Below are 72,089 nucleotides of genomic sequence, written 5' to 3' on the forward strand. Positions count from 1 at the left end.
AGTATTTTCTTCAAGATCATATTCCAAGGAGCATCAAGATGTAATTCTAACAATGGATATGATCGCATCACTCTTCTGTTACATCATTAACTTACTTTGGCTTTAAAACATAAGTATGAAATAAAGGAACTCTTTCTTTACCTTCCCTTTGGTCCTTCCTCACCCAAAACTATCTATATTCTAACTTCATGGAGGTACTGATCAACCCTGAATGCAACACTAACAGAAGAACTAAAATTAATGTCTTTGGTATATATCTCATTTAATACATATAACTGACAGGGAGGTGGAGGTTCTAACACATTAAGTGGCTTACCCAAGGTTTTGTTACTGGACTTTGAATAGGCCTTGAATACCAGGTTCTTGAGTCTCAGTGTCATAAAAATGAGCACTGATTTCAATATAAGATCAAGCAGACAGAATTTGTTGAAAAGAGCTTGGGCACAAGGGAGTTGACCAGAAAAGGGAAGTCTAGCTCCCTGAGGGGTTCTTATGGATGGCTCACACAGATGTCTTAAGGTGGTTGTGGGGCTTGGGAATGAGGATGAAGTCAGTTGTCACATGATCATTATCTGGTGGCAGTTGAGCCTGCCATGATCACAAGTTGTTTCCCATTGGTCAGTGAGCCTGTAAAATAATGCTTGCATACATATCCTTGTTACCATTTAATTGCCAAAATGACTACTGTATTTTTCAGAACATGATATTAAGAAAGGTGTTATTGGTTTTTCAGGGTTCTTTGTGAGGGTACTTGATTTGAAGTTCCAACAAACCAGCAGCTGCAGTTGCTGCAATTCTGTCTTCAACCTCACAATGTTTCCATTGGCCAAAACATGCTAAGTTGCCTCCTAGTTCAAAGCATCCAGCAAATGATAGCAAGGCAAATTCACCTGATTTCCATGACAAATATGGTGATGCTGTATTAGCTAGTAGAGCCACTTTTTGTGTTGCTACAGGGACATACACAGCAATACAAATTGGAATAGAATGGAACCTGTCCCTTCTTGGCAGAGTCACCCTAAAGGAATAGAGAGATCAGTAGTCAACCCAGCTTATGTAATAATGAATTGTCTCAATACCAACTCATAATTGATGCCAAGTGAAAGCACTATGCACACATTAAAATGTCACATGATTAAAGAAACAAACTACATTTGAAACCTTAAAAAAAGATGTTATCATCATGCATTCTTTCCTTTCATTATGTGGTTAGGTTAGTTTCAACTACAGAATTTTACTGAAAGCAAGGAGTCACAGTCAGGCCTCTGAGATGGTGTTCTTTCAATCAAGGTGGAGTCCAGTGTTACCCTACACTGTTCCAGTTTGAGAGCTAATAAGTGGTGGAGAAATTTCTGGGGGGAGGGGGGCAGTGTTTCTGACATAGCATGACCACCAAGGTTCAGAGGTACCACTGGTGAAGCTCTTCTGCTCAAATGTTCTTTCCCATGTTCTCCACCTGGTAGAACCATTTACTTCTTTTGAGCCAAGTCTAGATGTTCATCTTCCCTGAGCTCTTCCATGGCTACAGTAAATAGGGTTGGTTCCTTCTCTCCCTCAGACCCTACAGTGTGTTGGCACCTTCCTATCACAGTTCTTATTGTATGACATCCCCGTTACCTGCATTTGTACGAGTCTATAATTTCTAATTGCAGGAGGTTTCTTGCACTGGCCTGGTAAGTATAAGATGCTCTATCAACTTTTGAGAATGTAAGAAAGGAATAGATATAACATATGCTTTGCCTTATAGAAAAGTTTATAACCATATACTATATAATCATGTCAAATAATGGGATGTGCCATATGTACATAATACTGGGAATAAAAGATTTATTAAAATGTCAGTGAAAAATAACATTTAATGAAAATAATATTAAAATAGTGCATTATGCACAAGTAATAGTGCACAAGTACATTATGCCATATGGTTCTGAGATATAAACTTATTTCCCAAAATTGATCCAGAATATAGAATTCCTGAATTAAGCTAAAAAAGCTTAGCAAAAAAGGTGGGTTATTTTCACAACAAAAAGATATAAAACAGAAAGAACAGCCTTGTGAAAACCAAAAAAAAAAAAAGAAAAGAAAGATGAACCATTTAGTCCTGGTTAAAGTTGCTCAGCTGGTTGGAGTGTCATTCTATAAACTGAAGGGTTGCGTATTTGATTCCTGATCAGGGTACATGCCTGGGTTGCTGGTTTAGTCCCCAGTTGGGGCTCGTGCAAGAGGCAGCCTATTGATGTTTCTCTCTCTTGTGTCAATATTTTTCTTCCTCTCCCTCTCCCTTTCTCCTTCCCTTCCTCTCTCTCTAAAATCAATAAACATGTCCACTGATGAGGATACAGAAAAGAAGATTAACCATTTAATATCGAAGGTGACTTCTCAAAGACTCAACTCAAAAAATAATTTTTAAAAGTGGACTATACTGGTTATATATTATTTTTATGGTAATTGAGATTAATAAGAATTAGTAGAAAGTAACAGGGTATAAAACTGTTATTTTCAGTGTTTAATCTAAAGTTTTTAAAACTGAATTAAAATATAGGATCCAGCAGAAGTAACATCTGCTTCAGTGTGCTTAATAGGGTAATAATATGGGGCAATAAATAATAATTTATAGTTTTAATTTGAACATTTCACCTGAAATGCCATATGGTGTGCTTGAGTGAGGTATTGTTATGTTATAGAATTTTATGATTTTGTCATAAAAAATTTTGTAATAAAAAAGAGACATATTTGTTCTGGACCCTGTATATTAAGAGCTGCATATTAGAGACTCAAAGTGTATAGTACTAGTAAAATTTCACTTGAGACATGAGGAATAAAATGCTCTCTTTTTGAGGTATAAAATAAAATTTATTCACCCCTCAACGCAATATGAGCCACAGTATAAATACAATTCTACGGTTTTCTCTGTGTACATTTGTAGATAAACTATAGCACTGAGAAGCTAATGTCAAATTGAAACACTAAAGTAGTAATTATTACAAAGATATACGATTCAAAATTCAATACTCTGTCTTTCCACTGGTTAATCATGAAATAAAAACCGACAATTCAAAAAAGCAGAATTGTCAATTTCAGAAGTTTATGAACAGTGGTCCAGCAGTTAGAAAACAGAAATGCTGTTGACTACAAAACAAGATCTGTTTATAAAAGAACTGAAGGTGATAATTTATAAATATTTCACTTAATGAAAGAGTAAGAGAATGAAGGAAGATTATTTTAATTTTGCATATATATAAATCAGTTAATTTCAAGAACCTTCTTAAAAGTAACCAAGTAGAAAACGGGTATATTTTTACTGAGAAACTAAGTCCCTGAGCTAATTACCATAAAGTGAATGTAAACTGAAGCTGGGGCTTCCTTAGCTCGCACCTTCACCCTCCCTTTGGTATCAAAAAGAAGACTTCAGGCCGACCTTCATTAGGTGAACTGAGCTAAATATAACTCTTTGAGACCTCTCAGTGGAGTTTATTTGGCTGGTGGGATTAAGTCCGCCTTGAAGGTACCTTGCTGGTTTTAGTCTAGCAGATTACTCATGTGCCACAATCCACCCCAATTTCAATAAGAAAAACACACCAAGCAGCAGTTGCCCTTGGGCTCCCCGCCCCAAAAATGCCAAATTACTTAAAAATGCCAAATCTCAGGAGGAAGAGTTCTGAAGGCTTCTACTCTCTGGTGTGCTGTGTCTGGAGCTGCTTTCCGCTGAAACTGACCTGACACTGGAGTGGAAGGTCCACTTGGTGGAAGCACACAAGTGTGCTTTGCATTGTTGCTATGACCGTCTTTTGGCTTTCACAAACCTGGAAGAAGATGTTATTTAGGAATCCAGCTTCATGAGCTACCCAGCCTATTTAAGCCTCCTTTCTTTGTTTCAAAAAAGGAAGATAATAAGAGCACCTGTTTAAAGGTTTGTTGTGAAGAGTAGATGAAACAAGTGATCTGTGGAAATATGGTGCTTTGTTAATAAAGTAATTAATGTTAGCTTTTGCTATCACCATCATCAAATGAGACAGGGAATGGGAAGAATTTGTAAAACAAAGAATGGCCCTCATGATCATCGTTATTGTTACCACTCTCCTCAGGCCCTCTGCTTCTTCATCCAAACCAGCTGACCTTGTGTTTTCTCTGGCACACCCATACTTTCTCCTATCTTCAGTATCTAGAGCATAATGTTGATAACTTTTGCTATGGAATTGTATAAAGATGAGACTGACTCTATCATTTACCAGCTAAGTAACTTTGAGAAACTGATTTCATCTTTCTGAGCCTGTTTACCCTCCTGAACAACGAGGATAGTAATAAGACTTTTCTCCATATGTTGTTTATGAGAGTGTGTGCAGAGTGAGAACTCACCAGATGTTAGTTCTTATAATATTAATATTGCTATTCGTATCTTCCCCACCTCAAATCTACTTTCTTTAAGGTTCAGTTTAAAAATCTTCATTCATCCACACACCCATTCTCTCATGTAAACACATTCTCATGTCTTCTTCCTGCTCTGGGAGATTAAGGAATGAACTGGACATAGCTCCTGGTATCAAGGAGCTCCTAGTATGGGAACAGAAACAGGGATAGTGCAATGTAGATTTATAAGTGGCCAAAGAAGCACTTATTTTAAAGATGGTGTTAATTTCACCTAGGAAAAATTTAGGAAAAGAGACAATGTGTGTACATCATGATTAGAAGCATGAACTTGCTTGCTGCAGAAATCTGGAGTTAAATCTCTAATTAGCTAAATATCTTTGGATAAATAATAATATTCGTTCTGAGCCTCAGTTTATTCATCTGTAAAATAGGGATAATTGTAGAACCTACATGATAAAAGGTGAAGCAAAGATTATATATGGAAATGCACTTAAAAGTGTCAGAAGTTTCAATAAATCTTAGCTATTAGTAGTAGTAATGCTATTAAAAATAGGTGATGTCATCATTAAGCCTGGTGATGGGGACACTGAATTATGAGAAGGACTTGTACACAGGCTGGAGAAGGAGAAGAGGCAAGGAGAAAAACTCAGAAGTGACAAAGAAGGGGATGTTTGCAGGAACCAGTGAGTGGCTCAGTTTGGCCTCTTTAAACACTATAGTGTGTAGTGAGAGTGAGAGCCTGACCTGGTTTGCCTGGAACTGAAGGTTCTCTTAGGAAGCAGTACTTTCAATGCTAAAACTGGCTAAGTTTTGGGGAAACCAGGGTGAGTTGACCTCCTACACTTAGAGGGCTGTGGCCCAGCAAATAAGGGTCTTGAAAGCCATGTCAAGAGGTTTAGGCTGTATTTGTAGGCAATAGGAAGTTCTGGACACTTCTTGAATAAGGGACTAAGAGTTAAGAAGGCAATACATCTACAAAATGAAAGTTTTATCTCTCATCCCAACCAAATCAGTCTCCTCATTTTTTCTCCCATAGTCCTTTATTTGTATTTGTACTTCGGCATTTATCACACAGTCTATCTTAAAGATTTGTGTGTTCCCATAATTTTACAATATAATGTCCTTGATATTAAGACTGGATCTTTGCTGTTTTACCTTAATGTTGTCTTGTATAAAATATTAGCTCAATATGTATTGAATTAAATTGATAAAACCTATAATTCTATAAAATACAATATTAATTGACATTCGTGATTTATCTCAATTCAAAATTTAACACAAGGTTTCTGTTTTCATAGTAATTATTCTTCTGGTGACACATAAAATCAATTATTAAAATATTGATTAGCAAACCTACACAAAAAAATAATCCTCTGTAAAATCTAAGGGGGTATTCTTCCCCTCTTGATAATTTTTAAATTAGAGAAATTATTTCAACTCATTCATTCATTCTACCAGCAAATGCAGCTTAGTAATACTAGGTGCTGGTTCCTGTCCTGGAGCTTGAGGTACAGATAAGGAATTGAGGTTCTGCACCTTAGAGGGTGGCCAGTCTAATCCCTGAAAGACAGATCAATGGGTGGAGTTTTCATGTAAAGTTCAAGTAAGCCTTATGTCATTTTCAAATGCTGAACTCCCCCCATGGAAATGTCTAAGTACTATCAAATCAAAGAATCAAGTAAAAAGCAGTTCTTTATTTTAATGCATATGGAACTATGAAGGAAACAAAGATATATCAGCCAGTGAGGATAATATATGATGGTATGGCTTTTTTTTAAAGATTTATTTATTGAGCTTTGGACAGGTAGTTCAGTTGATTAGAGAATTATCTTGATACACCAAAGTTATGGGTGTTATGGATTTGATCCCTAGTCAGGGCATATACAAGAAAAAAACCAATTGAATGCATGGATGGGTGGAACAACAAAATCAATGTTCCCTCTTTTCCTTTTTCTTTCTCTCTCAAATCAATAAATTAAAAAATATATTTAAGATTGATTTATTGATTTGAGAGAGAGAGAAGAAGGGAGGGATGGGGTGGGAAAGAAGGGGTGGAATTGATTTGTTTTTCCACCTACTTATGCCTTCATTGGTTGCTTCTTGTACATTCCCTGACCAGGATTGGACCCACAATCTTGGTATATCATCAAGACAACTCTCTAACCAACTAAGCTACCTGGCTGGGGGGACCTTGATGGTTTTAAAGTAGGGGTTCTAGGTTCAAAAATACATGGGTTCAAATTAGAGCTCTGCATCTCACTCACTTACTTTTGAGAAGATATTAATGATTCTGATCCTTAGTTTCTTTATGTTCAAAGTGGGAATAAAATAGTATCTCATAGGGCTGTTGTAAGAATAAAATGAGGTAATACATTTAAAGCATATAGCACTGTGGACATACTTTATGGAAGGAATATATTTCCAAAGCCCTCAGATAATGTAAGACAGAGCAGGCAAAGAGTGGTGTGTGTTTCTATTCACTGGCTAAAGTGTGCTTTTTAGTAGCCAGTTCATTCATTCATCCATTCACATCATTTATAATCAGTTGGCTGACCAAGATTTGAGACTGAGTGATTCTTGACAAATATTGGTTTCGTGGGTTGATTTGGGTTCCTAGAAGGTAGTTCCTGGGTGAAGATAAGAATGAGAAGAGGCTTAGGAACCTCCAGGACATCTTTAAACGATCCGGCATCTGAATATAGGGGTACCAGAATGAGAAGAGGAAGAGCAACAAGTCTAAAAGTTATTTGAATGAATAATGACGGAGAACTTCCCCATTCTGGCAAAGGAAATAGACTTCCAGGAAGTCCAAGAAGCTCAGAGAGTCCCAAAGAAGTTGGACCCAAGAAGAATCACACCAAGGCACATCATAATTACATTAGCCAAGGTAAAAATGAAGGAGAGAATCCTAGAAGCAACAACAGAAAAGGAGACAGTAACCTACAAAGGAGTTCCCATCAGACTGTCAGCTGATTTCTCCAAAGAGACCTTACAGGCACGAAGGGGATGGAAAGAAGTATTCCAGGTCATGAAAGGTAAGGACCTACATCCAAGATTGCTCTATCCAGCAAAGGTTTCATTTAGAATGGAAGGGCAGATAAAGTGCTTCCCAGGTAAGGTCAAGTTCAAAGAGTTCATCATCACCAAGCCCTTATTTTATGAAATGTTAAAGGGATTTATCTAAGAAAAAGAAGATAAAAAACATGTATAGTAAAATGACAGCAAACTCACAATTATTAAAAACCACACCTAAAACAGAAACAAAAACAAACTAAGCAAACAACTAGAACAGGAACAGAAGGACAGAAATGGATCACCTGGAGGGTTAGCAACAGGGGAGTGGGAGGAGGAGAGAGGGGGAAAAGGTACAGAGAATAAGTAGCATAAATGGTAGGTAGAAAATAAACAGGGTAAGGGCAAGAATAGTATTGGAAATGTAGAAGCTAAAGAAGTTATGACACATGGACATGAACTAAAGGGGGGGAATGTGGGTGGGAGAGGGTGTGCAGGGTGGACAGGAATGAAGGGCAGGTAATGGGACAACTGTAACAGCATAATCAATAAAATATATTAAAAAATTTTTTTAAATCTTAAAAAAAAGAGTATTAAGAAATGGCCCTGGCTGGTGTGGCTTGGTGAATGAGCTCTGGCCTATGAACAAAGGGTTGCTGGTGCGACTCCCAGTCAGGGCACATGCCTGTGTTGAAGGCCAGGTTCCCAGTAGGAGACATGTGAGAAGTAACCACACATTGATATTTCTCTCTCTCTCTTTCTTCTTCCCTCCCCCTTTCTCTAAAAATAAGTAAATAAAATCATTTTAAAAACTGTTTAAAAATGGATATTAAGAAATGGTGTCGAGATCAATACAGAAGGAAAAGAAGCAGCCATAACAAAGGATGCTCTGATGGCTCTTTTTAGGACATGCAATGTTAGGGTTTTCTTAGCCTGCTTTAACCAGTCCTGGGAGGGAAGTGGGTAGGATTAGGGTTAGGCAATCTCTGGAGGGACACTGACCTGAGGCCTGTCAGCCCGTTTCACTCCCAATCAAGTGGGTGAATGAGTCCTGCCAAGGGAATCGCAGCAGTGTTGCACTCCACCATTACAGGACTGTTGTCATGATTTCAGAGGTGGTACATAAAGGAAAGTTTGTATTTTTAAGTGACGTAATTTTAAATTTATGTACATTGTTACCTTACTGTATATGTTCCCTGTTACTACTATTATGCCTCCTTTGGCTAATTCTTAATTACTAACTATAATGTATATAAGCAATTATATAACATTGCTTATCTTATAGCACTTTGATGAAGATTAAAAATCATGTATGTGAGGTACTTTGCAATGATCTTGGCACACCAGCCATTGGAGAGAGAGAACTATGCGCAGCCCTGAGTGGGAGAACCATGCAGCTATGGAAGTGAAGAGAGGATCACAGCTATTGAAGAGGGAGAGAACCATGCAGCTTTAGCAGAGTGAAGACTCCCACGGCCCTGAGGGAGAGAACCACGTGGCTTTGCCAGAGTGGGGACCCCCGCAGCTTTAGAAGGGGGAACCACCACCTGGTTTTAGCAGGGATCCCCGCGATTCAGCTGAGGGTGCTGGGAACCCAAGGAGGTCTCCCAGTCAAGATGGAGTACTAACTGGGAATAACCAGAGGACTGCCTGAGCCATGGACTTCTATTTCCTTTCCTGAGATATGGTACTCTGGACTGGGCAAAGGGGGAAGGAAGGACTGTGTCTGTTTGTGGGTGTTTTAAGGGACTTTAGGATTTTTTGATAAAGACATTAGGTCACTACTTTAAGTTTGTATAGCATTAAATAAACATTTCCTTTCCTTGTCACGAATCTCTGGCATTGAGAGACATCTTTCCTCTGGCGGCGGACATGACGAACCTGGGGGCTTCTTTCAGTAATAGTATATCATCCCAGGCCCCCCTTGTTTGTTCTGTAACAGGAGCTGGGCCCACACCACACAGAATGGTCTCCTACAAATATCTATTTAGAGTTTTATACTTAAAAGAAACTAAATCATATACAATATTTTAAGTTTCTAGAAATTAAAACAAACTTTTTATGAATGTGATGTTATATTAAATTTATAGTCAAGTAATCACTTTTGTTGCTTCATTTTAGGCATTAATTCAGCCAACTCAAAAGTCTTCAGCAAGGAAAAATATCATTTTGTTGTAGCTGTAGCTTGGGAAAGATAAATAATAAGGATGTCACTTACTAAAAGTTAAGAGTCACAAATACTCTCTCTTTACTTCCATTTTATTTAGCTCTAGTCAATTTCACACTCTACACCAGTACTGAACAGGGTAATTGGAAAATGGCAAAATCAATTTGCAGAAGTGAAGTCTTATTTTCTTTTACAACTTCTTCATCCAAGTTGCTATCAGTCTTGTGTTGTGTGGTATTAATATCGACAGTAGCCTGGGCAAAGCTGATAATTGCTCAGTCATTTTCTTAAAGTGGAAATAGAAAAAATAACTCAATGAGATCACGGTGCAATTTTCTAATTTTCCAAAGTTGCTGTTTCATTATCCTTTATCTTTGCTAGAATTTAAATGTAAAGAGTTGTCTGCTCTTAAACAACCATGATTATAGTAATTTCTTTGCGTCTGGTTTATAGATAATAAATGTTAAAATAATAAAGCTCTAAATGTCTAATTTGAACTAAATATAATCCTTCGAATGTTTTGGTTTGCTGTTTCAGTTTTCATCCTTACTAAATTTTATTGTAAACTGAAAATGTATAAATAATTACTTCAGTATTTAATACCTTAAGAAGAAAACTGGTTTACTTTTGGGGCTGTCTTCCTTGATTGACAGTGGAATTTTATTAAATTTCAAATTAAATCTATTTGAAAACAAAGCTGTAGGCTTTGGTTATTTAGTATTAACCCTGAAACAAGCTGTCCTTTGCATTCTTAAAGATCATTGAGAATGAATAATATGGGACTATTGGCTCAATTTTTACACACTTCTACTTATTGTTTTTTAAACTCATTTTTAATAATGAAGAAGTCTTTAGTATATAATGCAATCTGAGCATTAGAATGAAGTCATTTGCAGGTCCTAAAAATGGAAACCTTGTAATTACAAATCTTCACTTTTTTCCTATTTATATTTAGATTGTTCTTTGTCCTTTGTACTCTGTCTATCCCCAACTCCACAAATTTGTATGAGTCAAAGAACCAGAAAACTTTATTTTAGTTAATTAAACAGTATTGCCAAGTCTCTTTACTAATGAGGGGAGAGTTAAATGAAAAAATTGGCAAGTTTCTTAGGCTGAGATAGGTGGCTACAACAAAAACACAATACAAATAAGAAAATTTCTATTTTAATGGGTTTGAACGGTTGCCAGATGAAATACAGAACACTCAATTAAATTTGAATTTCAGACAATTAATAGTTTAAGTGTATCCCAAATATTGCATGTTTTGTATTTTTATTTGCTAAATCTGGCAATCCTAAGGATCGATGCCATTTTTTTCTTAATACCATCAACATTGTTAGTGAAATCCCACTATTCCCCTAAATTCAAAAGTAACTCATAAAAAAAGGAATTTAAATTTATGAGTAACAAAAGTTAAATCAGATTATCAATTTCATCCATGCAGAATTGCACAGACAGGGTATTGATTAAGAGGAGTTATAAGTGCTTATCAACATCCATACATCTCAGTCCCAGGAAACATCAATTCTTGTTAACTCACGTGGAATTATAGTACTTTGAGCTGTAAAATTTTCAGCAGATCTGAAGGGACAGAATTAGATTGTTTTTCATCATTTTCTCTCTTTCTTTACGACAACTTAAATTCCAAGATCCTTTATCAAGAAGTTCAACTGTTTAATCTTTTCTGTGTTACAAAAAAATGCAAGCATGGGCTAACTTTATCTCTACTAGAAATTTCTTCCCAGTTCACTGATAATACTCCCTTACATTTCAAAGGTTTAGAAACAGCATTTCCAATGTTAGCTCATCTGTGCCTGACATTTATTTTTAAAATATTAAGTATCTATAATGTAACAGGCACCCTGTTAGATAATAGAAACACAAAGCAATGCAATAAAATATTTCAACAGTAAAATTTCTACTTTCTTTCAAAAGGCTTGCAGCCTACAGGGCAGAAAGAACAGAAATTATTCGTATGTTACAAGTGAAGAAATCAAGTACTCAAGAATTAAAGGGTCCTATCTAAGGCCCCATCTTCAGTAATCATCTCTGGCTCAGTCTCAAGGCAGTCTCCAATATTTCTTCACAGGAAATCGCAGACTATTTGGTATCTCAGCTCCTTCATAGCTAAGGGAGGGAACTCTTTGACGTCCACGTGTCTTAGAATGGAACAGGCATTTTGAAGTGTGTAAGGAAAGCAAGGCGTGAGTGGGAATTAGGATCCCAAGCTGCCATTGTAACCAGACCAAGTTAATGGGAGGAAATTCAGTACTCTGCCAAGGCGATGCTGATTCAATTGGGTGTCACAGGTGACTCATCAGAGATGGGTTTCTCCTAGACCTCCTGATATTTTTCTTCAGGGTGGGGTGTCAGATTTCCGTCGCATTTTTGGACAACAGCCTTCTTGTCCATTTCCAAATTTCTCTGGTTTCATATCAGAAGCTAGTCATTGGCAGAAAGTTTAAGGACTGAAGAACAAGATTTTATTTTTTAAATTATTTTATTGTTGTCCGAGTACAGTTGTCTGCATTTACACTCCACCACTCGCCTCCACGCCAGCCATCCCCGCCTCCCTCCCCCGCTGAAGAACAAGATTTAAAAAAAAAAAAAAAAAAAAAAAAAAAGAATGAGCCGGGGCCTGAGAAAGGTCTACCATGGGATAATTTTCCCTTCGAGAGCTTCCCCAACCCCAGGCCCTTTGCATGACAGCTCTCTTCAGCTACAAGGCTACCACCCTGGGCAGGTACCGAGTACCCCACTGACATATGCAGGCGATCACCCCGCTCTCTTCGCTAGAACCAGCCAATAGGAATCCCCGGCTTTGGCCTCCACCCGACGCAGACCACGCGGGAGCGGGGACAATAAAACTACATTTCCCGATGTGCCTTGCATACACTCTGACCAAGCAACGCTCGGAATTCGGAGGATGGAGGTGGAGCCACACTCATAGGCCATCCCATTGGCTAGGAGAAGCTTAGAAGAGCCGGAACCTGTGATAGAGGGAAGCGAAATGACATTTCCTCCTTAAATAGCTGGAGCCCGGCCCTTGGAGAAATGGCCGCGTCGGCAGGTGGGTTGTATCGTAGCTAGGGAGGTTCGTTGCGGGGGAGGTGGGCCGGGGGCCAGGCTCTTTCTGCGAGCCGTGGTGGTGACGATGAGGAGCCGGAGAGAAAGATGGAGAGGTGAAGAGGGATGAGGGGAGGGAGGATGAACGGCGTGGAGGGCGGTGGGCGGTCCGGCTGGACCAGAATTAGAATAAGGGAAGCCGGGTGCCCGCCGCCTTTCCGACCTTTCGGGAGGCGGTTGAATGAGTACCAGCGGCCGTCATCCCACGCGCGTTCCTTGTGAGGCTCCCGCTCTCGGCTCTCCGTTGGGACGTTCAGGCTGTCGGTGGAGTCCCCACAGACACTTCACCTTGTCTGTCCACACGGACCCTGGGCGAGCACGGGCTTCGGGCTCGCCGGGCTCCGGAGGAGTAGGCTGGTATTTGAACTTGCATTGCAGCTCGCGCTTTCCCACATCCTCCCTTGCGGTGTCATTTGGTGGTGTATATATGAGTATTTTTGTAGTGGGAAAAAAACAAGCCAAGCAAACAAAAACAAAACAAAAAACCCGCAACGCCGAAACTGGCTCCGAACTTCTTGTAGTTGTACAATTTTTCTCCTCCTAGATTTAAATAAGTCTTCCCCAACTCCGAATGGGATTCCATCTTCAGACACAACCAGCGATGCCATGGACCCCTTCCATGCTTGCAGTATTCTTAAGCAACTCAAAACAATGTACGATGAAGGACAGTTGACAGACATTGTAGTGGAAGTGGATCACGGGAAAACATTTTCCTGTCATAGAAACGTTCTTGCTGCAATCAGCCCTTACTTCAGGTATGATGATGGTAGAGACTTCTGTCGATACCCGCACCGAGTTCCCTTTCCCCCCTCACCATCGGCCATTTGATTACAATACTGACGTGCTACAATGAAATAAAACCAATGAGTTTGTTTTGTGAAAATAGGTAACAGGTGGTACATTTTTTTCTTGTTTTGACTTGTCGGATTCTCCTAGAATTCAGGTGGTTGTTTTTTTTAAGTTAGTAAATATGTTTCTGTTTGTTTGTTTCAGATAAATGCCCAGAAAATCTAGAATTTTGCTGCCCAATATGGCAGCCACTGGCCATGTGTGGCATTGAAACTTTATTTAAAATTAAACAAAATTCAAAATTCAGTTTTTTAGACACAATAACCACATTTAAAGTGCTCAGTAGCCACCTGTAGGTAGCAGCTGCCACGTTGCACAGCCCAGATACAGAACATTTCCATCACTGAAAATTTTATTGGACGGTGCTGGTCTAGAATTTGTCCCAGAAATTTATCCATGATGCATATTTTTTTAATGCATGTAGCTCTTTTGCAGGTTAAAACAAAACAAATAACTGCTAATAGATTGTTTTAATGCCATGGAGATAAAAGCAGTGAAATAAAAACAAATGAAATATAGTTTTCTATGTATTTTATGCCCCAGACTGGTGATTTTTTTCCAAGATTTCCCAAAGCATTTTTAAGCTAAGTTTTCATTTCATTTATATTCATCTTTTATTCTCACAAAACTTTGAAAAGTGAAATTTTAAAACTTGAGTCTAAAATATAAGTTCACACTCTTAAGAAAAGATCAGTGATAAAGGCAGCTTCCTGCTTGAGTTTAAGTTCTCATTTTTTTCAAGTGCTAATTGTTTTTAGCCTTTCAATGCCTACTAATGGTGCGTGAAAGACTGGAAATAATTTTCTCAGCCATACTCTTAAGTGCTTTTTTCCTTTTGAAGGTGCTTACCTTTATAGGACATATAGTAGTGTAGTGTTCCAGACAGTAGTTTCTGGTTCCTATTTCTCAGAACACTGAGTTAAATATAGTCGCTTCAGTCTGATGCTTGTGATGTAACTAAATATGAGGGTAGGTCATTGGACTATTAAGTAGTAACCATTATGAAGCAGTGAACTGGAAAGGAAAAAGAAGAAACTCATATAGTACAGAAAAGATACGCAGTTTGGCCTAGTAATAGAAACTGCTCATGAGATTCACTTATCCAGACTGTCCATTAGATATGGTTAGGTCATTTATGTGCTTAAATGCATGTCATAATTAACCGCTTATCAAGTTCTGGGGTAACTTTACTTTGCGTATATTGCTTTATGTACTCTTTACAATTCTATCTCTGCACAGTTGTTATTTCCATTCTACATGTGAAAAAAAACTGAGACTTGGGGAAATTAAAGTGGTCTGTGTAAATCTTCTAACTAGTGAGTGGTTGAAGTTGGATTTGATTCCAGAGCCAGGCTTCTTAGTCACTTTTTGACTTTTAAGGAACAGGAGTGTGGGTCCTCTTCAAAACTGCGTTTTAGAAGTTTTTATTATATGAAGTTTGAATTGTTAAAAAAAAACATTGAAACTTCAAAGTGAAAATGTATCTTCTTATTGAAATGTTACCATTAAATGTCATAATTAAAGTTAGTTTTGAAGACCTAATCAAATCATTTTAAAAGAAGTATAATAGATTTTCTTAATTTCTAAGAAATTAAATATGTGAATTTAGATGAAGATATTTGGCTAGAAAACTTAATGATTGTTTTTATCTCTTGCTTGTGGTTTTCATACAGAAGCTTCTTGGCACAGTACTTCTCTTTATGTGAGATCTAGAAAGTTGTACTTAATATTTTCTAAGTCTTGTATTACTGGTGGAAGAATCTGATAGCGTGGAATCTGGCATAGCAGTTTCATGACCCCAGTGACTTGTCAGAATTAAATTCTGTATTGTTATGTTACAAACGTTTTGCTGATCAGAGTTTTGTGTGAGGACATTATCCCACTTTATATAGAATTTACATAAAGAACCTATTAGAACAGAGAAGAACTCATCAGATGTCATATTGCTCTTGTGTGTGGGACCAACCTATTCAGGTCACTAGTAGTTCCCTTGATAAAGGGATATGTAGCAATATTCTCCTTTGGGAGTTAATCTATGCCTAATGAAGGGCTTTATTTTTCTTTTTAATTGGTAACTGTTTCATTGAGTTTTTCAGCACCTGAATTGAAAACCAGCTCATACATTGGAACATCTAGTTTTTAGTCATCAAAAAAAAGCCCTGTGTGATATTAAATTTAAAATTTGCATTGTGGAAGTAAAAATAGGACTCAAAGATGGTTAACCTAGGCAGTCAGCTGGGTCCTTGTGATACCTTGTGTATCTCCAGTATTTCTCAGAATTTTAAAATAATTTAATGGAGATTTAAAAAGTAACTGGAAATCTTCCTATTTAAGGATATTTTTCATAGCATAACACTTAAAATAGGAGGGGTCTGGATAGTTAACTTTATTACCAGTGTTAGGCCAATTTCTTCAATAGACATCTAGTAAGCATTCTAGGGCACACAGCCCCTTTCTGGCAAGGCTTTTAAAAGACATTTTGATTTGGTTTTTATGTTTTAATTTTGAAAATGCAAATAATGTTTGTAAATAACAAATACTTAAATAAAGAGCCAGGCTTCTGGCTACTTAATGTTTTGGCCAAGAAAGGCCCATAAATGGACGGATATTTTAATTTTTTTAAAAAAGCTTGATCTTAAAGGAAATAGTTTGGGATTTAAAACCATTATCTTCGAATAATCAGTTAATTCATAAATTATATTTAGAAATAAGCATTATAATCAGCCATCCATAATCTTTATTCATATACAGATATAATAGGTAAAATATGATAGCCTGGAGAATATTCAGCATATTTCTTTAAACAAAGATTTTCAAAATGTCCAAGGATAAGTAAAGTGATGTTCTTTATAATCCTTATAATGAATAAGGGATTATTCATAAGATGGTTTTAAATATGAGTAGTTAGAGAATAAGAATTTGCGAAGAACATTTTGTTTTTCTAAGGTGAAAAATTTAAAGATATATTTTGGGCAGGAGTTGCTTTGTGTATTTCCATTGGGACATGAAAAGTTTTATTAGTCTCTATATGCTAATGTATCACATTAGCACTCTATAGGTATTCTAAACTTTTTGACTGGCTTGGTGATTTAAGGCAACTTAAATCACCAGAAGCCTGGATAGGGTCTCCAAGGAAGATAAGGTGTTCTGGAATATTCCATGCCACCTTTTGGTATTCTTTAATTAGGTATTCTTCCCTTTCTTCAGAGTTGGCACAAAGTAGATGGTCCTGATAATGAGGTTTTTGAAATTAGATTAAATCCTTCTGCTAGATGAGCAACTTTTGTCCCCATTCAGAATATTGGGAGACACATTAGGAAATATTTTTCAGTTTCAAACATTATTTTTGTGGTAAATATTTTATAGTTTTTAAATTTGCCACCATAATTTTTATTTATAGGATGCATAATATTAAGTACTCTTTCCTTTGTAGATCCATGTTCACTAGTGGCCTTACAGAAAGTTCTCAAAAAGAAGTTCGAATAGTTGGTGTTGAAGCTGAATCAATGGATTTAGTGTTGAAGTATGCCTACACCTCCAGAGTTGTTCTGACAGAGGCCAATGTTCAAGCCTTGTTTACTGCAGCTAGCATCTTCCAGATTCCTTCCATCCAAGACCAATGTGCTAAGTATATGATCAGTCATTTGGACCCACAAAATTCTATTGGGGTCTTCATCTTTGCTGATCATTATGGTCATCAGGAACTCCGAGATCGATCAAAAGAATACATTCGTAAAAAGTTTCTGTGTGTCACCAAAGAACAAGAGTTTCTCCAGTTGACAAAAGACCAGCTGATAAGCATACTAGACAGTGATGATTTAAATGTAGACCGAGAAGAGCATGTTTATGAAAGCATTGTAAGGTGGTTTGAACATGAACAGAATGAAAGAGAAGTGCACCTTCCGGAAATTTTTGCCAAATGCATACGTTTTCCTCTGATGGAAGATACCTTTATAGAGAAAATTCCACCTCAGTTTGCACAGGCTATAGCAGAAAGCTGTGTAGAGAAGGGACCATCTAATACTAATGGCTGTACACAGAGACTTGGAATGACTGCATCCGAAATGATCATATGTTTTGATGCTGCCCACAAACACTCAGGAAAGAAGCAAACAGTGCCTTGTCTAGATATAGTTACAGGAAGAGTATTTAAATTATGCAAACCGCCAAATGATCTAAGAGAAGTTGGGATTCTTATATCACCAGATAATGACATTTACATTGCAGGAGGATACAGGCCAAGCAGCAGTGAGGTTTCCATCGACCATAAGGCAGAAAATGATTTCTGGATGTATGACCATTCCACCAATAGGTGGCTATCCAAACCATCCTTGCTTCGTGCCAGAATAGGCTGCAAACTGGTGTATTGCTGTGGTAAGATGTATGCAATTGGAGGGCGCGTTTATGAAGGTGATGGGAGAAACTCACTGAAATCTGTGGAGTGCTATGATAGCAGAGAAAATTGTTGGACTACTGTTTGTGCAATGCCTGTTGCAATGGAGTTTCATAATGCTGTGGAGTACAAAGAGAAGATCTATGTTTTACAGGGTAGGTGCCTGAGTGATTCAGTTTGTCCTGAAATACTAAGAGGTCAAATTGTGTTTCAGTTATACTAAAACAGGTGTATGTTCCTATTAATTGAGGAATACCTAGGGCTTTCTTATCATAAACTTTAGTGGAATAGTCTGTTCTTTAAAGGACCTATAAAGAAAATAAACTTTTAAATCTAAAAAGGCAGCCCTGACAGGTGTGGTTCAGTTGGTTGGGCATTCTCCCAAAAGCAAAAGGTTGCCAGTTTGATTCCTGGTCAGGGATGCTCCCCAGCCCCCAGTTAGGCATGTGCAGAGCAACTGATTGATGTTTCTCTCTCATTCTCCCTGCCTTCCGCTCTCTAAAAATAAATAAATACAAAATTTAAAAGAATTTTAAAAGGCAGATATTTTTAAGTTATTAAAATAATCCTGTAAGTTTTTATGTTCTTTCTGCTTTGAAATGTGGAATAAGTATTTCTGAAAGCATTTTTTAATAAGTAATAGTTTAGTATTTTTGGAGTATTTTAGAGTTGTTTTTAAGACTTTAAACAAGAAAGCAAGTTGATGCATGACTTTTCTTTTATTCTTCAATAACATAATCAAGAGATGTTATAGCAAGTCCTTCTTTTAGAGATTAGTTTAAGAGAAAAAAGAAGGCATTAACTAAACTCATACTAATCAATTACTCAGGAATTTTGTATAAGCTTTATGGTTGCAAACATTACAAAACTTAATTATGGAGAATTTGAAGTGACAGCCTTCTGATTTTAATTTCACTGCAGCCTTCTGTAATGCATTGTTTTCAATTTTTTTTTACTGGAAAATTTTTGAGATGTCACTTTTTTTCATACTTTTACCAGTATACATAAGAAATATTTAACATACTTAGCTTTTTAAAAGAGTTAAAATGATGCAGAAGTAGAAAAAGTGACTGTATGAAAATAAGACATTTGTTCCAAGGTTCAGATTTGAGATAACTAATGTCTTCCTTGTGTTTAGTTTTTACACATTTTAGTTGTTTAAATGTTGAATGTAATGTTGATAATACCAACATCCTTATTTCTCTTTTGTTTATTAATTGCTTATGTATAAATATTATCCTCAGCTATTATTATTGGGTTGGCCAAAAATCCATTATGTTTTTTCCCAACAATGGCTCTGGTAGTACTTAGTTGTCTTTAACTTCATTAGAAATAATTTTGTTAGATTGTATTGTGACAGCTGTTATATCAGTGTGCATTTAAAAAAAAACATAAAAATTAGTAAATTTTTTTGCATCCATTTTAATATTGAAGATGGAAGAAATGATACAACATTTTAGCATACTTTTAGCACACTTTTTTATTTAAAGAAAGGTAAAAATGCAACTGAAATACAATAAAAGATTTGTGCAGTGTATGGAGAAGGTGCTGTGACTGAATCAATGTGTCAAAAGTGGTTTCTGAAGTTTCTCGCTACCAATGACACTTTGGCCAAAAAATTCTTTGCTTGGGGCAGTCTTATGCATTGGAAGATGTTGAGCAGCATGGCTGGCCTCTACCCACTAGCGATCAATAGCGAGAGATAGCCAACATACTCAAAATACCCAAATCAATAAAGTTATTGCTGAAAATGAAAAAAGTGTCTTATTTTATGGAAAAAAAAACATTATGACTTTTTGGTCAACCCAGTATAATAAAGCAAGAGAAAAGGGGCAACTTCTGTGTTGAGATACATATAAAGGTTTAGTTCTTATTGTTTCCTTTAAATTAGGTTCTTTGCTCTAATTATTTGACTTAAAATTTCATAGAAAAGCCTGAGCCCATATGTTTAAAGTTCAGTAAAAGTTAATTTTCCAGGAGTAGTACTCTCTAGTGCCTTGTTTGAGTTGAATAGAAAAATAGGCATGATTTAGTTTTGTTGATCTTGCAGAAAAATGTTATGTAAGAATGGATGTAAAATCTATTGAGTGTGGTTAGATAAGTTAAATCATCCAATATGATTTACTGGTCTTACTGACTGACCAGTTGGTTGATTGGCATAGAATATATTGTAAGACACTCATTTGGAAGGTAAAGGTTGTATATTAATGTAAATTCAAAAACAAAGTAGCATTGAATTAATAGAATTTCAAGGCTGGAATGAACCAAATGAACCTTGTTTAATCCAAGGTTGTATTTTATATAAGAGAAATTTGACGCTCTGAAGGTTTTCTTAATTACCTATCGTTGCTTGTAGTTTTATTTTTAAATTTTATTTTATTTTATTGATTTTTAGAAAGAAGGGGGAAGGGGGAGAGACAGAGAAAAATAACGATTTTTATTGCATTCATTGGCTAATTCTTGTATGTGTTCTAACATCTATTGAATCTGCAGCCTTACCAACTGATCTACATCCAGCCAGGGCTGACCATCATGGCTTTTAATTTATTAAAGTTATTTTAGATATTTAAAATCAACTTTTTAAATGTATCATCTTTCTTTACATAATAAATTTATAGAGAGGTAGGTAGTACATGTTAGAAAATTTTAATTCCTATCTTCTTCACTAGGAATCCTGTTACAAGTTCATCATTTAAGAGCAGGTGATGTGCAAGCACAAGCTGGGAGTTTAACAAGCTATTTTAAGAAAATTTGAAATTACAGCATCACTATTGAGCTGGCAGTTAAATTTGTAGATAAGAGTAAACCTAGTTCAAAACCGTTTTCAAGGAGAAGCTCATACCTACATAGGTATTGCTAAACTAAACACAGCCTCTTTATGTAAATAAACTTGACATGAATAATCAGAAGCTTACATTGTACTATCTGGCTATTATCATATCATTTAATCTGTTCATAAAGGGTTTAGGTTTTTATATCAAGGATTTTGTAGAAATGTTATAATCAGCCAAACCCTTGTAAACCTTCACTAATTTAATTCTCTTCAACATTTTTATATTGGCAGTCTGACTCAGAACACCCTTTTATTGTTCAAATAGAATTGAAACTGACTCAAAGTCAACTCCATAAACTATGTGTGTGTCTTCTATCATATTTAAGCCATATTTTCCCTCTTGAATATTTATCTTTGCATTATGGAAACACTAAAACACATAAGTGGCACATAGATACAAATCTGAACGATTCTATATACTATCTTCTAATAAGATAATTAGCACATAAATTGATAGTGGCTTATTCATGATGAAGCTATATATGTATTTTGATCTCACTGGCTAACCTTTAGTAATAATGCTTTTTTTAATGGTGGCTTAAAATAAATTTTCTGAAATACATAGTTGGATAGAAGAAATGGAACCAAGTTCTTAACTACTATTCTGCCATCAGGCCAAAGTAACTCCTCACCTCTCCCAATTATGAACACCCCCAATTCAGGGTAACTATAATCTATAATATTATGTTGTGCCATGGAACAAAGAAATTTTAAGCTCTTTTATAATTAATGTATCTCTGCAGATTATAAAATCAGTATTTTAGGAAGTGAAATATTTGGAAGATTATGTTCTTTAGTCTTCAACATAACCAAAAAGACATATAAATGTACCTATTCTTGTTTTTTTTTCCTCTTTCTTCTTTTATTTTAGGAGAATTTTTCCTCTTCTATGAGCCTCAAAAAGACTATTGGGGTTTTTTAACCCCTATGACTGTGCCTAGAATCCAGGGTTTAGCAGCTGTATACAAAGACTCTATCTACTACATAGCTGGAACCTGTGGAAATCATCAGCGCATGTTTACTGTAGAAGCCTATGACATTGAGCTAAATAAATGGACTCGTAAGAAGGACTTTCCATGTGATGAATCTATAAATCCGTACCTTAAACTGGTACTTTTCCAGAATAAACTTCATTTATTTGTTCGAGCCACTCAAGTGACTGTTGAAGAACATGTCTTCAGAACCAGCAGAAAAAATTCCCTTTACCAATATGATGACATCACTGACCAATGGATGAAAGTGTATGAGACCCCAGATCGGCTGTGGGACCTTGGCCGGCATTTTGAATGTGCTGTTGCTAAACTCTACCCTCAGTGTCTTCAGAAAGTACTTTGAGTAACAGGTCTAGTGAACTTACTGACATCTAGTACTTGAGGAAACTTGCAGTGACACAAGAAATGCTGTCAGTATTGAAGAAAGCTGAGAGTTTGTATGTGAAAGTGGGTATTCTTAAAGATTACAATATAGGGAAGGATGTCTTCATCCTTGTGATATTTTCATTTCAGTAAGCAAAAGGTAACAAAGTGCAATTATCAGCATTTTTTCTAGTATAAAAACATCATTTTCATTCTAGAATTTTGTGATAAATAGTCTGAGTTACCAGATGAATTAATAACTATGCAGTCTTATAAGAGCAATTAGGTTATTGGTTAGAAACATCCAAACTAGTTTGATGTGATTTTTTATTTTAAATACGGGTAAAAATCTGAGGCAATATCACTAGGACTTTCTCTGTGACCTCTCCAACACAGAGAAGCACTAACCTAGATTCTTGTTGTACACACACACACACACACACACACACACTATATATATATATATATATATATATATTTATGTACTGTTTTCAAGTGTACTGAGATTTAAATGTGTTTTGTTAGAGTAGATTGAAGGAAAAACAAATCATCTCAGAACTTTCAGTTTGATGGTTTCATCTTTCCTGTATAACTTTAAATTAAGCTAAAGTTTTAAAATAGCTATTTTCTGTTGATAACTTTTTCAAGTGCTAACACTGTTTCATTAAAAAATCCCGACAAGGGCTCAGAATCACAGGTGGCTGGTGCTAGTATAAGTTATAGGTAGGTATAGCTAGGTAGATTTAAATTGTCTGAGCGTTTGCCCACCTTTCGAGTTGGTATATTAATTTTGTGGCCATTGTACTTCACCTGTTGAACTGTTGTGATTGCATAAGATTCTCTATTTACCTGATAGCAAGATATGGCCAGTTATTGGTGTAACTGGACTCAGTCTTAGAATAGTGAGAACATTAAACATAGTTTGCACTAACATGGGCCATTTTGTTGCCTGACTTCCTTTTCCATTCTCTACTTATCTAGTTTGTATTGGTACAGTGAAAGGTAACATATTTCTGTTCTGCACAGAGCATAATGTGAAGTTTTATACCTGCTTTTAAAATTCTGTTTTACAGAAACAAAACTCCTGCAGTGGTTGAATTTCATGGCTTTTAAGTTACATGTGACAATTAAAACCTCATTGTTAAAAATTTTTGCACTTAGTAGTGATAAATATTTTCATGTTGGAAACCTTGTTCTAGCTGAAGATGATCGAGAAGGAAAAGAATGAGTAAATAGAACTCGAGAATTATAGGTACTTAATCATGTTTAATATTAACTGATGAATTTCTAACAATCAATTAGGAATACTCAAAAAATACAAAGCAACTCATTTGTCATATTATTTGTAGATATTTGGATCAGTAACTTAATTTGTATTATGCCTAGAGTAATCAATAAAGGATATAACTATAGGCCAGAGTCTGTCCTTATGTGGAACATTTTGATTTTCTTAAAGAAAATAAATAGGCATATTTTTAATTAGAAACCTGTACAAATTGTGATGTGACACTGTGAAACAATTTTAAAACATTGCCTCTTTGCATCACATACCTCATTTTTCAGAAACTTTCCAAACTGCTTGTCTGAGACCTCTACAGTAGGAAATGTTTTCTGAAGAAGAATCAAAGTAGACAGGACTTACAGAATTAACATTTTAAAATCTAGTCTTCTGAAGCTAGATAATGTGTTTTTTTTTTTCTTCCTGGGTTTTATAGTGTAGCTATAATCTCTTTGTACTTTGTCAACCAATGAACTTTTTTTTCTCCCCAGTTTTTCCTTCTCTTCATCTTCATGCTGTTTGGGGGCTATTTCTGTGAGTTTTTTAAAGCATCTTTACAGTGTTGCATTGCAGAGGGAAGGAAAGCAAGAATAACTAACTTTTGCAAGAGATGTTGATGTAATTTATTTTTGAAAGCTTTGTTGAATATTTTATGATTCCCTGATGCTTTTTGACAATCTTCTGTATTTATTAAAGAATAATGTGTTACTTGAAAGCATAATATAAAATGTTGAGTTAGTAATTTACATGTGCTGTATGACATATAGGAGTACAACAAACATGCTATGGTTAATTCCACAGTAGATTTTTTTCTGTTGATCTGCACAACAGTTGATCCTTTTGCTGTAACAATTTATATTAATGGTGTGATCAAAGTATAGTGTGTTAAAGCCAAGGTTTAGAATTTGCTATGGGTGTAGAATATATATTGAATTTTGTATTAAGAACTATTTGTTTAAATTATATAGCTAGGATACTTTGCCACTTTTAAAATGATTTGTGAAGCCGTAGAAAACTAAGATGAGTAATATGTGTTGATATATATAGATAGATAGATAGTTAAGATACCTTTGCATAGTATGTTGAGAATATAAGTAAAATATATTAAGGGGACCACAGAATTAAAATAAAGGTCGAAAATATGTTGGTCCCTGTTTAAACTTGTTTTTGCTTTTGAAGAATGTATGTAGCACTTTCCTATATATTTTTTAAACATTGAAAACTGGACTTGATATAACTATATTATAGGAAAGTTTTAATTTCATTCTTTAGTTTCCATCTTTGTATTCTGTTATCCTACAAAATTGATGCCTAAGCATCAAGTTCATCTCATTGGTGCATGAGAAAAAGTTGAAGTAATTCACAAGGAATCAGATTCCCTGTGTGAAGCAGTTTAAAATGTCATTCATTGTTCAGTGCTCAGGTATGTAGTAAGTACTGTAGTCCTTTCAGGGCAAATGTGTAGATGTTTTTAAACATTTTGCCATAATTGCACAGTTTTTTTGCTTTTTTACCTGATGGCATTGTTTCTTAATAATAAAACTTTTTCTGATTAAAAATTTCCATTATTGTAAACTGACCTCTGACTAGTGAATTTCCAGATTGAATATTTGGTGAAAATCATGAAATATGTTATGGTAGACTAGAATGAAATTTTAATCTATCAAATATTTGGCTTCTGGTACAAAATGAACTATTTAATACCCCCTCATATAATGGTCTTTAAATTCTAAAGCAAATTCACCTATATCGCTAACTCCTTTGTTCCATTTGTTCTGGCCTAAATTCTTATTATTCTATTCCTCTCTTTCGCACATCCTATCCAAATCCATGAGAAAACCCTATTGCCTCTTCCTTCAAAATATATCCAGATTCTAACCAGTTACCATGTGCACCATTATCACCATAGTCGAAAGTAGCTCACCTAGTCTGCCTGAATACATTGCCTGGCCTTCCTTTTATCACCTTTGACTCCTAGTAATTTGTTCTATTCTCCACACAGTAGGCAGAATGATCCTGTTGAAACAGGAGTCAAATTATGGCCCTCTTCTGCTCAGACCCCTCCAGTGTCTTCCTATTTACCTTTGTATGAGAGCCAGACTCTTTACACGATCTTCATCTCCAACCTTATCTGTTAGACCTCATTACCATTCCACCAGCTCACTGTCATCCAGCCACACTGCTTGTTCCTTGAACCTGCCAAGCCTTTCTAACATCAGGGCCTTGCCCTTGTGTGTTTTGCCAAGAAAGACCTGACAACTCACTTTATTCAAGTCTCTATTGAAATTCCAGAGAGGCTTTCCTGATCACCTTATATAAAATAGAACACGTTTCTGCAGATTCAGCCTCCACCCATACCACCTGTTTCTTCTTGCTTTATTCATATATCTTCCTCCATTGAGATGTAAGTTCTGTGAAAGCAAATAATTTGTTTTATCACTATGTACCGCAGTTCAATGTCTAGGACATACTAGGAACTGAATAAGTGTTTATAAAAAATGAATTTAAAGTCAAGTCTTAAAGCAACCTGAAAAGTGGTAGGATCAGTGTTATCAACTCTATTTTATCAGTTAGGAAACACAAAGATCAAGTGAATTGCCAAACGGGGCTCACCTGGCATTAGAACCAAGATTCCAACTTTAACCTTAACCTAGTTCCTATATGCTACATTAGTTCCAAACAACACTGATAGAAAAGATAGATGCTCTGTTTTTTGTGTTTAATAATTGCCTTTTTTGAGTCTTGCCTTTTCCCCTACACTATTATTTAAAATGTCGACTGTAGTTTATAACATTAATTCTCAATGAGGGAATAGATGAAGTGGGAAAATTCTGTTTGGCAACCCATGTGCACCCCACCATCATTATGATACTATACCGTTGTATGAGCTCTGTCTCTCAAATAGGTTGAAGAAAAACAAACCTTAAAGGCTTAAGAAATTATGATTTAGACTGCAGGCATGCACCACATAATGATGTTTCGGTCAGTAATGGACTGCTTATACAATGGTAGTCACATGAGTTTATAATGGAGCTGAAAAATTCCTATTGCCTAATGACAGTTGTTTTAATATCGAAGCACAACACATTACTCACATGTTTGTGGTGATACTGGTATAAACCTACTGTGATGCTGCTGTGGAAAATCCACCCACACTTGGGAAGATAACAAAGCACAAACTTTATTACGCGCACGGGACTCAAGGGGGGGTTAATTCCCAAATCTTGAGCTGAAAAGGCTGGGTTAGGGGTCCTTTTTATATACCAGTTACACAGGCAGAAAGGGAGGGGGAACCAGCTGCTGAAAGCAAGCATTCAGAAGCAGGAGCAAGGTTAGTGACCTTCAGATAACGTTACTTAGCAACGTCTGCTAGCCGGCTCCTTACCTAAAAATAACTTTTACTCAGCTTTTGTCCCTACAAAACTTGCAAGTGTTACAGAGAGCAGTTTCTTTTCCTGCCACAATGCCAAGCATATAAAAGTATAGCATATACAATTACATATAGTAAGTACACAGTACTTGATAAATGGTTATATTACTGGTATTTGCTATACTATACTCTTATTGTAGAGTATACTGTTTCTATTTATAAAAAAAAAAGTTTATTGTAAAATAGTATACCATTACACTGACAGCAGCTTCATTCATCTCATGTTTACTTGTCTCTGGATTGCATCATTTTCTCTTGTGTTTGGTTTAACTTAGTATTGGTTTATACAGTTATATATTGTACAGGTACAGGTTTGTAGCCTAGCAGCAACAGACTATACCATATATCCCAGATGTGTAGCAGGCTGTACCAGCTAGGTTTGTGTAAGTGCATTCTGATATTCCCACAACAATGCATTTCTCAGAACATGTTCCTGTTATTAAGTGGCTCATGACTTCACTGTTATTTTGATTCTTGAGTGAACTTAAAATAACTTGGCATTTTAAAATCATAGTCATATATTTTGCGTTTTTTATTTTTTAAACTGATGTGCAAATACAAAAATTAAGTGATCTAGAATCTCTAACTCTGCAGAAGTATGCTGTAAATATCAATACCTGCTAGTTTTTTGAAGCAAAATTTGGAATTTTATTGAATGGATTTGAGTGGGGGAAAACATATTTTCCCTTCATTCATGCTTCCTGGATGCACTAAAGTTTCCTGACTTGGAAGTTCAGTTGGCAGAACTTAAATGATTTTCAGTAGCAAACATGAAGAGGCAGCATTAATTACAATCAGCTCTAGTAAGTATCAAGTTGATGTATCTTTCATTCTCATTCTCTATACTTCATTTGACTACAGTATCTTTCTAGGAGAAGATCCCAGAACCTAGAAAGTTGGGCTTTCTGGCTCATGGGTCTGCTGATTTACCGCCCTCTTTTGGTAACCTGCGTTAGCCCAATTTCTTCACATTCATACATAAGGAAGCTACCTGGGTAGGTTAACTATATATGGCTGCCATCCCAGAGACAGGGAAAAATACAGACTTGCAAGTTACAAAGTAAACATTGTTTACAGCCAAGGGAAAACAGTTTAGTATGATTTAGGTAACCATATACTCAATATTTACTTACGTTTTTCAATAATTATTTTAAAACATTAAACTGATATAAAATATGCAATAAACCTCCAGCTAGTCATCATACAGTAATATAAACTCACTTGCTCAAGAACATTGCTATTATGTTTTTTGGATCTCAGTGAGATACCCATCCACTGACCCCACTATCTTCCTTACGATTAATCAGTTCCTACTGGTGACCTTTTGTGAACTCAACCTAAATTCTATGATTCATTCAAAATGATGTAATTTTACATTTCCTCCATCCTCTTTTCCTCCTAACTATTGCCATACTTTCCAGGAAAATTCACAACCCTGAATGAGACCATCTCTGAGCCTTCTCTGAGCCTGGCCCTGAGGGGTAGAGTATTGCTGGAGAAATGCCATAGTCAAACTGACTCCTTTTGAAGTAATATACCTTCCATGGGTTCTCAATATGGTGTAGTAATTTTTATCTTTTCTCAAACTGCCGTATCTTTTATTCCTCTTGGTTTTTAGCTTTCTGCCTTTCTTTATGATTTATTGAGAAGATAGAGACCATTATAAAGGCTTTCCTCACCTCCACACTATCTACCCAAATCTCTGCTCTTCTTTTGCAATGGAGGAAGTGTGCTTTTTCTACCCAAGTTCTCTTTGTGTGCTTGTTTCTTTATCATTCTCTCTGTTGAATCTTCCAACAGTCCTTGCTCAGGTTATTCTGTCAGTACAAAAAATGCACTTTTCTCCCACTTAGCAAAACAACAACAACAAAAGTCCTTGGGTCCAACACCTCCCTCTAGTTAGTGCCCCTTTTCTTGGCTTCCAGGAAAACCAAACTTTTCTAATAGGTTTATACAAGCTGATTTTATTTCCTTACTTTCATTCACTCAACAATCCACTCTAGTTCATATATTCTCATTAGCAAAACTGCTTTTAGCAAAGTCTCCAACAATGTTTATGTTATAAAGTCACTCATCATTTTTCTGTCCTTCACAGAAGCATTTGGCACAGTTGACCACTGTCTCCTTTCTGAAGCTTTTTACTTACTGGGTTTCCGGAACCCCATGTTCTAAAAATGCCATTTTTACTGTCCTCTCTTTACCTTTATTTAATGTCTCCTTCTCTCCCTAGGTCTCCTCTCTCCTCTCTTCATCTGTATCTTCTATTCTGACCTCATCTATTCCTGTGGCTTGTCATTCACATACTCAGGACTTCCAAATTTGTATTTTCAAACCATACCTCTGTTATTGACTCCAGACTCATATCTAACTTTGGTTGGTAGAGATATCTCAAACTTAACATCCTTGAACTCTCCTTTTTCATAATCCCCAGAAAGCTGTATCTGCAAAACACAACCTGTATGTGTTTACTCCTCTCCATGTCTACTTCCATCCACAGTAGTTCCCCCTTACTTACAATTTTGCTTTTTGCAGTTTCAGTTACCCACACTCAACTGTAGTCTGAAATACTAAATGGAAAATTCTGGAAATAAACAGTTCACAAGATTTAAATTGCATGCTATTCTGAGTAACATATGAATTCTCTTGTCATCCTGCTTCATCCCACCTGGGACAAGAATCATCCCTTTGTCCAGTGAATCCATCTTGTATATACTTAACCCACTGTCAAAGTTCTTATATTATGAGCTTTACTCATGCTGTTTCCTGTACCTGCTCTGCTCTTTGTGTGACCAGTGGATTTTCATCTGTCAGGTCTCAGATGTTCTCTGAGAATCCTAGCTGAAGTAAGTGCCGCTGTCATGCTGGATCTCACCATCAAAAGTTGTTTACCTGCACCATTTTTTGCTGTTTCCCCACTAAACAGTAAGTCCCATGAGGGCAGGGGCCAGGACTATTTGCTATCCAATGTGTCCCCAGGACCTGGAGAAGTGCCTAGCACAAAATTATGTTTTTAATTACTTTTTATTTCAAAATTTTAACTTACAGAAGAGTTATAAAGGTAGTACAGAGAGTTTCCATACATACCCACACTGTGTTCCTATTATTAACATATTAATGAGTCAACATTGATTTTTTATTATCAACTAAATTCTATACTAAAAAAAAGTCTTTTGGGATTTGACTGCAAAGATTTATCTTCTCCTTCACAACCCAGGGTTCCAGTGTGGGGAAATAAAGCCTCAAATCTCTGACTGAAAACATCTGTGGGGGTTGAGGTGGCAGCAGGAGAAACTCCCAGCCTCACAGGAGAGTTCATTGGAGAGGCCCACAGGGTCCTAGAATATACACAAACCCACTCACCTGGGAACCAGCACCAGAAAGGCCCAATTTGATTGTGGGCAGCAGAGGAAGTAGCTAAAAACTGGCAGAGAGTGGAGCAAGTGGCACTCTTCCCTTTCAGACCTCTCCCCCACATACAGCATCACAATGCAGCTATGTGGGTTTCCCTGCCTGGTGAACACCTAAGGCTCAGCCCCTTACTATGTAACTGGGACACCAAGACAAAAAAAAGAAATGGCCCAAATAAAAGAACAGAAGAAGCTCCAGAAAAAATACAACTAAGCAATGAAGAGATAAACAACCTATCTGATGCACAGTTCAAAACACTGGTTATCAGGTTGCTCCAGGAACTCACTGGGTACTTCAAAAGCATAAAAAAGACCCAGGCAGCAATGAAGGTCTCATTGTGTGAAATAAAAATCTACAGGGAACCAACAGTGATGGGAAGGAAATCAGGACTCAAGTCAACAGTTTGGAGGAGAAGGAGAAATAAATATTCAACCAGAACAGAATGAAGAAATAAGAATTTAAAAAAAATGAGGAGAGGCTTAGGAACCACCAGAACATCTTTAAACATTCCAATATCCGAATCATAGGGGTACCAGAAGGAGAAGAGGAAGAGCAAGAAAGTGAAAACTTATTTGAAAAAATAATGAAGGAGAAGTTTCCCAATCTGGCAAAAAAATGGAATTTCAGGAAGTCCAGGAAGCTCAGAGAGTACCAAAGAATTTGGACACAAGGAGGAATACACCAAGGCACATCATTATTACATTACCCAAGATTAAATGGAAGGAGAGAATCTTTTTTTTAATTTTAATTTTAACTTTTTTAATATATTTTATTGATTATGCTATTACAGTTTTTCCATTTCCCCCCTTCTCTCCCCCCCACCCTGTACCCCCTCTCCCACCCACGTTCCCCCCCTTTAGTTCATGTCCATGTGTCATACTTGTGAGTTCTTTAGCTTCTACATTTCCCGTACTATTCTTGCCCTCCCCCTATCTATTTTCAACCTACATTCTATGCTACTTATTCTCTATACCTTTTCCCCCTCTGTCCTCCTCCCACCCCTCTGCTGCTAGCCCTCCATGTGCCCTCCTTTTCTGTGGTTCTGTTCCTATTCTAGTTGTTTACTTAGTTTCTTTTGGTTTTGCTTTAGGTGTGGTTGTTCATAATTGTGAGTTTGCTGTCCTTTTACTATACATGTCTTTTCTTTATCTTCTTTTCTTAGATAAGTCCCTTTAGCCTTTCATAAAATAAGGGCTTGGTGATGATGACCTCCTTTAACTTGACCTTATCTGAAGAGCACTTTATCTGCCCTTCCATTGTAAATGAGAGCTTTGCTGGATAGAGCAATCTGGGATGTAGGTCCTTGTCTTTCATGACTTGGAATATTTCTTTCCAGCCCCTTCTTGCCTGTAAGGTCTCTTTGGAGAAATCAGCTGACAGTCTGATGGGAACTCCTTTGTAGGTGACTGTCCCCTTATCTCTTGCTGCTTCTAGGATTCTCTCCTTTGTTTTTACCTGGCTAATGTAATTATGATATGCCTTGGTGTGTTTCTTCTTGGGTCCAACTTCTTTGGGGCTCTCTGAGCTTCTTGGATTTCTTGGAAGACTGTTCCCTTTGCCAGATTGGGGAAGTTCTCCTTTATTATTTGTTCAAATAACTTTTCCACTTGTTGCTCCTCCCCTTCTGGTACCCCTATAATTTGGATGTTGGAACATTTAAAGGTGTCCTGGATGCTCTTAATCTTTTCCTCAATTTTTTGAATTCTTATTTCATCATGCTTTCCTCCTTGGTTGATTCTATCTTCCTTCTGGTCCACTGTATTGTTTTGAGACTCATATTCCTTCCTTTCACTATTGGCTCTCCTCCGCGTGTCTTCCTGCATCTCTTTTATGGTAACCTGCATCCTTTCATCTAAATTGTGCCCAAAGTCAACCAATTCCGTGAGCTTTCTGATCACCAGTGTTTTGAACTGTGCATCTGATAGATTGGCTATTTCTTGGTCACTCAAAAGGGTGAGTCCTGGGGGACTGATCTGTTCTGTTGGAAACATATCTTATGTCTTTCCCTGTCTCTCCTTTTTTTTTTTTTTTTTTTTTCTGGTCTGGTTGCTCTTGTTACAGTGGGGGGTGGAGCCTTAGGTGTTCACCAGGGCTGGGCACCCCAGTTGCTAGATTGTGATGTTATATGTGGGTGCGGGGGTGGGGGGGGAGCGGGGATGGGAGGGAACAATGGCGGTAGTTCTGTTCTCCTGGGCTCAGACACTTCTTTGGGATCCTGAGCTGCGAGCTCTGCCCTGGTCCACAATTGCTGCCTTACTGGGTCCCCCAGCTGCAGCTTGCGTACTCAGGGATCACCGCTGCGTTCTTGTGCCCCAGATGGCTGTCATGCTGATTTTGCACCAAATTTTCCATGACCTCCGCGCGCCGCCAACCTGCACCAGCCCCGCGCCCCCCCCGGCTCGTCGTCCCCTACCAGTCTGGATGTACGGGTCTTCTTCAACTTCTTGGCTGTCCAACTTCCATTCAGATAAATCCTCTGACAGTTCTGAGTGGTATTATGTCTGTAAATTATTGTTGTTCTATTCTTGGTTGTGCGAGGAGGTACGGTGTGTCCACCTATTCCTCCATCTTGTCGGAAGTCCTTAATTTTTATTTTTAATTTTTATTATTTTAATTGTTGTTCAAGTACAATTTTCTGTCTTTTACTCCCAGTCCAGCCCACCCCCACAGTCCTCCTCACCTGCTTCCCATTTCTACCCACCCTAGTTTTGTCCATGTGTCCTTTATACTTGTTTCTGTAAACCCTCCCCTTTTCCCCTGAAATTCCCTCCCCTCTCTACTCTTGTCACTGTCAACCTGTTCTCTATTTCAGTGTCTTTGGTTATATTTTGCTTGTTTGTTTGTTTTGTTGTTTAGGATTCTGTTAAAGGTGAAATCTTATGGTATTTGCCTTTCACTGCCTGGCTTATTTCACTCAGGATAATGCTCTCCAGTTCCATCCATGCTATCACAAAGGGTAGGAGTTCAAGAAGGGGAGAATCTTAAAAGCAGCAAGAAACAAGGAGAGAGTTACTTACAAAGGAGTGCCCATTAAACTATCAGCTGATTTTTCAAAAGAGACTTTGCAGGAAAGAAGGGGCTGGAAACAAGTATTTGAAGTCATGAAAGGCAAGGACCTACAGCCAAGATTACTCTATTCAGCAAAGTTAACATTTAGAATGGAAGGGCAGATAAACTGCTTCCCAGATAAGGTCAAGTTAAAGGAATTCATCATCACCTAGCCCTTATAATATGAAATGTTAAAGGGACTTAACTAAGAAAAAGAAGATAAAAATAAGAACATTAAAATGACAACAAACTCACAGCTATTAATAACTGAACCTAAAAACAGCAACAAACTAAGCAAACAACTAGAATAAGAACAGAATCACAGAAATGAAGATCACATGGAGGGTTATCAGAGGGATAGTGGGAGAGGGAGAGAGGGGGAAAAGGTACAGAGAATAAGTAGCATAAATGGTAGGTAGAAAATAGGGGGAGGTTAAGAATAGTATAGGAAATGTGGAAGCTAAAGAACCCATATGTACGACCCATGGACATGAACTAAAGAGGGGGAATGCAGGTGGGAGGGGGTGTGCAGGGTGGAGGGGAATAAAGAGGGGGAAATAGGACAATTGTAATAGCATAATCAATAAAATATATTTTATGCAATTAAAATTATCTTCTTTTATTTCATTTTTTCAAATCATGTATTTGTATCAGTGTGGTCTCATTTTTTACTTTGAGTTATTTATACATACATACATATACACATGTAAAATACATATTTTTATATACGTACATAGGATTTATGTAGCCCACTTCCATGACTGTTTTATTCTGTAGCTCAAAGTGTAGCTCAAAGCATTGCCCATTGGAAGCTGTTTCAGTTGGTTCCTGTGCCCCTTTCACATATCCCCACCCATGTCAGTGTTTTTACTTTTTTTTTTCTATAGGCGTTCCTATTTTCTGGTCCTACAAGATGCTGCAGGATCAACTTGTATAGGGTGGGGCATAAGTAGGCTTACAGTTGTGAGATGGCAAAACAGTTTATTCTTGTATTATTATTTATCGATTATTGTATTATTTCCCAGTCGTACAATCAGCCATTTCTTTAAGGATCTCTAGTCTTATCATTGGAAAGCTCATTGCTCCTGGTGGTCATTGTTTCTAAACCTGCTTAGCTTACTGAATAATAAAGTTCATCTGTGTGCCCTAGTTTCATTATATACAGACATATATGTAACCACCAATACGTGCATTTTAGTTGATATTGATTTTTCCCACTTTAATCCTTGCTACATGCAATATTCTAGCCTCCATTCCTTGCTCATTCATAACCTCCCACTCCAACAGTGAGAAACCCAATTGACATCATCCACAATTCATTACTTGTTCAATTCTAGTATACACATATAGTGGTGCCAGAATTGTTAACCATATTCCCAGGAAAACAACTTTATCAATGAGAGTACACTACCAGGTAGAGTCAATTGCTGTTACTTTTACACAGGCTCCACTCCAAAGTTATCTAGGTGGCTACCTCCCTCCTCAAGTTCAGTGAGGTTTTTTCATACATTTTAAATAATTTATATAATGATACATTTTCTTTAGCTTGTGATATGCTGGATTACATTGACTGATTTTCAAATGTTGAACAAGCCTTACATAGCTAGAATAGAACACACTTGGATATACAATTCTTTTATCTATTGTTGGACTTGATTTGATATTATTTTGTTTAGGATCTTTATATCTATGTTTGTGGCAGGAAAAGAAAACCCCATGAAAAAGTTTCTATGCTCTGTAGCTTCTTTGATAAGCAGTGCTCTCTGTAACACTTACAAAATGTCACAGCGCCTTTGTTTTTATATGACTGGGAGCTGACTAGCAGCCGTCACCAAGGTAAGAGTTATCTCAAAGCCAAAACACTGACCTTCGCTTTGCTTCTGCTTCTGTATGCTTGCTTTAGCAGATGACTCACTCCCCCGCCCTTTCTGCCTGTATAACTAATATATAAAGAAAGCTCCAGTCCAGCCCTTTTGGGCTCAGAATTTGGGATTCCTTTTTGAGCCCCTCGGTAATAAAGTTTGTGCTTCATCATCTCTCTGCAAGTGAGTGATTTTCTGCAACATGCTAATGAGAAATATTGGTCATTAGTTTTCTTGTGATATATTTAGCTGGGGTTAGTACTAGGGTAATGCTGGTCTCACTAAAAACAGTTAGAGAATTTCCCTCTGACTATATTTCCTGGAAGGGATAGTGGAAAATTGGCAGAATTTCTACCTTAAATGTAGAGTACTTATAGGTAAAACCATCTGAACCTGATGCTTTATTTTGGAAGATAAGTCATTATTAATTCAATTTCTTTAATAGATGTTGGGTTAGTCAGGTTATATGTTTCTCCATGAATAAATTTTGTTTATGTCTTTCAAGACATTGGTCTATTTCATCTACATTATCAAATTTGTGGGCATGGAGTTGTTCATAGTATTTTTTAAAATATATTTTATTGATTATGCTATTACAGTTGTCCCATTTCCCCCCTTCTCTCCCCTCCACCCTGTACCCCCCTCCCACCCACATTTCCCCCTTTAGTTCATGTCCATGTGTCATACTTATGAGTTCTTTAGTTTCTACATTTCCAGTACTATTCTTGCCCTCCCCCTATCTATTTTCAACCTACATTCTATGCTACTTATTCTCTATACCTTTTCCCCCCTCTCCTCCTCCCACCCCCCTGCTGCTAACCCTCCATGTGCCCTCCATTTCTGTGGTTCTGTTCCTGTTCTAATTGTTTACTTAGTTTCTTTTGGTTTTGCTTTAGGTGTGGTTGTTCATAATTGTGAGTTTGCTGTCCTTTTACTATACATGTCTTTTCTTTATCTTCTTTTCTTAGATAAGTCCCTTTAGCCTTTCATAAAATAAGGGCTTGGTGATGATGACCTCCTTTAACTTGACCTTATCTGAAGAGCACTTTATCTGCCCTTCCATTGTAAATGAGAGCTTTGCTGGATAGAGCAATCTGGGATGTAGGTCCTTGTCTTTCATGACTTGGAATATTTCTTTCCAGCCCCTTCTTGCCTGTAAGGTCTCTTTGGAGAAATCAGCTGACAGTCTGATGGGAACTCCTTTGTAGGTGACTGTCCCCTTACCTCTTGCTGCTTCTAGGATTCTCTCCTTTGTTTTACCTGGCTAATGTAATTATGATATGCCTTGGTGTGTTTCTTCTTGGGTCCAACTTCTTTGGGGCTCTCTGAGCTTCTTGGATTTCTTGGAAGGCTGTTCCCTTTGCCAGATTGGGGAAGTTCTCCTTTATAATTTGTTCAAATACGTGCTCAATCTGTTGCTTTTCCCCTTCCGATTCTGGTACCCCTATAATTCGGATATTGGAACGTTTAAAGGTGTCTTGGATGCTCTTAATCTTTTCCTCAATTTTTTGAATTCTTATTTCATCATGCTTTCCTCCTTGGTTGATTCTATCTTCCTTCTGGTCCACTGTATTGTTTTGAGACTCATATTCCTTCCTTTCACTATTGGCTCTCCTCCGCGTGTCTTCCTGCATCTGTTTTATGGTAATCTGCATTCTTTCATCTAAATTTCGTCCAGAATCAACCAGTTCCTTGAGCTTTCTGATCACCAGTGTTTTGAACTGGGCATCTGATAGACTGGCTAATTCTTGGTCGCTCAAAAGGATGAGTCCTGGGGGACTGATCTTCTCTGTTGAAAACATATTTTTTTTTTCCCCTGTCTCTCCTTTTTTTTTTTCCGGTCTGGTTGCTCTTGTTACGGTGGGGGGCAGAGCCTTAGGTGCTCACCGGGGCTGGGCACCCCAGTTGCTAGATTGTGATGTTATATGTGGGGGCGGGGCAGGAGCGGGAGCGGGACGGGAGAAAACAAGGGCAATAGCTCCGTTCCCCTGGACTCAGACCCTTGTCTGGGCTTCTGGGCCGCGAGTTCTGCCCTGGTCCACAATCGCTACCCCTCTGGGTCTGCCACCCGCAGCTTGCGTACTCAGGGATCACCGCTGCCTTCTTGCGCCCCCGATGACTTTTGCGCTGATTTCGCGCCAAACCTTCCCCCGACCTCCGCGCGCCTCCGACCCGAGCCAGCCCCGTGCCCGCCCGGCTCGTCTTCTCCTACCAGTCCGGATGAACGCGTCTACTTCCACTTCTTGGCTGTCCGACTTCCATTCAGATAAATCCTCTGCCGGATCTGGGTGTTATTCTGATAGTAAATTATTGTTGTAAATTATTGGTTTTCTAATCTTGGTTGTGCAAGGAGGTACAGTGCGTCCACCTATTCCTCCATCTTGCCGGAAGTCCAGATTTTATTTATAGTATTTCTTTATAATTCTTCTAACATCCATTGAATCAGTAGTTGTTATTTCTCTTTCATTTCAAATGTCGGTAATTTGTGTCTTCTCCCTTGTTTTCTTGGTAACTCAGCTAGAAGCTTATCAATCTTATTGGTCTTTTCAAAGAACCAGAATTTGGTTTTTAATGAGTTTTCTCTATTGTTTTGTGTTTTCAATTTTATTGATTTCTGCTCTAATTTTTATTATTATTGTTTTTTCTGTTTGCTTTAAATGCTCTTCTTTTTTTAAATTACTTAAGGTAGAAGTTTAGGCTACTGATTTTAGATTTTTCTTCTTTTTCTAACATGCATTTAGTACTAAAAATTTTCCTGTAAGCACTGCTTTTATAGCATCCCACAAATTTGTGTATGTTGTACTTTCACTTTTTTAAATACAAAATATTTTGATCATGTTTTCATGGAAAAATTGACCCTCTCATAATTATGTAATACCCTTCTTTATCCCTGCTAATCTTCCTTATTCTGAAGGCTTCATGTCTGAAATTAATATAGCTACTCCAGTTTTATTTTCATTAGTGCTAACTTCATATAGTTTTTCCTGCCTGAAAGTCTTTATTTCTCCTTCATTTTTAAGGATAACTGTAATGAATCTGGAATTCTAGTTTGGTGGGGGGTTTGTTTCAACATTTTTAACATTTTTATATATTAATTTTTTAATGTACTGATTTTAGAGAGAGGAGGGGGGGGGGAGAGAGAGAGAGAGAGAGAGAGAGAGAGAGAGAGAGAGAGAGATTGCTTTGTTGTTCCATTTATTTATACAGCCATTGGTCGCTTCTTATATGTGCCCTGGCCAGGTTCAAACTCTCTACCTTGGTGTATCTGGATGATACTCTAATCAACTGAACCACCCAGGCAGGGCTCAATGTTTTACTTAGTTTTTGTTTTCATTGTTTTTCTTTCTTTTATTTTTTTGGGTTCATTTGTTGATAGTTGTGACTTTGTCGTCATTTCAGATAATAATGGCTTGGTGATGAACTCCTTTAACTTGACCTTATCTGGGAAGCACTTTATCTTCCCTTCCATTCTAAATGATAGCTTTGCTGGATAGAATATTCTTGGATGTAGGTCCTTGTCCTTCATGATTTTGAACACTTATTTCCAGCCCCCTCTTGTCTGTAAGGTTTCTTTTGAGAAACCAGCTGATAGCCTTATGGGCACCCCTTTGTAGGTGACTCTTTCCTTTCCTCTTGCTGCTTTTAAGGTTGTCTGTTTGTCTTTAATCTTGGGTAACTTGATGATGGTGTGCCTTGGTGTGTTTCTCTTTGGGTACAAATTCTTTGGGACCAGTTTCTTTGGGACTCTCTGGGTTCCTGGACTTCCTGAGAGTCTATTTCCTTTGCCAGATTGGGGAAGTTCTCCTTCATTATTTGTTCAAACAAGTTCTCAATTTCTTGCTGTTGTCCTTCTCCTCCTGGCACGCCTATAATTCAGATATTGGAACATTTCAGGTTGTCCCAGGGATTCCACAGCCCCTCTTAATTTTTTTGGATTCTTGTTTCTTCATTCTGTTCCAGTTGGATGATTATTTCTTCCTTTTGTTCCAAATCATTGCTTTGAGTCCTGGTTTCCTTCCCTTCACTGTTGGTTCCCTGAATATTTTGCTTTATTTCATTTTGGGTATGTTTCATTTGTTCTTTCATTTTTTCAACCAAGATCAATCAGTTCTGTGGGCGTTTTGATTACCAGGGCTTTAAATTCTCCATCAGATAGGTTGGCTATATCCTCCTCGCTTAACTCTCTTTCTGAGGTTTTGCTTTGTTCTTTCATTTTGGCCCTATATTTTTGCGTGGGGCCCCTGATAAGTTGCAAGGGGGCATTGCCCTAGTATTCACGGGGCAGAGCAAACCTCCTTGCTGCACTATGGCACTGCCTATGAGGGAGAGACCAGAGAGGGAACAATGCAGCTTGCCTGATCATCTCTAGCGCACTTTTCAACAAACTCTCTCCTCTGAGACTGAAAGTTCCTCCCACTGTGGCAAGTGCTGTAGTCCACAGCCACCCCTGAGTCTCAGTTTCCCCTTAAGTCAGCCCCTCTCACACAGCCTGCCACCTTGCCACAGCCAGCCCCACTTGCCTGGTCTGCCACCTCGCCACAATTTTTCTGAGTTGGCCTTCCTGGTCCATGACCTTACTGTTCTGGTTGTTCTGTTCGACTCTTTCTTTAATTCCGTGGTTGTCAAAATTCCATGCAGTTTGATTTTCTGTCACTTTCGGTTGTTTATTTATTGTAGATTGGTTGTTTTTCTCCTCTTGTTTGTGCAAGGAAGCAAAGGATTTCTACCTACACCTCCAACTTGACTGGAACTCCTCAATATTTTAAATATTTTAATCCATTCTCGTGTTGTTTGCCTAGCTCCCAAAGAGAAATATTATGTCATTCTTGTCTTGCTTGTCTGTAGGTAAGGTATATTTTTCATCTGGCATCTTTCAAGGTTTTCTCTTTCTCTTTGGTTTCTTCAGTTTGAATATGAATGTTATGCCTATTAAAGTGATGCAGATACCGGCCTGCAATATCTGTGGCGCTGTGGATGGTTGAGATTCCAGAGAAATGCACATGGACTACTGAGTCCTGTGGAGGAATGGGAATGGCACAGCCACTCTCTCTAAAGGAGAGAGAATGCCCCACGCCACTGCCTGAGCAGGCTTTTATTAGGTAGTTTTGGGTAGGAATACAGATACAGCTTATTAACCATTGTCTGGCAGTGAGGATCAAACAAACAGACATTCAAAGAGCTAAAAAGAACTCACATTGAGTCAGGGTCTATCACCTAAAAAACTACAGAACTTAAGGGGCTAAATTCATTTCCTGCCCAAGCCTTTATAATCTAATTAAGAGCATCTGCAGCAAAGCAGGTTTCACAGGATTTTATATATCCTATCTCAGGCCTAATTATCCCAGGAAGTCTGCCATTCCCAGTGTAGGGTTGTACCACTTCTTTTCATTGTTATAGACTTGAGCCGGGCAGAGGAGACAAAGGTAGCCAGGAGATTTGGATTTCTCACAGGCAGAATGAGGACTCAGGCTTTGTCAAAGCCGAGGGGTGGGGGTTGATAACCACCATTTTCCACAGCCCCCAAATCCTTCTCTGAGGGCCTTCCCATGTGATCGTGCCTGCCTTAGTTCCATCCTCCTCTGAGGAATTTTACCTATTATCGGCTAACCGACCAAGCAATGGGGGCCAGACGAGGAGCAGAAACAGCACTCCTGCCAGGGTGATAAGCTTGTCCCCTAGTGTCTCCTGGTCCAGAGGTCTCTCACTCAGCCTTAGCCGTGGTGGGTTACTGCTTCCTGAAACCAGGCAGGACAGTTCCCAACAGTAAAGTGTTTATTATTTATACTGCTTAGTCTTCTCTGAGCTTCCTAGGTCTGTAGCTTGGTATCTGTCATTAATTTTGAAAAATTCTCAGTCATTATTACTTCAGATATTTTTTCTTCTTCTTTCTCTTACTCCTCACTCATTTGGCATATGTTAAACCTTTTGTTATTTTCCACAGTTCTTGGTTATTTTGTTGCATTGTTTTCACTCTTTTTTCTCTTTTCATGTGAGTTTGCAAAGTTTCTACTGACATATATTCAAATTCACAGATTCTTTCCTCAGGCATGTCCAGTCTACTGATGTGTCTATCAAAGACATTTCAACATTTTACTTTTTTTTACGGTGTTTTTGACTTCTATTTCCTTTTGATTCTTTTTAAAGACTTTATATTCTGCTTAATTACCCATGTCTTGTATTTGTCTTCCCTTTCCATTAGATCCCTTACATGCTAATCAGATTATTTTAAATTCCCACTAAGACAATTCCAAGACCTCTGACATATCTGAGTCTTATTCTGATGCTTGATTTTTCTATTCAGACTGTGTTTTACTTGTCTTTTAGAATGTCATATTTTTTTTTGGAAATCCCACATGAGGCACCTAAGAATTGAGGTTAGCAGACCTTTAGTATGAAAATTTATATCAATATGGCTAGGAGTTCGTCTCCCCTCTTTCCTCTGGGCTTCTTTAAGTACTTCTCAGAGAGAATCTGTGTCTTGTAGATTTTTCAGCTTTAATAATCTTAGTTTGTCAGCCCTGTTGGTATGGTGGTATGGTATAGTGAAGAAGAGCACTGTTAGCTTTCTGATTAAATCACAGTGTTTTGTTGGGCCTGTCTCAGGGACTGTGACTGTCATAGGCACAACTCTGCTGGATAGCTTTTTATTTTCTCTTGCCCTATCTTCCCTTCCCTGCCGTGTGCCATTGAGAGTTATTTTGCATATTGATAACAGCAGGCTAACTTCCAGCCTCAGTGGAGCCAGAAAGATATGCATGACTTAAACCCATGATGTAACTGGGAGGCAGCTCCCCTTACCACACCTGTGTGAGAGCTTGGAGATGGTTCATTCCATGCCATGGGGCCACGCCTGCTGGGACTATCTATGACAATGAAGAAAAGCTGAAAATATGGGAGTACTGGCAGGCATAGCTGATTGTGGGAGCAGTCAGAAATGGGGTTATGGAGGAGGTTCCAAGCTGGGATTTAAAGTAAAGGTGGGCCACCATGTGTGATGGGGACAATGTGGAACCATGCAGGAAGGAAAGGGGTGAAAGGACTCTTGCTGGTGGGCCATGAGAAGGTGCCATGTGGTTTTGGCTTAAGAACTAGAGATTGCAGGTACACAGCTGATGGTGCCTGGGACTGCAGGAGGCCTGCCCAGTTGACCACGGATTACTGGGAGGAACTGGGAGTCTAGCTGAGCTGCAGACTTCTGTTTCTTCTTCCTGAGATACAGTACCCCTCACTGGCCTGGTTGGACAAAGAGGGAGAAGGCAGGATTGTTTGTGAGTGTTTGTGGTTGTTTTAGAGGGACTTTGGGATTTTAACGGTGACATTCCTCCATTACTCTAAACCTGTATAATTTTTCAATAAATAGTTCCTTTACTTTTTACCAAACTCTGGCACTGAGAGCCATAATTCCTAACACCTGGCCGTGGGCAAAGAACTCATAGTGACAGAAAGACCCCAGGGGAGGGGGTTTGTTTCAGTCACAATATCTGGGCCCCCAATGGTTTCCTTTCCATAACACACCCAACCTTCAAAAATTCATCAAAATTACCATTTAAGTTTCCTTACCAGTTTATAGCTCTTGGGACTTTGGTCCAAGTAAGCAGATTTTTGACAGGAAGTGCCTGGATTCACCCATACTCCAGATTTCAGGGTGACTGTCCTGAAATTAGGTGACAACCTAATTTCTCTGATGGGTCCAAGTAAAGTCACTGATTCTCAGTTTGAGCAGCTTTTTCTTGTTGCAAATTTTGGAATAAGAACTTCCAAGTTCCTTGCATTTCAGTGCTGAATCTGGAAGTTCCTATAACAATCTTCAAATGTATATTTGTTTACTGAAGTAATGAGTAATTCTTTACATGTTTAAAACTTAATCATATATCTTTTATTTGTAATTTTATATGATTATGAAACATACAATTCAGTGATTATTGAATCTTGAGTACCTAATAACTCAGCTTTCCAGGACTAAATTAAAATTATATGGTATAATTCAATTAAAACCCATCATTATGAGGTATTTTTACCTTTCTATGAAAAGCAAATCGAACATTATAGTATAATCATTTAAAGCTAGCCTTCTGATGTATATACAGAATGCTTTGAATTGTTTGGTCTGTTAGAAACGTGGGATTTATTAGATACTTTTCTTCTTTTCTACAAATACATGCACACCTATATGATTTGATAGAAAAAACTAGACATAAATATTAACGAATAGAAAATGTGTAACATATTTTCTAAGTACTTTATACTGATCTTATGAACAGGAATTACTTAAAATCTCAGAGTTTCAGTTTTCTATATATAAAATAGGCCTAATAATATAATCCACTTTAAAGAGTTTTTGTGAGGATTGAATGAGCATGAGAAGCTCTTACCATTGTGACTGACACATAATGAACACTCTGTACGTGTTCATTGTTAGCATTATTAATAACTATACTACTGTGTTAGATATACTGAAAACATAGCCTTAGTAGAGCAGTTCTTTCCTTGATAGCTAATATGAGCTATGTGCTAAAGAGGAGGGTAACCATCTGGACTTCTATTAATGAGATTGTGCTTATAATCCATGCATGAAAGCAATTTTCACAGTTTTACAGTCTCACAGTCCTTACTTTCATTTCTGCATTGTGCATTTCTAGAGGATTGAAGTTAAACAAATGCTACTTAAAGGTATTTATATAAAGCTTGTAATCTTTTTCTGAAAATAAAAATAAGGGTTTGGGGGCTTTGTTTGCTTTTAGAAGTCAAAGGATCTGCTTTAGAGTTTATCTTGTCTTCTGTTTCTCATTTAGAGATAAGGATGTAATAGACTTTTGGCCATATAATTCAGTTCTTGAAACACGTGATTCCAAAGATCTTTTAAGGATAAAAAGATAATGTCAAAAACATCTCATACCAATACTTAGATTAGAATGTCTGAGACCTACCCATGAATCGGGTGGCCCCAGTTAAGTTTTAAAGATCACATGCCAAGAATAACATTCACAACATTGGAGCATTTCCTTGTAATCCATGAGCATCTCAGATGGGAAGAAACCCTCAGTGCTCTCTGACAAGAGTTAGGTCAAACTTACCAACAGATCGTGGGAATCTGGCAACTATACAGCCAGTTTTAGTTGAACTTCAGTAAACAGATACAGGACCTCAAACATATAGTGTAAATGAGAAGAAAAAGTAGCTAAGAACAAAATCTGAGAAATTCACTTGGTGGGCAGAAGAAAGGCAACTGAGAAGTTACTGAGAAAAGGAGAAACAATAGCACTTAGGAGGGACTGAGATCTAGAGAGAGTAAGTGAAATGCAGACTAAAAAAAAAAGCACCAAGATCTGACAGTTGAAGGGTAGGAAATAATGCAGCAGTTTCAGCAGAATGCTAGCGATAGATGTCAAATTGCTGTGAATTAAGGTATAGGTTGAAGGTGAGAGTGGGTAAGGGTGCAGGTATTTTGTCCAGAAAACCTGGAGGACAGAAATTCTAAGGTGGTGTAGGGACTAAAGATGCAGTTAAAAAAAAAAATCAGAGCATGCAGTATCTTTTCAATAAAAGTAGGAAATGAGAACTCTCCATGGAAAAGCCATAACCTATCCCATTTCTAGACTATTCCCTGTTGAGAGTTCTACAGTACCCCCATCCCATCCAAAAGTAATGAAAACTACAAAGATATAGACATACAAAAACCTATAAGCAAAGAGTCTGGACTGATGAAAAACAAACCCCCAGAAATAGGAGCAGAGTGAAAAAGAAAAATAGTGAGCCAGAGAGAAGTAGACACACTGTGGCCTCTCACATTTTTCCAAGAGAGTGAAAATGTTAACATTTTTTTGCAACTTCTTGCTGCTTTGCCCCACAGGCCCTATGAAATTCAGTCAAGAGCCAAGTCTGGTTCCCACCTCTGACCCAAAGCATCTGGTTTGTGATAAGGACTGGAATATCCTGTGTTCTCTCAAGTACGTGGAGGGTGTTGTGATGGTAGGAGTCACAGACAGAACAGGTGAGCTAATCAGAGCAAACATACATGAAGGTAGAGAGGAGCCAGGTCCTTTCACGTAGTGTTTGCATAGCTGAGAGTCCAGGAAGATGGTACCTATCACCTAGGCCTGGCCCCAGGTCATTCGCAGATTCATGACTTTCATTTCTTGTCCCTGGATTTCAAGCTAGAGTGTGCAGTGTGTGCCTGGGGGAATTTAGTCTTGGGACATTCCTAGTCACAGTGTATGAAACCAGAGTAAAACTAAAGCCAGGAGTAGGAAAAAGAGGGAGGCAATTTTGACATGTGGTTATATAATTTTGCAGTCATTTATAACTGTGCTATACAGCAAATGTGTGCATCTGTATATATATGTCTTCCTCAAAGGTTTCTGAGAGATGATTAAAATCTCTTAATCCTACATTTTGTTGTTCCAAAAATAAATACTATCTATACTTTTCTAGGTACTAAGTTGTATGAATTTGTTTTCCATTCAGCATAAAAAATTCTGTTTATCACACTTGTACATATGTATAACAATAACCTCCCACATGAAAAAATACTCAAACATTTATGAGCTACCAGCTAACATCCTATTCTTGCATGACTTTCTGCTGCTCGAATGCTTTTATATATGTTATGTTTTTTGGATCCTGTTATTGGTCCTGCAGCCAATTGTCACTACCTCCATTTTTATGTTGAGGAAACAAACTGAAAACAATTGTTAAACTTCTGGGATCAAGTGTAGCTGTAATTAAATCTGGACATATTAAATCTTCCCTGAGTGAGTGGGGACCCAGGAGGATGGCCCAAGTGGTTTATTCAAAAACAGAACATGTTGGTGCTAGAACTACAGACAGATGGAAAAGAAGATAGTGTGGAATGTAAAGAGAGTGAGCTCACTTTTGGAAGAGCTGAGTTTCAAATGATGGTGGGATCACTAGGTATAGATTGCTGTGCAGAGAAACAGCCAGGCTGGGCATGGAGACAGGAAACTGGATGGAGGTGATAGGTCAGGCGAAGATGTGGGTTTGGCTATACTCCCAATACTGATCAGAGCTCAAGGCCAGAGGCGTGTGTGCTCACGGAGGGAGTGTGGAGAGGAGGGCGTGGGAAGAAGCCAAGCCTTGGAGGGCCCACGTGAGGTGCAGGAAAGGGAAGAGAGCCCTTCTAAGGAGCCAAGAACAGAGAGGTCCTCAGAGAAACAGGAACAGTGCTGAGAAAGGGAAGAGGCCACACTGTCAAGGGGAACCTGGTGTTCAAATGAAGATGGTCCCTGAAATGATTCCTGACAACTCAGTAACACCTTTTGTTCATTAGTCACTGTTAAGTTTTAAATTCTGTCTCTAAAAATTGCCTATTCATATAGACTAATTGGATGATTTAATGAATCAGGACCCCTCATTCTCTAACCAGGATGGCTCAGAGGAACTCTGATTTTCAGTGAATATTGCGTGATTGTTCACTTATACCTCTGCACCCTCATATGTACCTGGTCCTCCTCTACCCTGACTTGGATGCTCTGAGGACAGGACCTGCATTGTGCATTTAATCTCAAGTGTATGCTGAGCACAGAGCCAGGTGCCTGGCAGAGGGGAGTCCTCAACCACTTCATAAAGGAAGTCATGGATGTCACTCTCTTCTTACCACGGGGTTGTGTTTTCTCTCTGGGACTCTTTGACTCCACATTTTCCCATTGTTTGGAAAGATATTTTGAGGCTTAGCAGGATTGGCAAACATTTTAACATGGGCTTGGCATTTAACATCTGTACAAGTTGTAAAATCAATTTGCTGCAGATAAAGATGGACAGATGGAAATATCTGGTGATTTTCTACACATGTGCAATATACATAGTGAGATCATTGCTTATCGTACTACACTTGCAGCCCGTTTTGCCAGATTTTAGGAAGAGGGTTGTCTTTTGTTTTGGAGTATGAGTAGCAGCCCTGGGTAGAAATATTGCCTCCTGACTATAGGATGGAATATTTATCCATTTTGAGTTTTCATACACTGTTCTTAAACACCAAATATCTTTGGAAAATTTAGATTTTCATTTCATTCAAACAGTGGTACAGTTACACTAATTCCATCTTTTTTATCATGTAGTAGTGAAAGAGGTTAGAGAAAAAAATAAAGTCAATGGAAATAGTGAAGGGAAAGGAAATAACTATATTTTAATCACATGTAGGAGCCCATCTTGGAAAGTAAAATATCTGAATGCAGCATGAAACAGGTCACAAAACTTTGGTATTGTGACTTAGATACATGGGGAAGATTTATTTTGAGTATGTCCAGTCAGGCCATCCTTCTAGGTCCCTGCTCACTGGGGGATAGAAGGAAATTAATAAAATGTCCACATTCATTTAAAGCTAAGTTCAATCCAGTAAGTTGAATAATTCCCTTTCAGGAGTCTCTTGTTTCTTGGGTAAACACACCCAGTTTTATCTCTGCTAAATCAAGCTCTCCTACCAAGTCAGCATCTCTGTGGCCTGCTTGTTGTGGGGCAGCCCAGGGTTCTTATCCAGGGTGAAGGAGTCAGCTAGGCTTCTGCTGCTACGTCTCTGTTCTCATTCAGAGGGAAATAATGAGTCTTCTTAACCACTCAGTCTTTTCCTTTCAGTATACTTCTCTCCACCTTTTCCCTCTTCCTGTGGTCCTGTCTCACAGAAACCTCTGTGTTCCAAGTGACTAAGCCTGGCACCTGGTAGGGTGAAAATGACTGGTACAGGAAGGAGGACTTTCCCTCAAGAGAGAAACAGGGCTTACAAGATTATTTTCTTGCTGCATAATTCTATTTTGCATGCCATAAGCTTTATTCTTTTTCTCTGCATTCTTTCACTTAAAGATTCTAGCCATCTGTGGGAGATAGTTAAGTCCAAGGGGCCAGGGAAAAATTCTTGAATGAAAAAAGGAAAAACGTATTAGCCCACTTAAATACATATACTGAAGTTATTTTTCTAAATGCCCATCAGAACTCTCACTCTCTCCCTTCCTTTCCTGTTCTTTTTTCCTGGAGACCTCAACTAAGCATCCCAGAGTTCCCGACACTTCTGTCTGTGCCTAAAGCTCTCTCTTTCTACTGTACTGTTTTGGATTCACTATTTCTTCTTTCTTGACCTCTGCCTAATTTTATATGAGCAGATTTTCTAGTAGTAATCTAACAAAGAACACTTGGAGGTAAATTTTATTAAATCCCTGTTTATCCACAGATGTCTCATTTTACTTTGACATTTGATTGATAATTTCACTGAGTACAAAATTCTGGGTGGAAAATAATTTTCCCCAATATATTGAAGCTACTGCTATTTCTATCATGCAGTGCTATCATTGTTGAATCATAGGTCTGATGTCCCTATGTTCCCTATCCCATTTTCTTTGTTTTATTACATTATAGCATACATATGTATACCACATATATAATATGTCTGTAATATATGTATATGTAATATATATTTAATCTTTTTTAAACTATCATTTTAGTGGTGGCTGAGGATGATGAGCTAAAATGTATGCATCATTCATATACCATTTTTTTAATCAGAAAGTTTTCTTTTTTTATATTGTTTTATATTATATCACGGTATGCTCAAGTGATGGTCATAATAGGTTCATGGGTAGTACACCTTCTAAATCCTCATGTATCAGAAAGTGGGTTTTTTATCTTTACCCTTGAATGTGAAAATTCATAATCCTATACTATTAGAATTTTTGTAGACATTTCTTCATTATTCTCTAGCATTTACTGACATGGATAATAAGTGTGCCAGTTTAATTCTCATTCCTTTGTAAATAATCAGTTTTTGTTTCATTCTAAAATATGTAGAATTATAACTTCATTTTGGAAATTAGAAACATCAGGAAAGGCTACTGTGGGGCTGGTAGCAGTGGGAAATGAAATATGCTAGGCTCCCCTCCCCTCAGCATGAATCAGCAGTAGTATTGGGATTGGAGAAATGTGCTATGGCCATGTCCACTCATGTACTCCAAGTTCCAATCATACCAAACTGCTTGCATTTCTGTGAGGCCATCATATGTTTTCATGCCTTAATACCTGAGCATTGGTGCACCCTCCTTCCTCTTCTCTACATGGGTACTTTTGCTTGTCATTTAAGGCAAACCTCAATTGTCACTGTATTTAGGAACCTTCCCCAGTTTAAGTGCCACCTGTTTGTGTCCCTACAGAGCACCCTATGAGTGCTTCAACATACCACTTGTTGGTTTATATGTTCAGTTCTTTGACCTCTTTGAGGACAGTAAGAAGATCTCTTTCTGAACAGTGACTGACTTACGCATATTCTCCTCCCAACACCTAGTGCAGTACCTGGTTACACAGTTGGGTGTTTAAAAATACTCGTGGAAAGGAATTAGCATATAAGAATATATTAGTGCTATTTAGAGGTTTGCAATCCACATAAATTTTATGTCATTTACAAATTACACATCCTGAGTTCCTTCATCCAATTGATCCCAGAAATATGTAAGAAATAATATCTAAGATTCATTGAATACTGTGTGCCAAGTACTATTCTAAGACCTTAAAACACTAACTCATCTAATCTTTACAAAAACCCTATGGGATAAGCACTTCTATAATTCTCTTTACAGATAAGGAAACAGACTTGTAGGAAGATTAAAATTTGTTTTAAAGATCCCACAGTGAATGAAGTGGGAAAATTGTAACAAAGACATTCTATCTCCACTTTATACCACAGTGCTTGTCCCGTGCCATGATGGTCATTTGATAAATAGTACAATTAAGTTTACTTCCATCATCAGTTATTTTGAATGATGTACCAGTCATGTGCTAGGCACTGAGCCACACAGTGATTCCTGCCTGAGGGAATCAATAACCTTGAGAGGGAGATGGTTATATAAATAATTAAAATGCCATGTGGTAGTATAGGAGTAATAGGAGCTTATCTATTGCCAATAGGAGTTATCTCTTGCTACATAACAAATTACCTCCAACCCTAACAGCTTAAAACAATAAATATTTATTATCTCACAGTTTCTGTGGGTCAAGAGCCTGGGTGTGACTTATCTGGGTGCCCCTGTTTCAAGCTCTCTCTCAGAGCTACAGTCAAGGAAGTTATTGGCCAAGGATGTGGTCTCATCTGAAAACTCAATTGGAAGACCTTGTAGTTGCAGTTGAGATTCTCAGCTGCATGTGAGCTTCAGGAATTGTTTACCCACCCTCTTAGGTTTCACTTATATATACGTAAATTAATATTCTGCCCAAAACTTGAAGGGACCTTTATGCAGATTTCTTGAGTTCTCATCTTTGGAGACTTTAACATGTATATTATTCCTTAGAATCTTCTGGCTTTTCAGCTCCTTTATTTTTCATCTTTACCTTACTCATTTCTGTTGGTTAAAAAAGATCCTTCCATCTTTGATCCTTATCTAATGTCTTATATCTCCTTCAAGACCCAGCTGGTACCCTGTGGTAAACTCAGTAATGTCCCCCTACAGATGTCTATGCCCTAATCCCTAGATCCTGTGAATATGTTACTTTACATGGTAAAAGGGGCTTTGTAGATGTGATTAAGTTAAGGATCATGAAATGGGGAGAGTCCTGAATTATCCAGGTTGGCCCAGTATAATCACAAGGGTTGTTGTATAGAGACTCAGAGTGAGAAAGAGAATATGAAAGCAGAGATCAGACAGGGCAGAAGACACTACTCCGCTGGCTTTAAGGATGGAGGAAGGGACCACAGCCAAGGAATCTAGACAGCCTCTGGAAGCTGGATATGGCATGGATGCAGATTCTCCCTTAAGGCCTAAAGAATGAATATAGGCCAATTTATAGTTTGATTTTAGCTCATTGAAACTGATTTCAGACTTCTGATCTCCAGAAATGGAAGATAATAAACATCTATTTTCCCTGATGTTCCAGATATATTTTTATTTTATTATATATTCTTTCATTTTATTTTATTTCTACTTTTTTATTGTTCAAGTAGAGTTGTCTCCATTTTTGCCCCACCATGCCCCCCTGCCCCAACCATGCCTGCCTCCCACCCTTGAACCCACCCATTTTGGCTTTGTCCATGTGTCCTTTATACATGTTCCTTGATGACCCTTCCCCTAATATCCACCATTATCCCTAACCCTACTACCTCTCTGGTTACTGTTAGTTGTTCTTTATTTCAGTGTTTCTGGTTGTATATTGCTATCTTGTTTGTTTTGTTGATCATGTACCACTTATAGGTGAGATCATATGATATTTGTCTTTCACCTCCTAGCTTATTTAACCTAGCATAATGCTCTCCAGTTCCATCCATGCTGTCATAAAGGGTAGGAGCTCCTTTCTCTCTGCTGTGAAGAATTCCATTGTGTAAATGTACCATAGTTTTCTGACCCACTCATTTACTGATGGGTACTTAGGTTGCTTTCAGCACTTGGCTATTGTAAATTGTGCTGCTATGAACATTGGGATGCACAGGTTCTTTTCAATTGGTGTTTCAGGATTCTTAGGGTATAATCATAGCAATGGTATTTCTGGGTCAAAAGACAGTTCCATTTTTACTTTTGTGAGGAAATTCCGTACTGTTTTCCACAGGGGCTGCACCAGTCTGCATTCCCACCAACTATGCACTAGGGTTCCCTTTTCTTCACATCCACTCCAACACTTTTTGTTTGTTGATTTGTTTATGATGGCCATTCTGACTGGTGTGAAGTGGTATCTCATTGTGGTTTTAATGTGCATCTCTCTGATGGCTTGTGATGCTGAACATCTTTTCATATGTCTTTGGGCCCTCCGTATGTCCTTTTTGTAGAAGTGTCTGTTCAGGTCTTTTCCCCATTTTTTAATTAGTTTTTTTGTCTTCCTGGATTGGAGTCATGTCAGTTCTTTATATATTTTGGTGATCAAACCCTTGTCCTAGGGATCATTTGCAAACATGTTTTCCCAAATGGCTGGTTCTCTTTTCATTTTGCTGCTGTTTTCTTTAGTCCTGCAGAAGCTTTTTACTTTGATAAAGTCCCATTTGTTTATTCTTTCCTTTATGTCTCTTGCTTTAGGGGACATATCTGTGAATATATAAACTATCTGAGCATTTCCTGCCTATGTTCTCCTCTAGTACTTTCATGGTGTCATGACTTATATTTAAGTCTTATGTCCGGCTTGAGTTTATTTTTATGTATGATGTAAGTTGGTGATTGAGTTTCATTTTTTTGCATGTAGCTGTCCAGATCTCCCAACACCATATGTTGACGAGGCTATTTTATGCTTCTGCCCCCTTTGTCAAATATTAATTGGCCATAGAGACTTGTGTTTATTTCTGGACTCTATTCTGTTCCATTGGTCTACATGTCTGGTCTTATGCCAGTACCAGACTGTTTTGATTACAGTGACCTTGTAATATAGTTTGATATCAGGTATTTTGATGCCTTCTGCTTTGTTCTTCTTTCTCAAAATTGCTGTAGCTATTCAGGGTCATTTACAGTTCTATATGAATTTTTGAAATGTTTGATTTTGATCTATGAAATATGTCATTGGTATTTTAATTTGGATTGTATTGAATCTATAAATTGTTTTGGGTAGTATGGACATTTTGATTATGTTAATTCTTCCAATCCATGAATATGGTGTATGCTTCCATTTATTTGTTTCTTCCTTATTTTCTTTCTTCAGTGTTGTGTAGTTTTCTGAGTACAGTTCTTTCACCTCTTTGGTAAGGTTTATTCCTAGGTACTTTAATTTCCTTGTTGCTATAGAAAATGGAATATTGTTCCTGACTTCTGATTCTTATCTTTCATTGTTGATGTATAAAAATGCCTTTGCTTTCTCAATATTGATTTTGAACCTGCTGTTTTGCCAAATTTGCTTATTAGGTCAAGTAGATTCCTATTTGGAGTTTATAGGGTTTTCCATGTACATTATCACATCATCTGCAAACAGTGATAGTTTTACTTCCTCCTTTCCATTTTGGATGCCTTTAATTTCTCTTTGTGTCTGATTGCTGTGGCTAGGACTTCCAATACTATGTTGAATAGAAGTGGTGAATGTGGACATCCTTGTCTTGTTTCTGACCATAGTGGGAAAGCTTTCATTTTTTGCCCATGAGTATGATGTTGGCTCTGGGTTTCTCATATACAGCCTTTATTGTGTTGAGGTATGCTCCCTTTACTCCCACTTTGCTGAGTGTTTTTATCATAAATGGGTGCTGTACATTATCAAGTGCTTTATCTACATCTGTTGATATGATCATGTGATTTTTGTCTTTCCTTTTGTTTATCTGATGTGTTACATGTATAGATTTGTGAATATTGTACTGTCCTTGCATCCCTGGGATGAATTCCATTTGATCATGGTGTATGATGTTTTTAACGTATTTTTAAATGAGGTTTGTCTATATTTGGTTGAGGATTTTAGCATCTATGTTCATGAGTGATATTGACCTGAAGTTTTCTTTCTTTGTTATGTCTTTATCTGGACTTGGAATTAGGATGATGTAGGCCTCATGAAAAGACTTTGGGAGTCTTCCCTCTTGTTGGATGTTTTGGAATAGTTTGAGAAGTATTGGGGTTAGCTCTTCCTTAAATGTTTTGTAAAATTCTCCTGTGAAACTGCCTGGTCCAGTGCTTTTGTATGTTGGGAGTGTTTTCATTACTGCTTCAATTTCATCAGCTGTTATCAGTCTCTTCAGGCTTTTTACTTCTTCTTCATTCAGTTTTGGGACATTATATTTTTCTACAAATTTGTGCATTCCACCCAGGTTTTCAGACTTCTTGGCATAGTTTTTCACAGTAACTTTTTACAATCCTTTGTATTTCTGTGGTATCTGTTGTAATATCTCCTCTTTCATTTCTGATTGTGTTTATTTGGGTCCTCTCTCTTTTTTCTTAATAAACATTCTTAAAAGCTTGTCAATTTTGTTTATCTTTTCAAAGAACCAGCTCTTGAATTTATTGATCCTTTGAATTGTTCTTTTAGTTCTTATGTCATGTAATTCTGCTCAGATTTTGGTTATTTCCTTCCTTCTACTTGCTCTGGGCATTGTTGTTCCTCGAGTTCTTTTAGGTATAGGGTTAGGTTGTTTATTTGTAATGGTTCTATTTTTTTTAGGTAGGCCTGTATCTCTATGAACTTTCCTCTCAGGACTGCCTTTGCTGTGTCCCGTAAGTTTTGGGTTGTTGTGAATTCAGTTTCATTTGTTTCCAGAAACTTTTTGATGTCTTCCTTGATCTCATTCTTGATCCATTCAATGTTTAATAACATGCTATTCAATCTCCATGAATTTGAGTTAAACATCTGTTGTTTTAGGTCACAAAGTGTGGGCTAATTTGTTATAGCAGCCAGAAGAAATGAATACATACTCATTATGATATCTTTTACTTGCTTTTTTGTCTCCCTTTTTTCCTTGGTCAATTCCTCATCTATAAATACTCTTGAGGTTTTCCGGAGTCTAAATCCCTACACTGTTTTTTTTTTTTTAATTTTATTGATTGATTTTAGCAAGAGAGAAAGGAAGAAAGAGAGAGAGAAACATCAATTTGTTGTTTCATCCATTTAAGCATTTATTGGTTGATTCTTGTACATGCCTTTTCTGGGGATCAAAACCCACAGCCCTAGTGCATCAAGACAATCCTCCAACCAACTGAACTACCTGTCCAGGGCTGAGCTCCTACATTGTTTAGGATAGTCCTTTTTTCCAACATCCCTCTTACTGCTTCCATGTCCTCATTGCCCACTTACCACCTTATTATTTGTAAATTGATTTCCCTTCCCAGTAATCACTGAAAATCTATTTGGAGTTTAGTTTATAAACTTATAACCCCCAGACCTATCCTTTGACTTCCTTCTTAGCATCTCTGCAGCATTTGCATTTTTTAATTTTTTAAAAAAGATTTTATTTATTTATTTTTAGAGATGGGGAAAGAAGGGAAACATCAGTGTGTAAGAGAAACATCAATTGGTTGCCTTTCACAGGTCCCCCATAGGGACCTGGCCTGTAACCCAGGTATGTGGACTGACTGGGAATCAAAGTGGTGACCTTTCAGTTTGCAGGCCGGCACTCAGTCCACTGAGCCACAGTAGCAAGGGCTCTCTGTAGCATTTGATTAAGTGGGTTGTTTAGTGTACAATGTTTCTCTCTTAAAAATTGACTTTATTTGTTTAGAACACTTAGATTTATAGGAAAATTGAGAATATAGCACAGAGCATTCCCATATATTCCTTTAACCAGTTTCTACCACTGTTACCATTAATATGGTATTTTTTTTTACAATTTATGGATCATTATTGCTACACTATTAACTAAATTCTATATTTTATGTGAATTTCCTTAGTTTTTGCCTAATATCTTTTTCTGTTTCGGGAACCTATCCAGGATATAACACTATACTTAGCATTATATCTCCTTAGGTCCTCCTTGGCTGCTACAGTTTCTCAGACTTTCCTTGGTTTTGATGACCTTGACAGTTTTCAGAAGTCCTGGTCAAGGATTTTATAGAATGGCCCTCAATTTGAGTTTGTCTGATGTTTTCCTCATAATTTAATTGGAGTTATGAGTTTAGGGAAAGACGACCACAGATATAAAGTGCCATTTTCATCACTTCATGTTAAGGGTAGAAACTATCAACATGATTTATGACTGCTGTTGTTGACTTTCCTTATATGCCTGAGATAGTGTTTGCCAGGTTCTCCAGTCTAGAGTTCCTTTTTACTCTCTTTTCCATACTCTAATTTTGGAAGCAAAGAATCACTCTGCACTTAAGGAGTAGGGAGTTATACTTCTTGTACATTCTCTTTTAAATTCTCCTGCCTTGCATTTTCCTATAGAGAATGTCTTGGTTTATTTTCTTTTTATAACTTTGATTTTCTTTCTTTTTAATTTTAACCATTGTTCAAGTACAGGTTTCTCCCTTTTACTCCCATTCCCCCACCCACCTATTCCTCCTCACTTCCCTCCCATTACCACCCTCCCCTTAGTTTTTGTCCAGGTGTCCTTTAAATTTGTTCCTGTAAACCCTTCCCATTCTCCCCTGAAATTCCGTCTTCTCTCCCCTCTGGTCACTGTCAGCCTGTCCTCTATTTCAGTGTCTTAGTTATACTTAGCTTGTTTCTTTGTTTTGTTGATTGGGCTCCTGTTAAAGGTGATATCATGTGGTATTTGTCTTACACTGTCTGGCTTATTTCATTTAGCATAATGCTTTCCAGCTCCATCCATGCTGTTGCAAAGGGCAGGCACTTCTTCTTTCTTTCTGCTGCATACAATTCCATTGTGTAAATGTACCATAGTGTTTTGATCCATTCATTTGCTGATGGGCACCTAGGTTGCTTCCAGCACCTAGCTATTGTAAATTGTGCTGCTATGAACATCGTGGTGCAAAGGTTCTTTTGTATTGGTGTTTTAGTGTTCTTAGGATATATTCCCAGCAGTGGAATTGCAGGGTCAAAAGGCAGATCCATTTTTAGTTTTCTGAAGAAGTTCCATACTGCTTTCCATAGTGGTTGTACCAGTCTGCAGTCCCACCAAAAGTGCACTAGGGTCCCCTTTTCTCCACAATCTCTCCAACACTTGTTGTTTGTTGCTTTGTTTTTGATGGCCATTCTGACTGGTGTGAAGTGGTATCTCATTGTGGTTTTAATATGCATCTTTCTGATAGCTAGCAATATTGAACATCTTTTCAAGTGTCTCTGGATCCTTTGTGTGTCCTCCTTGGAGAAGTGTCTGTTCAAGTCCTTTGTCCATTTTTTAATTGGGTTGCTTGTCTTCTTAGAGTGGAGTTGTGTAAATTCTTTATATATTTTGAAGATTAAACCCTTGTCTGAGATATCATTGGCAAATATATTTTCCCATACAGTTGGTTCTCTTTTTATTTTGATACTGTTTTCTTTAGCTGTGCAGAAGCTTTTTATTTTGATGAAATCCCATTTGTTTATTCTTTCCTTTATGTCCCTTGCTCTAGGGGACATGTCAGTAAAAAAGTTTCTGCGTGAAATATCTGAGGTTTTCCTACCTATGTTCTCCTCTAGGACTTTAATGGTGTCATGTTTTATATTTAAGTCTTTTATCCACCTTGAATGTATTTTTGTATAAAGTGTAAGTTGGTGCTCGTGTTTCATTTTTTTGCACGTAGCTGTCCAGTTCTCCCAACACCATTTGTTGAAGAGGCTATTTTTATTCCATTTTATGTTGCTGCCTCCTTTGTCAAATATTAATTGACCATAGAGACTTGGGTTTATTTCTGGGCTCTCTGTTCTGTTCCATTGGTCCATGTGCCTGTTTTTATGCCAGTACCAGTCTGTTTTGATTACAGTGGCCTTGTAATATAGTTTAGTGTCAGGTATTGTGATCCCTCCTACTTTACTCTTCTTTCTCAAAATTGCAGCAGCTATTCGGGGTCGTTTATGGTTCCATATAAATTTTTGAAGTGTTTGTTCTATGTCTGTGAAATATGCCATTTGTACTTTAATAGGTATTGCATTGAATGTGTAAACTGCTTTTGGTAGTATGGACATTTTGATGATATTAATTCTTCCAATCCATGAACACGGTATATGTTTCCATTTGTTTGTGTCTTCCTTGATTTCTCTCCTCAGTGTTATGTAGTTTTCTGAATACAGGTCTTTTACCTCTTTGGTTAGGTTTATTCCTAGGTATTTTATTTTTCTTTTTCCTATTTCAAATGGGATTTTTTTCTTGATTTCTGCTTCTGCTGTTTCATTGGTGGTGTACAGAAATGCCTTTGATTTCTGGGTATTGACTTTGTATCCCTCTGTTTTGCCAAATTCATTTATTAGGTCAAGCAGTTTTTTGGCTGAGTCTATAGGATTTTCTATGTACACTATCATGTCATCTGCAAACAGTGACAGTTTTGTTTCCTCCTTTCTGATTTGGATGCCCTTTATTTCTTTTTCTTGTCTGATCGCTGCAGCTAAAACTTCCAGTACTATATTGAATAGAAATGGTGGAAGTGGACAGCCTTGCCTTGTTCCTGATCTTAGTGGAAAAGATTTTAATGTTTGCCCATTGAGTATGATGTTGGCTGTAGGTCTCTCATATATGGCCTTTATTATATTGAGAAATGCTTCCTCTACTCCCACTTCGCTGAGTGTTTTTATCATAAATGGGAGCTTTACCTTATCAAATGCTTATTCTACATCTATTGATATGATCATGTGGTTTTTGTCTTTATTTTTGTCTATGTGATGTATCACATTTACTGATTTGTGAATGTTGTACCATCCTTGCATTCCTGGAATGAATCCCACTTGATCATGGTGTATGATCTTTTTAATGTATTGTTGGATGTGGTTTGCCAATATTTTGTTGAAGATTTTAGCATCAATGTTCATCAGTGATATTGGCCTAAAGTTTTCTTTCTTTGTTGTGTTTTTATTTGATTTTGGAATTAGGATGATGTTGGCCTCGTAAACAGAGTTTGGGAGTCCTCCATCTTTTTTGATTTGTTGGAATAGTCTTTGAACAATAGGGGTTAGCTGATCCTTAAATGCTCTGTGGAATCTTCCTGTGAAACCATCTGGTCCAGGGGTTTTGTGTGTTGGGAGTTTTTTGATTACTGCTCAATTTCTTTTACTGTTATTGGTATGTTGAGTCTTTCTGCTTCTCTTTCATTGTGTTTTGGAAGATTATGTTTTTCTAGAAATGTGTCCATTTCACCTAGGTTTTCATATTCCTTGGCATACAGTTCTTCATAGTAATTTCTTACAATCCTTTGTATCTCTGTGGTATCTGTTGTAATCTCTCCTCTTTCATTTGTGATTGTGTTTATTTGGGTCTTCTCTCTTTTTTTCTTGATGAGTCTGTTTAAAGGCTTCTCAATTTTGTTTATCTTTTCAAAGAACCAGCTCTTGTAGTTACTGATCCTTAGAATTGTGCTGTTAGTCTCTGTGTCATTTAATTCTGCTCTGTTCTTGGTTATTTCCTCCCTTCTACTTTCTCTGGGCTGTCTTTGTTGTTCGTCAAGTTCTTGTAGAGGTAGGGTTAGGTTCTTTGTTTGAAAATTATCTTTTTTTTTTTAGGTGGGCCTGTATTGCTATGAACTTCCCTCTCAGGACTGCCTTGGCTGTGTCCCATAAGTTTTGGGTTTTTGTGAATTCATTTTCATTTGTTTCCAGAAACCTTTTGATTTCTTCCCTAATTTCATTCTGGACCCATTCATTATTTAATAGCATGCTATTTAATCTCCATGATTTTGAGTGTTTTGGGTTTTTTCCTTGGGGTTGGTTTCTAGCTTCAGTCCCTTGTGATCTGAGAAAATGCTTGGTAAAATTTCAATTTTCTTGAAATTGTTGAGACTTGTTTTGTGTCCTATCATGTGGTCGATCTTTGAAAATGATTTATGTACATTTGAAAAGAATGTGAATTTAGCTTCTTTGATATGAAAGACTCTGTATATATCAGTTAAGTCCATTTCATCTAGGGTATTGTTGAATGCCACAGTATCTTTCTTTATATTTTGTTTGGAAGATCTGTCCATTTTTGACAGTGGGGTGTTAAAATCCCCCACTATAATTGTGTTGTTGTCAATATCTTCCTTGAAGTCCTCTAAGATTTTCTTTATGTATTTGGGTGCTCCTATGTTGGGTGCATATATATTTACAATGTTTATGTCTTCTTGGTGGCTTCTTCCCTTGAGTATTATGAAGTGACCTTCTGGGTCTCTCTTTATGGACCTTTTTTGGAACTCTTTTTCTGATGTGAGTATTGCTACCCTGGCTTTTTTTTTCCTGTCCACTTGCTTGGAAAATTTGTTTCCAGACCTTCACTTTCAGCCTCTGCAGGTCTTTTATCCTGAGGTGGGTCTCTTGTAGGCAGCATATGTGTGGGTCATATTTTCTTATCCATTCAGCTATTCTATGTCTTTTGATTGGAGCATTTAATCAATTTATGTTTAAGGTTAGTATTGATAGGTACTTATTCATTGTCTTTTATGTATGTGTGTTCCTCTCTCTCTTTTCCTTCCTTTCCTTAAAGCAGTCCCTTTAGCATCTCTTGCAGAGCTGGTTTAGTGGAGGTGTATTCTTTTAGACTTCTTTTCTCTGGGAAGCTTCTTATTTGGCCTTCTGTCTTGATTGAGAGCCTTACTGGATATAGTAGCCTTAGTTGCAGGGTTCTGGTTCTCATTACTTGGAATATTTGTTGCCATTCTCTTCTGGCTAGGAGTGTTTCCACTGAGAAGTCAGCTGTTAGCCTTATTGGGGCTCCCTTGTATGTTACTTCCTGTTTCTCCCTTGCTACCTTTAATATTCTCTCTTTGTCTTGAAATTTTGCCATTTTAGTTGTGATGTACATGAGGAGGGCTTCTTTGGGTTCCTCTCGATTGGGACTCTCTGTGTTTTCTGGATTGGTGTGACTTTTTCTCTCAAGAAATTAGGGAAGTTTTCCATCATTCCTTTTTGAAATAGGTTTTCTATCCCTTTCTCTTCTTCTTCTCCTTCGTATAATATCCTATTATACGGATATTATTATGTTTCATATTGTCCTGCATTTCTCTTAATCCCTCTTCATTCTTTCTGAGCCTCTTTTCCTTTTCTTCCTCTTTCTGGGTGTTTTTATCTACTTTTTCCTCCAACTTGCTGATCTGGTCTTGTGCTTCATCGATCCTGCTTTTGATTCCTTCTAATGTGTTCTTCAGTTCAGAAATTGTATTCTTCATTTCCTCTTGGCCCTTGTTGAGAGTTTCTATTTCCTTTTTCATGTTGATATAGTTTGCAGTGAGATCATTGTAGCTTCCCTCTAGTTTCTGGTAGCTCATTGTGAGTTCATTGAGCTTCCTGATAAGCTTTGCTTTGAGCTCAATATATGATAATTGACTTGCCTCTATTTCATTTAGCATTCTTTCTGAGGCTTTGTCCTTTCCCTTCATTTGGGGATTGTTTCTTTGTCTTCTCATTGTTTGTGAGACTCTTCTTGTTAGCCTCTCTTTCTTAAATTGATCTGTTCTGGTTCTTTGTAATTATGGTGTGAACTTCTGTGGTAGAATACCTATGAGATTCAGTGATGCAGTCTCCTTCATGTATCCTGGTGTTCACAGCTTCCCTCTACTCCTTTTGTGATCAGTTGGAGGAGTAAGGCAAAATGATTTAAGACAGCAACACAGTATTCTGTGATATTTAGAGTAGTAGCCAGTAGAAAAGGGATAGGATATCCTTTGGCTACTTATAGTGTTAACTATGATCTTCCACCCCACTAGCCATGTTTTAGAAAGGATGGAAAGAAGATAAGATTCTTATTGGGGAGGAAAGGATTGTTAGTTGGATCTAGAAAGCTGTGAGGCTGTGGGTGGTCAGATTCTGAGGTAGGGTGGGAATAAAGATTAGTAAATAGGAGTAGTGTGTAAAAGAATAGAGACAATCCCTACAATAATATAGTTCAGGAAATTTTAAAGTGGGCTGAGATCAGGGAGGGGTATTGAGTAGTATTTACAATTGTATGAACTAGTCTTATTTACAGTAATATTAAAGCAACAATCATGTGGCAGAATCTATGAGATCTAGATAACAAGAATAAGGAGTATAGAACCGTGAGTGGTGTACTAATGGAACAGAAATGAAGGACAGTAAATTATCAGCATACTGTGACTGAGATACTAGGGGGAACCTATCAAATGACTGTATAAGCAGCCAAGCAAAGAAGATTACACAGAAAGAAAAAGAATACCAAAATACTATTAAAATAAAAAATGTCTGAAAAGTGAGAAAAAGATAATACAAATTTGCAGTAACTTGCAGGCTGAAGAAAAAAAGCAGAAGATGGAATGCAGGAGAGATAAATTTAGAGTGGAAGGAATAGTACTAGGATGAAAGGAAGGGAAACATAAGGAATTGAGAGATATAAAAAATACGAGTTAAAAAAATAAATAGTCACTTAAAAAACAAGATAAAATCAAACAGTCGAACAAGAACAACAGCCCCCCCCCCCAAAAAAAAACCCCCAAAACCCTCTTGTTGGTTTCTAACTTGCCAAACCAGTTTTTCTGGTCTTCCTGGCTTCAGCAGGCTGAGGGGTGTTTGGAATGCTATTCACTATTCCCAGTCAGAACTCTGTCAATCTATTGAGCACTGTCCCCAGGACTAGCAGTGCTCTCCCCAGAGCCGATCCTACGACCCACTGCAGGACCCTGTGTGTGAATATGGGTGCTCCCAAGCACGCTCTCCAGAGCTCACTGCTTTGGTCTCCTGGGCTCTGGGCTCCCGCAGAGCTCCTGCATCTTTTCTGGGTTCATGGTGCAAGTTCTGGGTATCGCAAGGAGATGTGCCCTTCCCCCAAATTTCACCATGGAGGGCTCCATGTTCTCGGGAAGCACTGTGTCTTTTCTGGATTCACAGTGCAAGCTCTGGGGATCATAAAGGGGTGCACACTTCCACCAATTTTTCTGTTTCGGGCTCAGAAACCCCCTAAGCACCGTGTCCTTTCTGGGTTTGTAGCTCGAGAGTCAGGATTCCTGAGGGGGTGAACAGGATTCCCAGTTCACCACTGCAGGCTCCAGAGACCCGAGAATCCATGCACCCTTTCTTGTTCAGGGCTGGGAGGTCTGGGTCTTCCATAGAATCACACTCCCACCGGGCTGGGGGCATGGTCGCATGTCCAGGCTGCCCCTGGTTGTGCTGGCTGGAGGCGCTCACTTCTCCCACGGCTATGGGTGGGTGCTTGCAGTCCCTGTGTGATTGTCTCCCAGTCCAACTCCCCTCTCTGTGCCTTCAAGCAACACGGCCTCCCCTGGTGCTGCTAATCCTTGTGGTCTGGGAAGGGAGCAGCGACTCCGCTCTCCCGGGTGCCTTGAGGCAGATCCCAGGGCACCAGGCCTGGGGGCTGCAACCCTCTTGGTCCCCGCGCTAATCTCTGGGTCCCTGTTGTCCTGAAGCAGTTTTCTTACTGTCTGGTTTTTCAATGTCCGCTATCATTTTTGATGTCCTGGTTTCAAAAATGTTTCAGTAACCTAGGCCACTTGCTCTGTTCCTCCACTGATCTGCGAGTTTCTCTCCCCTGCATAGAGAAGGGGATTATGCTCCCTCCAACAAAGCTGCCATCTTAGGACCCTATAACTTTGATTTCCTATTCATAGGCCTACCCAGCTCTCCTGTGTCAGTGAGTCTGCTCTTCTCTCCTAAGTCCACTCCAGTGGCTTCCCTATCTTGTCCTTCCTACAAGAGGCTATCAAAAATGTAACCTTAGTCCTGATCCTGCTCCTGAGCTCCAAAGGTGGATATCTCTGCAATAACTGTGACACATACAGTTCAACCTTTTTTCTCTCCTTCTTCATTTCCACTAACAGCTTCCCTAATTGCTAAGTTGGTTAGACATGAAAACTCAGTGTGGTATCAAGTCTTTGTTGCTTGAACCTAATTTAATAATTTATCAATTCCTGAAATCTTCCATATAAAATATCTCTCTTATCAATCTCTTTTTTTCATCCCCATGATCATCTAGAGTCAGGGACTTGTTTTCTCTTGTCTAGGTAGTTTCAACTGGTATTTGGTCATATACTCTTTCCTCATAGTCTATTCTATGCCCACTGTCAGATGGTTTATTTAATATAGCTGGAGTTATAGTATTCTGATATAAACATGTCTAGTGGCTCTGTATTAGTAAATATTCTCCCCCATCTAGCTCCTCCTTGCCTCCATCCTTCCTTAGCACACATCCACAGCACCACCACCACCATTTATTGAATGACTCCATACTAGTGTGATAGAGATCAAAATCGTTAAAATGTGGCTCCTAAAATGTGTCAACCAAGGTGCAGATACATTCTTCACTGTGACATGAGAGGCATCAAATATTCTAGTCCTTACCTCCAAAAATATTTTCTGCTTACTATTATCAAAATGTTTTATATGAATACTGCTTAAAACATGTTATTTAATTTGGAACACTCTGCTTTCTGAGACAACCCTCTTACAAACACACAAAGGCACAAACATAAACACAGACACACAGAGTACTATTGTCTCTGTCTCTTCAAATTCATGTGTCATTCTGTTTATCTTTAACTCATGTTTTTGTTTTTGTTTTCCCCCCTAAAGTATAGTCTTTTGTGTGCATGTCCTTTTATTTTTTACCAGATTGGTAGTTCCTCCAAGCCAGTGCTGTATTTCAGCTCTCTCTTATCTCCTTGAGTGTTTGCATGAAGTGGGCACTCAGTAAATCATTTTCTTGGGTTACCTTGCTTTGCATTGTAATAGGAAAGTCCTTGGAGTGAGAAACAGTACCTGGACAGTTACTGTAAACATTGCCCTGTGTCAGATACAACTCTCTTAAGAATGGACTGTAGTTTGTATCAAATTTGATGCCCATCAAATAATTATCTGTCTGACATATAAATATTGTTAGAAATATTTTTCTTTTATCACTAGGAAAAAATGCTAATAAGAAGAGACAAAGTGAAACACATAGCCCAGGGTATCTGTACCTATTTGAGTGGTAGCTTTTACTTAGAAGCTTTTTTAAAATTCTTACCAATGAAGATATTTTAAGTACCTTCCTACTATTTAATTGTGTAAAATGACAGTGGTTTTAGAGTTGACCTTCTAAGTAATTTTTTTAAATTTTGTGTACTTTTCAAAATTCATTTCAAACATAATTTCTCAGCTTTGAATAATAACACTGAGAAACAGACCCCAAGGTAAAAGTTGTAGGACAACATAAAAAATGAAGTCACTTGTTGTGTGCTTACCATTTGTAAATTATTGTGTTTTGTTTTCTGCCACCAGTCTTCTTCAAATGATGTGACCTTTACTGTGCTCATAGACAGAAAACAAAAGTCTTCCAAATTGTGAGAAAATACAGATTTTAAATATAAAATGAATTAAGCTAAGAAGGTTTGTAAAGGTCAGAAGCATGGAAAGAATTAAGTTGAAACAGTGATTTGTGTTTTGACACATGATTTACTAGATTTTCTCCAAGGTTGTTTTTTAAAAATCTTAATAACTGTACTAGAAATTTGTTTTAAAGTAACACTAGGTTATCTTTCACTAATGTTTGCTTGTGCTCAAATGTAAGTTTATTCAACAACTGTTTATTGTGCACCTAGTATGTACCAGGAAGTGAGGACACACTAGTAAAGGACACACAGTAATGATCCCTAACCCCTTTTTGCAACTTATGGCTTTAATGGGATATACAGAAAAGCAAATCTTCAACTTTTCTGTACAGCAAGGGCACACTGTGAAATTGGAATAATGAAAGCTGTACCTACCTCACTCAGACTTCTAAGTTAAGCCTTAAGTATAAGATGGAGTTCATTAGTCACAAAGGAGTGGGCAGAGTGTTTCACTCAAAAATTATATCACAGATACAAAAGTACAGAGGAGAAAGAACAGTATGCATTTTGAAATTGAGAGTTCATTATGGTGTGAGGTCAAGTCTGAGGGTGTAAAATACTATATACATCGGTGATTCTCAGTCAGGGGATTCCTGGGCCCCTAGAAAACATTTGTCAATGTCTAGAGCTACTTTCTGTTGCCACAACTGAGTTTGGGTGGAGGCTACTGCACCTACTGAGTGAGGCCAGGGATGCTGCTCATCATCCCACAATTCACAAGACAGCTCTACAGCAAAGACTTCTCTGGCCCCAAAGTCAACAATGCCTAGGCTAGAAACCCTATCAGAGATAAACCTGTAGGATTAAACTGGGTTAAGATCACAAAGTTGCTTGGAGAAATTTATTCTGGGAGTCATGGGGTGCTGCTAAAGGATTTAAGCACATGTTGTTTGTCAGCCTGAGGTCCACTCTGTTTTTATGGCTGCAATTATGTATTTGTTTATTTATATGGAGTCTCACATGATTAAAAATTGTGCTTACTATGAGTTATATCTACTTGTCTTATGAAGGTCAAAAGAGAATCACTTTGTGGAAAGTTTGCTGAAAAGTTTAAAAGCAAAATGAAAGGATGGCCTATTTCATTGGTCTTCACCAGTCAAAATATAGTTTTTTTTAAAAAAAATGTGTGTTAATTTTATTAACTTTCTCCTGCCACAGAGGGTCAAACATGACCAATCTACTCTAATGAATATGAAGCACTGGCCATGGTGCAGTTTCAACTGGAAATGAAAAAGCTTGTGTATCTGGAGCAAAGAGGTATCATAGATACTCTAGGTAGCTTTAAAGCTCCAATATAGAGTTTCTTAATTTTTTTTTAAGTTCTAGTCCCTTTTGAATATCTGATGACACTTACAACCTCTCCTTTTAGAAATATGCAATTATCCTCCAAGCCATGGATCTAATTTCAGGCTTTCACATACCCTACAGAGATACAGTGACTTCTTATATGATACTGATGTCCCCAGAAATACTAAAGGCCAGATTGATAGCCACAAAAATTTGTGAAAAGAAATCTATAGTAATTTAGAATTATCCAGAGACAATCTTCACATCTTTCTTCAGTGAGGAATTGTTTCCAAAAATGTTCACCAAGATAACATTTGTGTAATCTTGCAAAAAAATAAGTAACATTGCACCACAGCCAAAAAAATCAATGGAAATGAATAATTTTTCTTATGCTTCATAATGAAAACAATATGTTGCTCTGGTTATAATAACCTCTGTGATGAACAGTTTTGTAAAGCATGTGCTTTCTGCAGATTCCCATCCATTTAATCATTGCTTTTCCTAAAAATAGTGATTGATTATAGGCTCAGTGCATTTAAACTGGAAGAAAAGGTGAAATGACCTGTGCTTGAGTTTACTACTGTTATTTTCTCATATATCAAGCACAAAACTTTCAGTTCCCTTTCCTTCCCTTTATCACAGATGTCCCAATTAATTACCTTAGGACAGAGGTGCCCCCAGAACACCCACACCATCCTAAACACACACTTTCTCTATCTCTCTTTCTCACACACAAAGAACAAAGAACAAAGAACTCCTTTGTTCTTTCCAGGAGAAAATACATGTTTATTTAAAGGTTTCTATCTCTACTGATGCCATCACTATTAGCTGAATGTATTTTCTATTTTTTGATTGTCACTATGTTCATCATTTTTCACACTTCCTAGTTCTGTACAGAGAATCAGAGTGTCTGCCTTATCTTTAATTCTTGCTACACTTTCTACTAATTTGTTCACTTGAATGAAATTCCATTATAACAGAACGCCCTTTAATGCACTTTAGATTGGCATTTTGTAGACCCCCAAATTAATATCTAGTCAAAATTAAGGTAGAAGCTGGAACTGCAGTTCTCTGGGACTTAGAGTCTTCTTATAAGTTCCTGGACTGTTTGCAGAGCTTGTTTCCTCCTCATGCTTTTTACATGCCTGTGCCATCTTTAAGCCAGCAATGGCAGCTTCTCATGCTTGTGATCCCTCCCTTCTTTCTACCATCTTTCTCTACCTCCCTTCTTTCTCTAACTCCAGCTGGAGAAAGTTCTCTGCTTTCAAGAGCTCATGTGATTATTTTGGGCCCATCTGGATAGCACAGGTTATTTTCTATATCTTAGTGTGTGTTCCTAATCTTAATTGCTTGTACGAAGTCCTTTTGCCAAGTAACATAATATGCTTTTAGGTTCCAAGAATTAGTGTGTGGATATCTTTGGAGGCCATTGTGCTACCAGAGAGATCTGTAAGTAAAGTGTCATGGACATTCAAAGAGAGAGAGAGAGAGCACATGAGAGAGAGAGAGAGTGTGAGAGGTTGTAATGAGAACTCTCATGAAAGACCAAAACTCAAATGAGATACCACCTCACACCTGTTAGAATAGCTATCATCAAAAAGACCAGAGATATCCTCTTTGGAGAAGTGTCCATTCAAATCTTTTGCCAATTTTTTTTTAAATTTATTTTAATCATTGTTCAAGTACAGTTTTCTCCCCCCTACTCCCATTTCAGCCCACCCACCCAACCCTCCTCCCTTCCCCCCATTATTCCCCACCCCTAGTTTTTGTCCATGTGTCCTCCAAATTTGTTCCTGTAAACCCTACCCATTCCCCCCTGAAATTCCATCTTCTCTCCCCTCTGGTCACTGTCAGACTATCCCCTATTTCAGTGTCTTTGGTTATATTTTGCTAGTTTTTTTTTGTTTTGTTTTGTTGTTTAGATTCCTGTTAAAGGTGATATCATGTGGTATTTGTCTTTCACTGCCTGGCTTGTTTCGCTTAGCATAATGCTTTCCAGCTCCATCCATGCTGTTGCAAAGGGTATGAGCTCCTTCTTTCTTTCTGCTGCATAGAATTCCATTGTGTAAATGTACCATAGTTTTTTGATCCATTCATTTACTGATGGGCCTCTAGGTGGCCTCCAGCACCTAGCTATTCTAAATTGTGCTGCTATGAACATCGGGGTGCAAAGGTTCTTTTGTATTGGTGTTTCAGTGTTCTTAGGATAGAGTCCCAGCAGTGGAATTGCTGGGTCATAAGGCAGATCCATTTTTAGTTTTCTGAGGAAGTTCTAAACTGCTTTCCATAGTGGTTGTACCAGTCTGCAGTCCCACCAACAGTGCACTAGGGACCCCCTTTCTCCACAGCCTCTCCAACACTTGTTGTCTGTTGCTTTGTTTTTGATGGCCATTCTGACTGGTGTGAAGTGATATCTCATTGTGGTTTTAATCTGCATCTCCCTGATGGCTAGCGATATTGAGCATCATTTCATGTGTCTTTGGATTTTCTGTATGTCCTCCTTGGAGAAGTGTCTGTTCAAGTCCTTTGCCCATTTTTTAATTGGGTTACTTGTCTTCTTAGAGTGGAGCCGTGTAAGTTCTTTATATATTTTGGAGATTAAACCCTTGTCTGAGGTATCATTGGCAAATATGTTTTCCCATACAGTTGGTTCTCTTTTATTTTGATACTGTTTTCTTTAGCTGTGCAAAAACTTTTAATTTTGATGAGGTCCCATTTGTTTATTCTTTCCTTTATGTCCCTTGCTCTAGGAGACAAGTCAGTAAAAAGCTTCTGTGTGAAATATCTGAGATTTTCCTACCTATGTTCTCTTCTAGGACTTTAATGGTGTCACGCTTTATATTTAAGTCTTTTATCCACCTTGAATCTATTTTTGTATAAGGTGTAAGTTGGTGCTCGTGTTTCATTTTTTTGCACGTAGCTGTCCAGTTCTCCCAACACCATTTGTTGAAGAGGCTACTTTTATTCCATTTTATGTTGCTGCCTCCTTTGTCAAATATTAATTGACCATAGAGACTTGGGTTTATTTCTGGGCTCTCTGTTCTGTTCCATTGGTCCATGTGCCTGTTTTTATGCCAGTACCAGTCTGTTTTGATTACAGTGGCCTTGTAATATAGTTTAGTGTCAGGTATTGTGATCCCTCCTACTTTACTCTTCTTTCTCAAAATTGCAGCAGCTATTCGGGGTCGTTTATGGTTCCATATAAATTTTTGAAGTGTTTGTTCTATGTCTGTGAAATATGCCATTTGTACTTTAATAGGTATTGCATTGAATGTGTAAACTGCTTTTGGTAGTATGGACATTTTGATGATATTAATTCTTCCAATCCATGAACACGGTATATGTTTCCATTTGTTTGTGTCTTCCTTGATTTCTCTCCTCAGTGTTATGTAGTTTTCTGAATACAGGTCTTTTACCTCTTTGGTTAGGTTTATTCCTAGGTATTTTATTATTTTTTTTTGCTATTTCAAATGGGATTTTTTTCTTGATTTCTGCTTCTGCTGTTTCATTGGTGGTGTACACAAATGCCTTTGATTTCTGGATATTGACTTTGTATCCCTCTGTTTTGCCAAATTCATTTATTAGGTCAAGCAGTTTTTTGGTGGAGTCTATAGGATTTTCTATGTACACTATCATGTCATCTGCAAACAGTGACAGTTTTGTTTCCTCCTTTCCGATTTGGATTCCTTTTATTTCTTTTTCTTGTCTGATTTCTGTGGCTAGAACTTCCAGTATTATATTGAATAGAAATGGTGAAAGTGGACATCCTTGTCTTGTTCCTGTTCTTAGTGGAACAAATTTTAATTTTTGCCCATTGAGTATAATGTTGGCTGTAGGTTTCTCATATATGGCCTTTATTATGTTGAGGAATGCTCCCTCTATTCCCACTTTACTGAGTGTTTTTATCATAAATGGGTGCTGTACCTTATCAAATGCTTTTTCTGCATCTATTGATATGATCATGTGGTTTTTGTCTTTGCTTTTGTTTATGTGATGTATTACATTTACTGATTTGCGAATATTGTACCATCCTTGCATACCTGGAATGAATCCTACTTGGTCATGGTGTATGATCTTCTTAATGTACTGTTGGATGCGGTTTGCCAGTATCTTGTTGAGGATTTTAGCGTCAATGTTCATCAGCGATATTGGCCTGTAGTTTGCTTTCTTTGTTGTGTCTTTATCTGGTTTTGGAATTAAGATGATGTTGGCCTCATAAAAAGAGTTTGGGAGTCTTCCATCTTTTTGGATTTTTTGAAATAGTCTGTGAAGGATAGGTGTTCGTTCTTCCTTAAATGCTTTGTAGAATTCTCCTGTGAAACCATGTGGTCCAGGGCTTTTGTGTGTTGGGAGTTTTTTGGTCACTGCTTCAATTTCTTTTGCTGTTATTGGTTTGTTCAGGCATTCTGCTTCCATTTTATTGAGTTTTGGAAGATTATATTTTTCTAGAAATTTGTCCATTTCATCTAGGTTTTCAAATTTCTTGGCATACAGCTCTTTGTAGTAATTTATTACAATCCTTTGTATTTCTATGGTATCTGTTGTAATCTCTCCTCTTTCATTTCTGATTGTGTTTATTTCAGTTTTCTCTCTTTTTTTCTTGATGAATCTGCTTAAAGGCTTGTCGATCTTGTTTATCTTTTCAAAGAACCAACTCTTGCATTCATTGATCTTTAGAATTGTGCTTTTAGTCTCTATGTCATTTAATTCTGCTCTGATCTTGGTTATTTCCTTCCTTCTGCTTGCTCTGGGCTGTCTTTGTTGTTGTTCCTCGAGTTCTTGTAGACGTAGGATTAGGTTGTTTGTTTGAAATGTTTCTAACTGTTTTAGGTGGGCCTGTATCGCTATGAACTTCCCTCCCAGGACTGCCTTGGCTGTGTCCCATAAGTTTTGGGTTGTTGTGAGTTCGTTTTCATTTGTTTCCAAAAACCGTTTGATTTCTTCCCTAATATCATTCTTGACCCATTCATTATTTAACAGCATGCTGTTTAATGTCCATGAATTTGAGTGTTTTGGGTTTTTTTCCTTGGGGTTGGTTTCTATCTTCAGTCCCTTGTGATCCGAGAAATTGCTTGGTATGATTTCAATTTTTTTGAAATTGTTGAGGCTTGTTTTATGTCCTATCATGTGGTCAATCTTTGAAAATGTTTCATGTACATTTGAAAAAAATGTGTATTTAGCTTCTTTGGGATGGAGGGTTCTGTAAATATCAGTAAAGCCCATTTCGTCTAGGGTATTGTTCAATGCCACAATATCTTTGTTGATATTTTGTTTGGAAGATCTGTCCATTTTTGATAGTGGGGTGTTAAAATCCCCCACAATAATTGTGTTGCTGTCCATATCTTCCTTGAAGTCCTCTAATATTTTCTTTATGTATTTGGGTGCTCCTATGTTGGGTGCATATATATTTACAATATTTATGTCTTCTTGGTGAATTCTTCCCTTGAGTATTATGAAATGACCTTCTGGGTCTCTCTTTATCGTCCTTCTTTGGAAGTCTATTTTGTCAAATATGAGTATTGCTATCCCGGCTTTTTTTTTATTGTGCAGATCTTTTATCCTGAGGTGGGTGTTTTGTAGACAGCATATGTGTGGGTCATGTTTCCTTATCCAATCAGGTCTTCTATGTCTTTTGATTGGAGCATTTAATCCATTTATGTTTAAGATTATTATTGATAGGTACTTATTCATTGCCTTTTATGTATGTGTGATCCTCTCTCACTCTCCCTTTTCCTTTCTTTCCTTAAAGCAGTCCCTTTTGCATCTCTTGCAGAGCTGGTTTAGTGGAGGTGTATTCTTTTAGACTTCTTTTGTCTGAGAAGCTTCTTATTTGGCCTTCTATCTTAATTGAGAGCCTTGCTCGGTAAAGTAGTCGTGGTTGCAGGCCTCTCGTTCTCATTACTTGGA

At 37.7% G+C, this 72,089-nt stretch overlaps 1 protein-coding gene and 1 pseudogene across 2 annotated transcripts; both read left to right on the forward strand.

The window, feature by feature from the left end:
- The first annotated feature begins 730 nt into the window (after positions 1-730).
- LOC114502100 lies at positions 731-1,042 on the forward strand (annotated as a pseudogene).
- An 11,347-nt stretch (positions 1,043-12,389) lies between these two features.
- On the forward strand, positions 12,390-24,945 carry KBTBD8 (kelch repeat and BTB domain containing 8). 2 transcript variants are annotated; one of them, XM_028518300.2, is made up of 4 exons: positions 12,390-12,617; positions 13,218-13,428; positions 16,956-18,070; positions 21,620-24,945. In XM_028518300.2, the coding sequence occupies exons 1-4, from the start codon at positions 12,602-12,604 to the stop codon at positions 22,081-22,083; spliced, it is 1,806 nt and encodes a 601-aa protein (XP_028374101.1). In that variant the 5' UTR covers positions 12,390-12,601; the 3' UTR covers positions 22,084-24,945. The 2 variants fall into 2 exon arrangements, with proteins under 2 accessions (XP_028374101.1, XP_035886894.1); XM_036031001.1 differs by lacking the exon at positions 13,218-13,428 and having other exon boundaries at positions 12,532-12,617.
- Positions 24,946-72,089: the final 47,144 nt, after the last annotated feature.

Source organism: Phyllostomus discolor, chromosome 7 (assembly GCF_004126475.2).
Source record: "Phyllostomus discolor isolate MPI-MPIP mPhyDis1 chromosome 7, mPhyDis1.pri.v3, whole genome shotgun sequence".
NCBI classification, from domain to species: Eukaryota; Metazoa; Chordata; class Mammalia; order Chiroptera; family Phyllostomidae; genus Phyllostomus; species Phyllostomus discolor.

Excerpts from the sequence above, each read along its gene's own strand:
- KBTBD8 (XM_028518300.2), top strand. Across the intron at positions 13,429-16,955 it reads GCAATCAGCCCTTACTTCAG|ATCCATGTTCACTAGTGGCC; the intron begins GTATGATGATGG and ends TTTCCTTTGTAG. Across the intron at positions 18,071-21,619 it reads GAAGATCTATGTTTTACAGG|GAGAATTTTTCCTCTTCTAT; the intron begins GTAGGTGCCTGA and ends CTTTTATTTTAG.